At 44.2% G+C, this 71,393-nt stretch overlaps 2 protein-coding genes, 1 long non-coding RNA gene and 2 other non-coding genes across 5 annotated transcripts; 3 read left to right on the forward strand and 2 right to left on the reverse strand.

Annotated features, from left to right (window-relative positions):
- The first annotated feature begins 4,441 nt into the window (after positions 1-4,441).
- On the forward strand, positions 4,442-45,813 carry SLC25A43 (solute carrier family 25 member 43). Its single transcript, XM_020888105.2, has 5 exons — positions 4,442-4,817; positions 12,213-12,454; positions 17,638-17,810; positions 43,277-43,411; positions 44,244-45,813. The coding sequence occupies exons 1-5, from the start codon at positions 4,543-4,545 to the stop codon at positions 44,442-44,444; spliced, it is 1,026 nt and encodes a 341-aa protein (XP_020743764.2). The 5' UTR covers positions 4,442-4,542; the 3' UTR covers positions 44,445-45,813.
- On the reverse strand, positions 10,100-10,171 carry TRNAY-GUA (transfer RNA tyrosine (anticodon GUA)). Its single transcript has one exon. It is a non-coding gene; the product is annotated as a tRNA-Tyr (tRNA).
- Positions 22,566-27,393, reverse strand: LOC139033596 (uncharacterized). The gene is made up of 4 exons (XR_011486135.1): positions 27,314-27,393; positions 24,963-25,059; positions 23,249-23,395; positions 22,566-22,693 (listed from the first exon to the last, which is right to left on the reverse strand). It is a non-coding gene; the product is annotated as an uncharacterized lncRNA (long non-coding RNA).
- TRNAE-UUC (transfer RNA glutamic acid (anticodon UUC)) lies at positions 32,518-32,590 on the forward strand. The gene has a single exon. It is a non-coding gene; the product is annotated as a tRNA-Glu (tRNA).
- Positions 45,814-54,831: 9,018 nt separating the features above from the next.
- SLC25A5 (solute carrier family 25 member 5) lies at positions 54,832-57,641 on the forward strand. The gene is made up of 4 exons (XM_020888102.2): positions 54,832-55,039; positions 56,018-56,504; positions 56,696-56,836; positions 57,234-57,641. Exons 1-4 carry the CDS (start codon positions 54,929-54,931, stop codon positions 57,389-57,391), a joined length of 897 nt encoding a protein of 298 aa, XP_020743761.1. The 5' UTR covers positions 54,832-54,928; the 3' UTR covers positions 57,392-57,641.
- Positions 57,642-71,393: the final 13,752 nt, after the last annotated feature.

Here is a 71,393-nt window from a genome sequence, read left to right on the forward strand (position 1 = left end):
CACAGGCCTATTGATAATTGTCCACTGTTAACTACCTAGGCTTAAGGCATATGAATCATGGGTTAACTTTGATTGTATCTTTCTTTTCCTTTGTTCAGACTAGTTTCAGGGAATTTGGGGAGGTGGGTTTGGGCACGTACACTTAGGGTATATAAGGTTTTCAGAAAAACTGGTCAGGGTCCTTGGCTAAGAGGAGACTCTGCCTTGGGCCCACTGGTGTAATAAACTGCACTCCACTATCTGCATTGTCCTTCTGAGTAAGTTTCCCAGAACGTGTGGCTACAACATGATTATCAGGGTTTTTTTACATACTTCCAGTGGTTTTATCTCATTTTTTTGTTTAGAAGGAAGGGAGGGAGAGAGAGAAGGGAAATACTCATACAAATGAATATTTGTTTGAACATTTAAAAAAAAGATGAGGGAAGATACACACAGCAGAGGGGGTATAGCTCAGTGGTAGAGCATTTGACTGCAGAAAAGGTGTGTGTGCACACACATACACACATCAAGCTCTTAATGTTGGCTTCTCTAACGTTACCTCAGAGGATGTTCAGGGAGACAGTTGTTTAATACACTTCTGTACTGTTTTCCTTGGTATGACAGGTATATTCTACATTTGCAATTTACAAAATCCCATAAGGTTAAAGAATAAAATGTAAATTAAGAGAGCAGGAATCCACCAACATTGGCATAAATACAGCAAGATCAATTATAATGTTAGAAACATCAGCAAGCTAAACTAAGGTAATGTATTGAGAGATTTCACTCTGTGACAAGAGAAATAAAAAGTGAGAGCTGAAGAATCCAAAACCATGAGCATCTCCCAAGGTCTGCTGAGAAGGACAGGAGGCTGCCTACTGGCCTGAATCAGCTAGCCACCCTTTTTCCTCAAGTTACAATACTACTGCTAAGATTATTTCACTTACTGCCTCTTTTCTCTTTTTTTTTTAAGTTATCATATATTTATTTTTAACACAGCACCTCAGTTTCATATTATGTGCCTTTTCCAAGGGAACCCTCTTACACTGTTGGTGGGAATGCAAATTAGTACAACCACTATGGAGAACAGTGTGGAGATTCCTTAAAAAACTGGAAATAGAACTGCCATATGACCCAGCAATCCCACTCCTGGGCATACACACCAAGGAAACCAGATCTGAAAGAGACACGTGCACCCCAATGTTCATTGCAGCACTGTTTATAATAGCCAGGACATGGAAGCAACCTAGATGCCCATCAGCAGACGAATGGATAAGAAAGCTGTGGTACATATACACAATGGAATATTACTCAGCCATTAAAAAGAATACGTTTGAATCAGTTCTAATGAGATGGATGAAACTGGAGCCCATTATACAGAGTGAAGTAAGCCAGAAAGATAAACACCAATACAGTATACTAACGCATATATATGGAATTTAGAAAGATGGTAACGATAACCCTATATGCAAGACAGAAAAAGAGACACAGATGTATAGAACAGACTTTTGGACTCTATGGGAGAAGGCGAGGGTGGGATGATCTGAGAGAACAGCATCAAAACATGTATATTATCAAGTGTGAAACAGATCACCAGTCCAGGTTGGATGCATGAGACAAGTGCTCCGGGCTGGTGCACTGGGATGACCCAGAGGGATGGGATGGGGAGGGAGATGGGAGGGGGGTTCAGGATGGGGAACACATGTAAATCCATGGCTGATTCATGTCAATGTATGGCAAAAACCACTACAATATTGTAAAGTAATTAGCCTCCAACTAAAAAATAAATGAAAAAAAATAATAATAAATGAAAAAAATATATATATTATGTGCCTTTTCCAAAGTTGGGAGATCCTTAACTTACTATATTCTTCACAGACTTTTTAACAAATATGAAGAGGCACTGAGGTTAACAAGTCTACAAGTGGCAGTCCAAATATATGACACCCTCAAGGACTGATTTATGTTTAAGATTAATCTACATAATGTTCCCACGGCTTAGCAAATGAATGGGACTCTAGCTGAGTAAAATAAGAACAAACCTTGTTCTGTTTGCACATGGCCATGAAAAGACAGAAGGCAGCAAAGAAAATACTCTGCAGTTACTCAGTTTACTGTGCAAGGTACATACTGTGAGAAATTACTTTCGAGGTTAAAATAGACCATCAACTCATGATCTCTCCTGGTCCACAGCTGTGAAAACTAAAATGATTCTTCTTGCCTCTGGCTCACTAGAACATCTTATTCCTGCTGAAAACAAAAAGAACAGCAGTGCTCAAGAAAAAAGGATACCTGGTTCCCAAGGTGGGTTCAGTTGAAATGCTCATATAAGTTGCCTTAAATCCAAACAAAACCAGTACAACCCAGTCAAGCCAAACTCCACACAATGTGGTGATTCCATCAACTGTTCCATTCCCAGGGCAGAGCTCCCTGAAGGACCTTTAGAATCTAGTCCTGTTGTCCAACAAAGTGCTTTAGGACAGGACTAGTAACTCAAGGTTTCCTTACTGTAGTCCCCAAATTCCAATTCAAACCCTGTGAAATTCATGTCCTCTGGTCTTCAGAGTCATAAACCTACTTTCCTCAACCTCCCACAGCCATGAAATTAGCTTACAGCAAGACAGGAGAATTCACAAAACAAGAAAAATAAGCATCCCAAATGGCTAAGAGCAGAGCAAGGCTTCTATAACTAGAACAAGTCCTCTTTTTCCATTTCCTTTTTCTAAATTGAAGTATAGCTGATTCACAATGTTGTGTTTATTTTTGTTGTACAGCAAAGGGATTCAGTTACATACATATGCATTCTTTTTCGTATTCTGTTCCATGATTGTTTATCTGGGATATTGAATATACTTCGTTGTACTTTACAGTAGGACCTTGTTGACCCATTTTCTTTCTTTTTTTTTTAATATTTATTTTTAGTTGTGTTGGGTCTTAATTGCTGGATGTGGGCTTTCTCCAGTTGGGATGAGCAGCAGCTTCTCTCTAGTTGCAGCGTGCGGGCTTCTCACTGCGGTGTCGTCTCTTGTTATGGAGCCTGTGGCTCCATAGCAGCCGTGGCTCACGGGTTCAGTTGCCCCGCAACAGGCAGGATCCTCCCGAACCAGGGATCGAACCGCTGTCCTCTGCATTGCAAGGCAGCTTGCTAACAATGGGACCACCAGGAAAACCCGATCCATTTTCTATATGATAGTTTGCATAAGCCCATCCCAAACTCCCAAGCCATCCCTCCCCTACCCCCCAACCCACTGGGCAACCACAGTCTATTCAGTCTGTGAGTCTGTTGCTGTTTAATAAATAGGTAGAACAAGTTCCCCTGATCAAAACCCAGCAACACCTTTAAGAAAAGGATCTTTATATCATCATGTGTTAGTAAATGTAGAAAATAACAATACAAGCCTAAAAGCAACTGGGATGTCTTATACTAACAGACTGCTGGACTACCTTTCCATTATTATTACTGAAACGGCTTTGTAAGAAGAGAAACCAGAGAGAAATTTTGAATTTTTTAAAACTTATCAAAATCCTTCTTACACTCTGGCCAAGTAACTGACTGCTAAGTCTTCTTTGCCCCTGTGGTCCCCTTAGCTCATAAAACCACCGAAAATGTCTCTACTCGAGAGACACTCTGCTGTCCCAGTGGACGTTTAGTGTAGCTGTTAGGGAATGTTGTCACAAAACAATCCAGATGGCGTTTAGCCACTGTGTGCCTAGAACAAGTCAATCTCTCTGTCTTGGTTTCCTCTTCTGTAAAAATAACATCTAATCATAGTTAACACATCTGTAGTGCTTACCTGTATCATTTTTCATTTACTACTTAAAACAACCCCTAGAGGAAAAAAACTATAGATGAAGCGAGTGAGGCAGAGAGATTGAGTGACTTCCACAAGGTCACACAGCTGGTAAACTGCAGGGCTCAGATGCTAACGAAGGTTGGAGTCTAAGCTTTAAGCACCGTACCTACGGCCTCTCGAATTGAGAGTAATAAATGGGGACAAACCTACTAAGGACTGTTTAGAGGATTAAATAAGACAATGTACGAAAAGCCTGATATTTGTCAAGTGTTGGATATCGTGTGTATGTTATAGAAGGTTTTTCCCTTCTGCCCTGAGAAATCTGTAAAGCTTTTCCTAGGGGCAGAAAAAAAAAGGTCGCAGGAATGAGAACAGAGACGAGAGAAGGAAGGGGGCAAGGTGGAACTTGGAGAGGGAGAAAGGGTGTAAATGAGGCGGGGTGGGGGGCGCTGAATATTCAGAACACAAATAGAGAGGCCTAGGCCTTGAAAGAACGCGGTGAGTGTTTCTCAACTGCAAACAGAAACGTCTTGGCCGAAAATCAGACACTAAACCGGCACGGCCAAGGCCTCAAACCCGGACCAGCCTCCTCAACCCCGCCCCGGCCAGAGGCCCGCTCGAGCCCAGCCGCGGACCGGCTTCCCGTCCGGTCCGCGGGTCCGCCCTACGCCGGGCGGAGCCTGGCCCGCCCCTTGCGCCGGAGCCCGGGAGCCCCAGGCCCGAGCCACGCGATCGGCCGGGCTCCCGGGGCTCGGGCCGCGGACGCGCGATGGCGACTTGGCGGCGGGACGGCCGGCTGACGGGCAGCCAGCGGCTGCTCTGCGCCGGGCTGGCGGGGGCGCTCAGCCTCAGCCTCACCGCGCCGCTGGAGCTCGCCACCGTACTGGCCCAGGTCGGCGTCGTGCGCGGCCGCGCCCGGGGGCCGTGGGCCGCGGGGCTCCGCGTGTGGCGGATCGAGGGGCCCCGCGCCCTGTGGAAGGGGAACGCGGTGGCCTGCCTGCGCCTCTTCCCCTGCAGCGCCGTCCAGCTAGCCGCCTACCGCAAGTAAGAGCCGGGCGTGGGCGGGGCCGGGGCCCGGGGGCCGCCGCCGGGTATCCCGCGGCCCGACGCCGCCGGGTGCTGGGGATCGGGCCGGCGGTGCGCCCCCGCCCCCTTCCGGATCTCGTGGGAGCCCCTTGGGCCAGAAGGCGACCTCTTCGGCCCCCAAAGTGCAGTCCCCACCTTTTCTTCTTCACCTTTTCCGGGGATTTCTGCAGTTTGAGGTGGACGCAGCTCTGGCCCAGAGAGGCTGACAGGGCTGGACAGGCGAGGAGGCGGAAGAGGGCGAAAGGAGATTTGGGGGGAAAGAGTGAAGAAATCTCCGGATAGATGGCTCCTAACCCCCTTCCCACTGTCCACCAACTTGGAAATTTTGCCTTGGCTGGCTTGGGAGAGAGACCCCTGAAGAAGAACCCCCAGAAGACAGTACATACTAGGGAGAGAGGGCCCAATCCACTGCCACCAAAAGGCCGTGGAGTTCGGCTCCCCACCCTCTCCCCCAAGAAACTGGCCTTTGGGGTCCTACAGAAGCTGCCCCACCCTCACTGCTCACTGGCCTCCTTTTAACACCTCCCACAAAAACAGCTGCTTTTTAGAAAAACTTCTAAAGATATAAATTAGCCTGATGAGTCTTAAAGCTTCCTCAAGAACTCAGAGATATTTGCATATTAACTGGAAACACAGCCTAAAAAGAATGAAGTGGTAGCGATGGGGTTTCAGGTAGAGAAGACGTTTCTGTAGTTGGGGGGATGGTCCCGGGTTCCCCATTCACTGGGAACAGCAGCCAACTCTGAAGCGTGGCCTTGGCTCAGAATTAGAGAAACACAGTCCACAGTTTTGACCACTGTAGGTCTGCCTTGCAGACTTAACAGTGGAAGGATTTTGCCTTGGGCTCAGGGAAGCTGGAGCTGGAAGTCTGATCCAACTGACAAGCCCAATGGAATCTTCCTTATCACTGATTCCTTGAGGCCAGCGCTCATTTCACTTATGCCTGGGAATAGCGTTGCCTCCCTTACTCTGGGAAAGGAGGGTAGTAAGATGGTGGGGCATTTCTGTCAAGGCTCTCTTTCCTCCCCAGCCCCTTGCCCTCAGCAACATCTGGCCGGCAGTCTGTAAACATTTCTCCTCTGAGTTTTAATGATTCAATTTCTCCCCACTTTACTGTATTGTCCACAAAGTATGGAGCTCCTCCTTTGGAATGTGTACCAAGGGGAGGGAAGCAGAACTTCAAAGGCTGGTTTAAGTACTGTGGCTTTGCTGCTAACCCTCTCCAATATATACAGACACCCTCCATATCCGGGAGGGGATTGGTTTCAGGACAACCTCCACCCCCCCACTCCCCCCACCCCACCCCACCCCACCACACACACACCCCTTCCCTGCCCCAGATGCTCGAGTCTCTTCTATGAAATGGCGTAGTATTTGCATGTAACCTGCACAATCCTCCTGGATACTTGAAATCATCTCTAGGTTGCTTATACTACTTGATACAATGTAAATACTATGGAGATAGTTGTGAATATAATGTAAATGCTATGTAAATTGTTGCTACTGGGCAGCAAATTCAAGTTTTGCTTTTTGGAACTTCCTGGAATTTTTTTCTGAATATTTTCAATCTGCAGTTAGTTCTGAAACCCATGGATACAGAGGGATGACTGCATATCATTGGATTTTTAAGAGCTTTTTTGAGATATCATTGACATAAAAAATTATCTATGTTTAAGGTGTACAAGTTGATGTTTTGATATATGTATACATTGTGAAATGATTGCCACAATCAAGCTAATTAACATCCATTACCTCTACCTAGTTACCATTTCGTGTGTGTGTGTGTGTGTGTGTGTGTAAATCGTTGGATATTTACAACACCTGTCTCCTTCCCTGTACTGTCCACAGGACAGGAAGTATACCCACTTTACAGATGCACTGTTGAGCTCAGGTTGGCCACACCACCCATCAGTGACAGAGCTGAACTCCACCACCTGGCTTTCCAACTCTAATACCCATGCCCTATTACTTCATACTGCCTTTCTGTCAGCATTCATTAGGTGCCCACTGTATGCATGATGCTGGGGACGATGCAAGGATGAAAGGGTCATGGCCCCTGTGTCCCAGAGCTTCCAGATCAATAGAATAAAACTAGTGTGTCCATAGCGTGTGACTGCCGAGGATAAAGTGCTATAGAAATTCACAGAGCTCTGATGAGGGAGGAGATGTGAAGATGTCTCAGTGGAGAAAAACCATCCGAGTTTGGTCTTTGGAGAATGAGTAGGAGTTTTCTGGCAAAGATGGGGAGAAAGATATTGCAGGTAATGCCATAAGCAAAGGCACAGCGGTGGAAAGGCATGCGGCATGACTGGAGCATAAGGTGTGTCTCTGGCTGTAATGGAAAATACAACCAGAAAAGCAGGTTGGAATGAGATCTTGGAGGGGCAGATTAGGGAGTTTGGACTTTACTTGGAATGCAAGTAAAGTAACTGTGGGGGATTTTTGATGGAGTGCTGTGATTAAAGCAATTCAACAGGAATTGTCACCCGGTAGCTGCAGAGGACAGCTAAAGAGGAAGAAGGCTGGGGGGCAGCAGGACCATTTAGGAACCAGTTGAACTAGTCCATGTGGTGGCTCAGGGGCATCTGAAATGGACTGATGACAGTGGGAATGGAGAAAAGGAGATGTGTGGGAGAGGAAGAACACATAACTACTCAGGCTAGGTTTGCTAATAATGTTTTCCTGAAAGGTTAGTTTCTTTCCGAAAATCAAAAGGAGCTATTTCAGTGATAGGCAGCAAAGTGGTTGATCAATCATGATGCCAGACTTCCTACATTAAGACAATACCTTGGGTCCATCATTATACTGATTAATCTCTACCTCCTGACCATGAATTTGCAAAACAGTTAGTTGCTTGTGGGTTTGAATAAAAAGCATAAACATACAGAATGTTCAGAAAATGCAGTGGTTTGGGGCTTCCCTGGTGGCTCAATTGTAAAGATTCCACCTGCCAATGCAGGAGACACAGGTTTGATCTCTAGTCCAGGAAGGTCCCACATGCCACAACTATTGAACCTGTGCTCTAGAGCCTGGGAGTTCTAGAGCTTGTGCTCTGCAATGAGAAGCTACCGAAATGAGAAGCCCATGTGCACCACAGCTAGAGAGTAGCCCCCACTCGCTGCAACTAGAGAAAAGCCCACACAGCAACAAAGACCCAGCACAGTCAAAAATAAATAACTAAAAAATTTTTTAAAAAAGAAAATGCAGTAGTTCAGTGACTTGTCCACAAACACAATTAATGGCAGAGCTGGAGCTTGAAACCAGGTCTTCTCCTTAGTCCAGTGCTCTGCTTAACGTTGTAATGATGACGTATCTCCTTACTTGGATTTGCAATGAAAAGAATCCACTCAGTAGAGTCTGGGAGGAGCTAGGTCCTTGTACTAAACAAATAAAACCTAACACAATGGATGGCTATCAGATGTAGACTCTCACCCAACTTTATGCTATAGCTGTTTGTCTAGCTGTATAAGCGTCATTTTGGGTCCCTGAAACTCTGAAATTGTTCATCACCAACACAATTTCCTTGTTGTGTAACCAATTCATGAGCTTGTGTTTGGCTGCCAACTTGTGTTAGGTTGAAGTGTTGGCAGTTCTAACTACATATATCAAGGGTGTGTGTAATCTCCGTGTGCCTGAAATGAAGGGGTTACTGCCGTTCATCAGCTTATCCAGTCTCACTGGAAAAGCTTCTGTGCAGTGTGTGGGAGTGCAAGGAAGAGCAGAAAGGGGAACACTGCTGCCCCAGCCAATCAGATAAGCACTTAAGATGTGGGGATTCAGATAACGTCATTGATGGCCTATCAGGGTTGCCCTGCTTTGACTGATTGTAAGAGGAACGATCTGTACTCTTCACCTCTGTATAGTAAGAGTCTGAGAAAAAGGGCTTTCCTTGGTTCTTTTTGATTTTATATATTTGTTAGCAAGACCCTCTTTATAAAGCAAACTGACAGAAGACAGGGTGGTTCTTCCTAGTTCATCAAGTCATTCAGAGACCTTAATTTCTCTTGGGCCACCCCTATCAGACATCTCTCTGGTAGGTCTGTTGAACTCTCATGATCTTATGCTGAAAGCTCGCACAGTGTGCGATGTTATTAAGTGACTGGGGAATGAATGCATGCACGAGTTCTCTGAGATGGAGAATAAGGGGAAGGCAATGAGAATGAATGGTGTTTCTTTTGGCCTTCAAACTCCTCCTTCTTCTAGATTGTTCCAGCTTGCTTCAGACCACCCCTCTAGCCAAGCATTTCCACTTCCTCTGTCTCCCATTCCTCTGCTAAGGTTCCCCTCTAACTCTAACTGGCTGGGGAAAGAGGAGGGAGGAAGGACTCAAAAGGGTGCAGGCAGTGAAACCAAGGCAGGTAGCCTACTAGGGAGAACCAACTTGGTTTACCCGTATCTTTAAAAGGTCGTGCTGGTTCACTCAAATGGCTATTAAGTGAGGCTGACAAAATGAAGTCCAGACTTTCCTACAGCTTGAAGGAGATGTTTTAAATAGTTAAGTGTTTACTTGGGAGCAAAGGAACTAATCTAGAACTCTCTCAGTGGTTTCACCTGAACCCTTATTCATCAGTCAGGAGGCCCTGGCCTGCTGCCAAACTGAAAAAGCGGGAAATACACATCTTCGCTGGAGCTTTGGAAGCCAAAGTATTCAGGATGCTCTCATTTTTAAAAAGATACAATACTATTAGCTAGCTCTGTTCACCTTCCTTTTATTCAGATTCTTGTTATACCTCTCCCGCTCCCCCTACCCACTCTCTTACGGAAAATCTTACTTTTCCTGGTTTCCAAGCCCTCGTTTATTTTCTCCACAGTTCCCAAGAATGAATAAAATTCCTTTGCTTCCTGGCCCGGGAACATGAACCATGTAAAAGTCCTCTTAGAACAATTTCTGCCAACGTAGGCCCTTATGACTGGGGATGTACTGCTTCCAGAAAGAGGGATTGTAACCGAGTGGCTTTCTAGTTTGCCTATAGAAAAGTCCACCCAAAACCATTTGGGACTAAATTGTGAAACTGCAGCGAAACACAAAGAATGGTCTAGCAAACACTCATATACCCACAGTGCAGAATTGACAGCATAAAAGAGAATTAGCTTAAAAGATACAAGAAATAAAAAAGATACTTGAAATATCTTTTAAGCTAATTGTGACCCCATGAACTGTAGCCCACCAGACTCTTCTGTCCATGGATTCTCCAGGCAAGAATACTGGAGTGGGTTGCCATTTTCTTCTCCAGGGTATCTTCCCGACCCAGGGATTGAACCTGGGTCTCCTGCATTACAGGCAGACTCTTTACCAATTGAGCCACCAGGGAAGACCTAGTACAAGAAATAAAATATTACAGATAATGGTAAAGTCCCCTTCATTCTCTTTTCCAGTCCCATCTGCTCTCCACCTTCTTGGGGGTCTATTTTATACTTTTTTTTACATGTCTATATCTATCCATAATTACTTTAAAATATGGTTTTATAGATGTGTTTCTTGATTTAAATGTAGTCAGCCCTCTGTATCTTCAGGTTCTGCATCCACAGATTCAACCAACCACAGGTTGGAAATACTGTATTTGGGGGGGGAAATTCCAGAAAGTTCCAAAAAGCAAAACTTGAATTTGCCATACACCAGCAACTATTTACATAGCATTTACACTGTATTAGTATTATAAGTAATCTAGAGATGATTTAAAGTATGCATGTGTACCTGATAAGTTGCTTCAGTTGTGTCCAACTCTTTGTGACCCCGTGGACTGTAGCCAGCCAGGCTCCTCTGCCCATGGGATTCTCCAGGCAAGAATACTGGAGCGGGTTGCCATTCCCTTCTCCAGGGGATCTTCCTGACCCAGGGATCAAACCCGGGTCTCCTGCACTGCAGGCAGAGTCTTTACCGTCTGAGCCACTAAGGAAGCCCCTGACTTAAAGTATTCAGTTCAGTTCAGTTCAGGCAAATAATACACCATTTTATGTGAGGGACTTGAGCATCCACAGATGTTAGTACCTGTTGGGGTTTCTGAAACCTGTGGATACAGAGAAATGACCATAGATAGTTACCATACACTATAGGTCATTCTGCAACTTGCTTTTTTCACTTAACTTTATGCTTTTATGATTTATCCATGTAAATACACAGTTCCAAGTGTATTAATTTATGGTATCATTATATGACTTCCACAATTTATCCATTCCTCTACCAATGGACTTTAGATTATTCAATTTCACTTACAAGCAATGTGTTAATAATAAGTGTCCCCAGCCAGGGGTTGAACCTGTGTCCCCTGCATTGGAAGCTCAGAATCTTAACCACTGCAACACAAGGGAAATCCCTTGAGTTTTTAAAATATATTGTTTTAATAATTGTAAGAGAAGATGCATGACCCCACCAACTGTCAGAGAAATAACAAATAAAAACAGTAACAAAATACCATTTCTCACCCAGCTGACAGGAAGACAGTCCCACATACTCCCCATTTTACTGCAGGAAGGAGTCTCTAAGTACATTTTACGTCTTCATATGTACAAGAGTTTCTCTAGGATATGCACTGAGAAATGGAATTGCTGGAATGAAAGTAGGCTTTCTTCCAATTGTACTAGATACTGCAAAGTGACCTGCCAATGTACACCTCTCCCAGCAGCGGGTGACCATTCCTGTTTCCATACTTTCTCACCATCACTTGATGCTATCAGACTTTTTCATCTTTGCCAGTCAGCTGGATGAGAAATGGTATCTTGTTACTATTTTTATTTGTTATTTCTCTGACAGTTGGTGGGGTCATGCATCTTCTCTTACAATTATTAAACCAATATATTTTTAAAACTCAAGGGACTTCCCTGGTGGTCCAGTGGTTAAGATTCTGAGCTTCCACTACAGGGGGTGTGGGTTCAACCCTTGGTTGAGGAACTAATATCCCACATGCTGCCTGAGGCAGCCAAAAACAAAAAAAAAACCTCAATTACTGGGAATGCTTAAAGTCATTGTTTCAACCAATTTCATTGAAGTTGCAACCGAATCAAAGGAGCACATTCCAGTTCAGTATTTATTGAGTACTTCTGTTCTTTTACACCCCACAGGCAAGCCAGGGTTGACAGTTATGCAAATAAAAGGGGAAAATGCTTAAGATGAAGTGGATGGACTTAGGGTAGATAGAAATAAGAAGGTTAGGTATCTCTTCCTTAGAGCTAAGTAGAATTATATAAATATAATAGAATTGAATGTGTTACTCATTTATCTTAATACATTAGTATAGTAATTTTTGCTTCGTAAAGCATTTCCAAACATGGGGAAATGTTGCAATCAGTAGCATTGAACACTCCAACACAATCCATAGCTGATTCCCTTGGGCCTTTCTCCCTGTTTTCTCCCAGGTTTGTCGTGCTGTTCACGGATGACCTGGGCCATATTTCCCAGTGGAGCTCCATCATGGCTGGGAGTCTCGCAGGGATGGTTTCCACCATTGTGACATATCCTACAGACCTCATCAAAACCCGGTTAATTGTGCAGAACATGCTGGAACCATCCTACAGGGGGATCCTCCATGCATTTTCTACTATTTATCAACAGGAAGGATTCCTGGCCCTTTATCGAGGGGTTTCCCTTACTGTTTTAGGTAAGATGAAACTTGTCACCTTGTCCAAGAAAAGGCTGTGTTCTTGAATCTATACAAATGATTTGTATATCTTTGTTGATAACCAGTGAAATCTGCTTTACTGAGTTCAAGGGATATATATGAATGTATTGTATATCTTTGTAACCTATTAAATCCATTTAACTGAGCTCAAGGTCCATTCAGTTCAGTTCAGTCACTCAGTTGTGTCCAACTCTTTGCGACCCCATGGACTGCAGCATGCCAGGCCTCCCTGTCCATCACCAACTCCCGGAGTTTACTCAAACTCATGTCCATTGAGTCGGTGATGCCATCCAACCGTCTCATCCTCTGTCATCCCCTTCTCCTCCTGCCTTCAATCTTTCCCAGCATCAGGGTCTTTTCCAATGAGTCAGTTCTTTGCATCAGGTGGCCAAAGTATTGGCATTTCAGCTTCAACATCAGTCCTTCCAATGAATATTCAGGACTGATTTCCTTTAGGATGGACTGGTTGGATCTCCTTGCAGTCCAAGGGACTCTCAAGAGTCTTCTCCAACACCACAATACAAAAGCATCAATTCTTCAGTGCTCGGCTTTCTTTATAGTCCAACTCTCACATCCATACATGACTACTGGAAAAACCGTAGCTTTGACTAGATGGACCTTTGTCAGCAAAGTAATGTCTCTGCTTTTTAATATGCTCTTTAAGTTGGTCATAATTTTCTTCCAAGGATCAAGCGTCTTTTAATTTCATGGTTGCAATCACCATCTGCAGTGATTTTGAGTCCAAAAAAATAAAGTCAGTCACTGTTTCCACTGTTTCCCCATCTATTTGCCATGAAGTGATGGGACCGGATGCCATGATCTTAGTTTTCTGAATGTTGAGCTTTAAACCAACTTTTTCACTCTCCTCTTTCACTTTCATCAAGAGGCTCTTTAGTTCTTCTTCGCTTTCTGCCATAAGGATGGTATCATCTGCATATCTGAGGTTATTGATATTTCTCCTGGAAATCTTGATTCCAGCTTGTGCTTCATCCAGCGTTTCTCATGATGTACTCTGCATATAAGTTAAATAAGCAGGGTGACAATATACAGCCTTGATATACTCCTTTCCCTATTTGGAACCAATCTGTTGTTCCATGTCCAGTTCTAACTGTTGCTTCCTGACCTGCATACAGATTTCTCAAGAGGCAGGTCAGGTGGTCTGGTATTTCCATCTCTTGAAGAATTTTCCACAGTTTGTTGTGATCCACACAGTCAAAGGCTTTAGCATAGTCAATAAAGCAGAAATAGATGCTTTTCTGGAACTCTCTTTGCTTTTTCATGATTCAACAGATGTTGGCAATTTGATCTCTGGTTCCTCTGCCTTTTCTAAATCCAACTTGAACATCTGGAAGTTCACGGTTCATGTACTATTGAAGCCTGGCTTGGAGAATTTTGAGCATTACTTTACTAGCGTGTGAGATGAGTGCAATTGTGCGGTAGTTTGAGCATTCTTTGGCATTGCCTTTCTTTGGGATTGGAATGAAAACTGATGTTTTCCAGTCTTGTGGCCACTGCTGAGTTTTCCAAATTTGCTGGCATATTGAGTGTAGCACTTTCACAGCATCATCTTTTAGGATTTGAAATAGCTCAACTGGAATTCCATCACCTCCACTAGCTTTGTTCATAGTGATGCTTTCTAAGGCCCACTTGACTTCACATTCCAGGATGTCTGGCTCTAGGTGAGTGATCATACCATCGTGATTATCTGGGTCATGAAGATCTTTTTTGTATAGTTCTGTGTATCCTTGCCACCTCTTCTTAATATCTTCTGCTTCAAAAACTACAGAATGATCTCTTGAGCTCAAGGTCATATGGATTCAATATAGAGTTGATTAGCTTTGTTCTATTCCATAGCCATACACCCCCCTCCTAACTTTGGCCTGGGAGAGAGTAGGACAGCCTGCAGGTGGCTCAGCAGGAAAACAGTCCCACACACTCCCCATATGACTGCAGGAAGGAGTCTGCGAGTACATCCATACATTTTTGAGCACAACCAGGGTAGCAGCTGTAGCTTCTGTGATCTTCAGAACCTTTGCCAGGGCTACACCTGCACAAGTTACCAGGACCCCTAGTTGCCAATCCAGTAGACTTTTGCCTTTTATCTGACCTTCGTTGCAGTATTTGATGAGATCCATCAATCACCCTTTATTCTATAAACCTGTCTTCTGGGACCCCACTGTCTCTAGATGTCTTTTCCTACCTCTCTTTGGCTCTTTCTTGTCTGGCTCATCTGATGCTGCCAGCCCTCTACCTGTTGCTATTCCCTGGTTCCTTTCTGAGTTTTCTTCTCACTCTTCATTCCCTCCCTGGGTGGCCTCATCTAAGTTAGTGGCTTAAACAAACATCGTTATACTCTAATGACTCCCAATCTCATCTCTATAATAACAGTGACTAACATCTATTGCTCTTGTGTGCCAGGCACTGTCCTAAACGTTTTGCATACAGCTCCTCATTTAAGCCACATTTTACAGGTGAAATAGATGCTTAGGGAAGCTAAGCAACTTGCCCAAGACCACATAGATAGAAAGCAGAAGATCTAGCAATACAACACCAGAGCCCTCTCTCTTAGCCACTGACTATCACCAACTCTCAGTGGTAGTATGAATGCCTGCAATGGGACACCCCCACCTGATATTCCCTTGATACATCAGTCAGGACTAAACCTGATGTCCTCATTAGTTGCATGCCTGCTCCCTTCCTGTGTCCCTGTGAATGAGACCGCCTTTCTTTCACCCAGTGGCCTAAGCCAGAAGAAATGTATAATCTCAACTTTGACTCCTCTCACCCCATGCCCACTTCAGCCGCAAGTGCTGTCAGTTTCACCTTTTAAAACTCTCAAGTCTGCCCCTTCTCCATCCTCATCTTCTCTGCCCCAGGTCATGCTTTCATCATCTTTCCTGACATGAGAGGCTCCTACCTGGTCCCAGTCCTGGGTCTCTCCTGCCCCAGTCCACCCTGTACCTTGCTTCCAGGGGTGTGGTGTGCTTTCTAAGTGCAAGTTAATCATTTCATCGACCTCTTCCCACTGCCCTCCTTAAAAGCCTTCATTGACTCCTGTGAGCTACAGGGGAAAACCCAGATTTCTTCTGGCATACTAGCACCTTCAGACCTGGCCCTGCTGGCCAATCCCTACCTCATCTCCTGCCACACTCTACCTTCACTCCTGTTTTGGCCATCCAGAAATACTGGCATTTCTTGGAAATACCACTCTCTGTATATGCTGTTCCCTCTGCTTGCTCTGTCAGTGTCTGATGAACTCCTGCTCATTCCTGAAGACCCAGTTGAAAAGTTCTTTCTTCTGTGAAGTCCTTGATTCCCTCAGGCAAAATGGATCCCTCTGATCCTTGTGTACCTAAAGCACTTTGTATAGCCCTCCTAGCCTCCCTACTATGATTCATTATCTGTCTTTCCCACTAAATGGTGAGCATCTCCAGGAATTAGCCTGCTCACTCCTCTTTGTATTCCTAGCACCTGGCAAAGGGCCCATCACATAGCATTAGCTGCACAAATGTTTTCTGAATGAAAATATAGCGTTGGTATGTCATTTTTGTTTTTATTAAACAAATACTACATTTTTCTACTAATAAAAATAAATGGAAAAAAAATAAATGGGAAATTTTTTTTAAAGGAAAAAAATAAAAATAAATACTACATTTTTCTAAAGATGAGCAACCCAACTAGTGTTAGCTCCTCTTTTAAATCTCATCTTAAGGGAGAAATTTAGGCCCTGTGTAAACTTCAGATTGGTCCAAAATTTTCTGGAAGCTTCAAAGTGCCAACTACTGCACTACTTGCTCACCATCTTTTCCTAGAAAGGTGAGGCTGCTGAGTGGGAGGGGAGTTTGGTGGAGAATGGATACATGTATCTGTATGGTGAGTCCCTTCACTGTTCACCTGAAACTATCACATCATTAATCAGCTATACCCCAATACAAAATAAAAAGTTAAAAAAAAAGATAACTAATAAAACCTACTGGATAGCACAGGGAACTCTACTTAGTACTCTGTAATAACCTATATGGGAAAAGAATCTAAAAGAGTAGATATATGTATATGTATAACTGATTTACTTTGCTGTACAGCAGAAGCTAACACAACATTGTAAATCAACTCTACTCCGATGTAAGTTTTTTTTTAAAAGAAAGGTGAGGCTGCCACACAGTGCAGGGTGCCCACTGGGCCCTGATATGGCCACATCATTCCCGGAAGCAAGGTCAAGTAACCTCCCTCCCTCACCACTACGATCTCACTCTTCAGTTTTCACAGAAGTTACCTTCTCAGCTGGAGATCAGTACCCACTAAACTCCAAAGCTTGATTAAGTACCTCCCTCTAATTTTTTTATAGGAGTGATTTTTTTCCCCAACACTATTTTTTTAAAATTTCAAACACCCCAAAATGTTAAGAGAATTGGAAATACCCTGGATAAAAAAAAGGAAATGGCAACCCACTCCAGTATTCTTGCCTGAAAAATTCCATGGACAGAGGGGCCTGGTGGGCCACAGTCCATGGGGTCGCAAAAAGTTGGACATGACTGAGCGACTTCACTTTCACTGTATAGCACAGGAAACTATATTCAATATCCTGTAATAAATCATAATGGAAATAAATATGAAAAGACTATATAACTGAATGACTTTGCTGTACATCAGAAGCTAACACATTATAAGTCAACTATACATAAATAAAATAAATTTTTTTAAAAAGAATTGGAAATACCCATATACCCAGCATATACCAGGTCCTTCAATGAATGTTTTGGTTTATCATTTATCTATCCATCCCTCTCGCCATTCATCAGTCATGTATTTTTTGATGATTTTCATGTAAATTGCAAACATCAATATACTTCACCCCTCAACTTTTCAGCATGCATATTATTAACTAGAGTTCGATATTTGTTTATGATTCTTTTAAAAGTGAAATGGACATAGAATACACAAACCTTCAAGGAATCATTCTATGCATTGTGATCAATGACACAAACCCAATCAAAATATTCCACGTTACCATTACCCAAGAAAGTGCCTGCTGCTTCCGTTGGAGTGATTTTTCACAAGCCCAGGGCTGGTCCTGTTGCTTTCCCCAGGGTTCCCTACTGGCATTTATGTTCTCAAACCAGTGTCTCCTGAGCCATCACAGCCTCCCTGGCCTTGTTTTTCAGGTGCTCTCCCTTTCTCTGCCGGCTCCCTTCTAGTTTACATGAACCTGGAGAAAATCTGGAATGGACCCCGGGATCGGTTCTCTCTCCTCCAGAACTTTGCCAATGTCTGCCTGGCTGCCGCAGTGACCCAGACCCTCTCCTTCCCCTTTGACACGGTGAAGAGGAAGATGCAGGTGAGGAGTTGTGTTTGGGGGGACCTTGCCTTGTTTGTGGGTGGGTAACAACAGCAAAGAGTCCAGCCTGAGCAAGACCAGGATCCAAAATGCTCATGACTGCTCATACAAACCCTCTGCAGAGCCCCGCTCTGTGGCATTTCTGCTGTAACTTCAGGGCAATGGGCATGAACCCACGCCGCCTCCCCATTCCCACCCTCTGCTCTCTTAGGTCTACAGAGAAGTAGACTATAGGCGAGGCCCACTTTTCTTCCCTCACTTCATAGCTGCCACTGCCCGTTACATCAAGGTGGCTTCCACAGTGAGGACAGATCACTCTGGCCTTAACAGCCTGTCCTTACTTCAGCGAAACAGCCTGGAAAGAACCAAATTAAGCCAGGAACTGTCCCTAACAAGGGGCCAGCAGTCCCTGATTCCCCTGCTGGGGAAGTAACTGCATATGAAATGAGTCGGTGTCTTAGTGGGCTTGGCCCTGCATTTTCCTAATTGTGACTTAGGAGAACTCAGTTTCTCTACAGACCACAGAGGCAAAAGCCTGATAGTCAAGGTCTCATAGTAAGAAACTGAGCCTAGAATCAGCCAATTCTGATTGAAGAAAAATCAGAGTGGTCCAAGTAAGGATAAGGATTAAAGGCAGGTTCACACAGTTGGGGGGTGAACTCAAAACCAAATGGGGCTTCGCATCTGCCCTGAACCATGCTTCTTCTCTGCTAGCCTCCCCTCAGACTACATCAAAAGGCTTACCTGCCTTCCTGGACTTTTCTGGGCAAATCTGGGTTTATACAGTTGATGTATCCTGAAGAGCTGCTCAGATATTCATTTGGGGCCAGTTGAATCCAATTTTAAATGATCAGTCCCGGCTGAGTTTGTTTTTCCTCATGTCTATAACTTCTTCTATTGTCTCAGTGGCCCCCGGCTTCTCCATGTGCCTTTTTTGGCTGAGCCAGGCCTCACTTTCCTCAGCACCAAAAAGCCTGAAAGTATTTATCTCAACCTATAAAGAAAAGCTGCCTTCAGGACAACACACATCACAGTTACACCCAATTCTGCTGCTCCAGTCCATCAAACTTTTCATCTCTCTGGATTGTGTTCCTTTCCTGTCCTTTGTCCAAACAAATTTTTGAAATTGTCACATTATTGTAATTGTCATGTTGATGCAAGCTGAGAACCTGCCTAGTGTATGCTTATTAATAAAAACTGTTATCCCTCATATTAAGAATAATGTAATACATACACTTCAAAATGGTTAAAATGGTCAAGTTTTCTGTTATGTGTGTTTTATCACAATAAAAAAAAGGAATGCACATAGATTATAGAAAACTTGGGAAATACAGAAAAGCATGACAAAGAATTACCTATAAGCCCAATAGCCATGCGTTATAGTGATTAATAATTTTACTTCTGTGTGTTCGTATGTATATGCAGATGTGTATGCATAAATATAAATATAAATGTATATGGAAAGTTATTTTTTCATAAAATTGCATTCCTACTGTATGTAAAAATTATTTAATAAATGAAAAATTATGTGCTTTTATCACTTATTATATAATGGATATTGCCTCAGGCCATCAAGTATTAAGAACATCTTTTCTAATTATCACATAATATTCTACCATTTGGATATGCCATAATTATTTTCCATTTTAATATTTTTTTTAACTAGAGGATAATTGCTTTACAATGTTGTGTTGGTTTCTGCTGTACAACATTGTGAATCAGTCATAAATATATATATATCCCCTCCGTCTTGAACCTCCCCCCACATCCTGCACCTTTTAAGTCATCACAGAGCGCCAGGCCGGGCTCCCTGTATTACACAGCAACTTCCCACTAGCTGGCTATCTTACACATGATAGTGTACATATGTCAATGCTACTTTCTCAATTCGTCCCACCCTCTCCTTCTCCTGCTTCATCCATAAGTCTGTTCTTTACATCTGTATCTTCATTCCTGCCCTGCAGATGGGTTCATCAGTACCATTTTCCTAGATTCCATGTATATGCATTAATATACAATATTTGTTTTTCTCTTTTTGACTTACTTCACTCTGTAGGACAGGCTCTAGGTTCGTCCATCTCAGTACCACTGACTCAAATTCATTCCTTTTTATGGCTGAGTAATAGTCCATTATATATATGTATATGTATATATATGTAGCACAGCTTCTTTTGGGTGTGCCATAATTTTTTAAAAAACAGATTTATTCTCTCAAAGTTTTGGAGCCTAGAAGTTTACTACCAAGATGTTGGCAGGGCCATGCCCCTTTTGAAGCCTCTAGAAGAGGAATCTTCCTTGTCTCTCTCAGCTTCTGGTAGCCCTAAGTGTGCCTTGGTTTGTGGCAGTATAATTTCAATCTCTGCTTCCAGCGTACCATAAATAACAATTTCTCCATGTTTAATTGTTTAGGCTGTTTCTAATTCTTCAGTACAATAATACTGCAGTGAAAGCCCTTATATTTTTTTCACATCTGTAATGACACTGTTCAGCTGTATTCCTAGAAATACAGGCCACAAAATAAAAATAAGTCTAAGGTCTTAATGAAGTTTGCACCCCAGAAAGGCTGTTAGTTGATGCCTGCAACAGCAGTGAGTAGGGTGATTTCACTTTCTGAATCCTTGTGAACCTGATAGCTGAAAAATGTTGTCATGTTGCTTTAATTTGAATTTCACTGATTACAAGCAAATTGCATGTTTTTCATATATCAATTTGTCATTAGTATTTCTTTGTAAATTTTCCGTTTGTACCCATTGCCTATTTTTCTAGGCTATTTAGCTTTTTTGTTTCACTAATTGGTAAGAAGTCTTTATATGTTAAAGATATTAACCCTTTGTCATTTACTGCATGCATTTGACATTCGGCTTCTAATGCCATTTATACTGTTATTGTACATATTTTATAATTTTTATGCAATTATATATACATGTTACTATTCTGGGGTTTTTAACTTTTCTCTTCTGTGTAAAAGACCTACCCCATCCCACAATCATATGACTATTCACTGATATATTTCTTTAAATATTTTTATTGTAACACTTATCACTTTAATATATTTGGAATTTATTTGTGATGTGATGTGAGGTAATCACCTGACTTTAAAAACAAAAATAATTTACCAATTGTTTAAGCACCATTTTTGAAATCATCTCTTTTCCCCACTACTTTGTTCTGTGACTTTTAGCCCATCCTAGATGTACATATGTTATAGGGTCTGTCTCAGGGCTGTGTATCCTGAACTGTCAGCCTGTCCTCATGCCAGTGCCACACTATTTCAATTCCTAAAGCTTTATAATAGTTTTTAATGTCTGGCAAGGCATCTACCCACTCAACACTCTTCAACCTTCCCTTGATTATTCTCAGTCATTTGTTGTTTCTGATGAACTTTAGAACTACCTTGTGATTATGACTGGATTTATGTTAAACTTACATACTTGGAATAATTTACATAAAATATTCTGTCCTTATTGAGGAATACAGTATAGCTCCCCTTTAGTTTGAGTCTTCTTTTTTTACACTGAACCATATGACACCGCCAACAGCCTTTTTTGACATACCCAAAGGGCAACTTCATATGGTCAATTCTTAGAAAAATTGATTTCTTCATCTGATAATTATTCAGCTCAGTTCAGTCACTCAGTCTTGTGTGACTCTTCGCAGCCCCATGGACTGCAGCACACCAGGCTTCCCTGTCCATCACCAACTCCTGGAGCTTGCTCAAACTCATGTCCATTGAGCTGGTGATGCCATCCAACCATCTCATCCTCTGTCATCCCCTTCTCCTCCTGCCTTCAGTCTTTCCCAGCATCAGGGTCTTTTCCAATGAGTCAGTTCTTCACATCAGGTGGCCAAAGTATGGTCTTTCTAAAAAAAGATAACCTCTTTAAAAAATCCAGGGTGAAGTTTAGTGGGAAAGAAGTATGATATACCACAAGCTTTTTACTCCTTTTTAAATATCCTGACCCTCAGAATTTCTTTTCCTGTCAGGAGTGAAAATGGGCTCTCGCTGGTTGGCCATCAAAAGATGGATGAGACTAAGGCTGCTTATATCACTGGCTTCCATGCTTTGAGGATCACTTTTTGAAATAGTAAAGCCAGAGGCATCTACCCAGCACTTTCTGGAACCTCTTACAATTTAGTGTTCCTTATGCAGAGTTCAAGGTTTCCTGACCTCGCTTCGTCCCTAGAGCGAGCCTTCCCAAACCCAGGACCTAGAGGTTAGGATGTGTGTGCTCAGTCACTCAGTCATGTCTGATTCTTTGAGACCCCATGGGCTGTAGCCCTCTAGGCTCCTCTGTCCATGGAATTCTCCAGGCAAGAATACTAGAGTGGGGTGCCATTCCCTTCTCCAGGAAATCTTCCTGACCCAGGAAGATTTCAAATCTTCCAAACCCATGGGATTGAACCCATGTCTCTCGTGTCTCCTGCATCAGCGTGCAGATTCTTTACCACTAGTACCACCTGGGAAACCCAGGGTTTGGGGTAGTCAGTGAAAAGGGGTTAGATTCCAGTGTGTGGGTCTTTTTCCCGCATACCAAGCAAGTTTCCAATGGCACATGGGAGTCCTACAATTCTAGTCAATTCAGACACTCTCAGAGACAGCATCAGATTCCTTGGGTTAAGGGCTCAGTCCCACAAGACTGCCCCCCACTTCAGATCTTGAAAGGTTGTTGCTGAACGATAAGACGCCAGGATTCTTGGCCTCCGGAGGAGACAAATTCAATCCGGGGCCAGAGACGAGGCTGGATTGCTCAGAGCTTTTGTGTAATAAAGTTTTATTAAAGTATAAAGGAGATAGAGAAAGCTTCTGACATAGGCATCAGAAGGGGGCAGAAAGAGTACCCCCCTGCTAGTCTTCAGCTGGATGTTATATAGTCACTAGCAGTCTGTTAATGAAAAGAAAGGAATGTCTTAAAACTCAGAATGGCACCAAGGCCCCTCATCCATAAAATGCATTTTGGGATAATCTTGGCACCAGATGATTCATCCCGGGCCATAAAATGATTGACTTGAATCTTGTAGAAGGGCAGATTACCATACAAATAGTTTCGTTTACATAGATTAGGGGAACAATATCTGAGTATAACATACTGGTTTGTCAAGTAGTTTGAGCCTTTTGGTGGAACTTAGAGTCTGGGGTAAATGCATAGCACATTAACATAGCTTAAGACAAACATTTCCATAAGAAAACCGTATTGGTTAACTCAAGGTTTGAGAATAGTTAGCTTCAGGTGAAACCAGGTGTCATTATGACAACAATGTATTTTAACAGAAACCTCCTTTTAAATTTGTATAGAGAAGGAAAAAAAATATTGCTAGTTTGTTTCCTCCTGCCACTTAAGAGAGAGAAAAATGTCTGATACTTGCAGCCTATTTCCTCCATTTGGAGACCCCTGGCCTTCCTGCCTGTTACCCTCTCAATTTCAAGTCTAGGTTGTCACCTGAGCTTCTGAAGTATAAAGGTCCACACAGCTCCGTCCTTGAATCCGATTAACTTGCTAGAGTGGCTCACAGAACTCAGGGAACTAGTTTATTCACTGGATTACTGGCAACCGGACTCCATCCATTTTGATGCTTTTCAAAAGTCACTGTATTAACATAAACTCAGGTGTGACTGAAAGGGGTTTGTTATGAATACCAAGGCACCTTTATTGCTCTCATCACTTAGGAAATGTCAAGTTAATACTATAGGAGCTCTGTGCCAGAAATGGGGACGAAGACCAAATACATATTTCTTATTATAAATCACAGTATCACAAAGGGTTTCAGATGAAATTCAATGATATCTAAATATGGGAATAGAGGTTTCAATCTTCTTTGTAAACTTTTAGCATTCCTTTCTTCACCCAAGAGCTAGAACAGTGACCTCTTATGGGGAAATCCAGCCACCACCACCACCTTCTACTCTAGAATATATATTTACCACAACAATTTACTATATAGTGGAAGTGGGTTGTTGTCATTTAGTCGCGAAGTCGTGTCTGACTCTTTGCGACCCCATGGACTCTAGCCCACCAGGCTCCTCTGTCCATGGGATTTTCCAGGCAAGAAGTGGGTTGCCATTTCCTTCTCCAGGGGATCTTCCCAACCCAGTGATTGAACCCTCATGTGCTGTATTGGCAGGTGGATTCTTTACCATGAGCCACCAGGGAAGCCCAGAAGTGGGTATTTGGAGGAAAATTTGATCATCTTTTCCCTTCGATAGAAACCTTCTTCATAATGCATACACAGAGCTCCAACAAGAAGCTTTAAAATAGTGTAAAGTCATGATGGTTGTAAAAAAATTCAAAGAGGCAATTGCTTGGTTTTCATAAAATATGATTAACATCCAGTTATGAATGACAACACAAATGTCATCCAAAGATTCAGGAAGTGAATTCTTCGGGTTGCAGTCAAAATGTTATTTTACAGGAGTTAATAAGCAATAATGGGGCTTCCCTGACCACCTGCAGTGCAGGAGACACGGATTTAATTACTGCATCTGGAAGATCCCCTGGAAAAGGAAATGGCAACCCACTCTAGTATTCTTGCCTGGGAAATCTCATGGACAGGGGAACCTGGTGGGCTACAGTCCATGGGATTGCAAAAGAGTCTGACATGACTTAGCGACTAAACAACAACAACAATAAACAATACCCTGTCCAACCTACATTATTTTTTTAATTAATTTATTTATTTTGATTGGAGGCTAATTACTTTACAATATTGTAGTGGTTTCTGCCATACATTGACATGAATCAGCCATGGGTGTACATGTGTCCCCCATCCTGAACCCCCCTCCCACCTCCCTCCCCATCCCATCCCTCAGGGTCATCCCAGTGCACCAGCCCTGAGCGCCCTGTCTCATGCATCCAACCTGGACTGGAGATCTATTTCACATATGGTAATATACATGTTTCAATGCTATTCTCAAATCATCCCACCCTCGCATTGCTCCCACAGAGTCCAAAATTCTGTTCTTTATATCTGTCTCTCTTGCTGTCTCGTGTATAGGGTCATCATTACCATCTTTCTAAATTCCATATATGACAACCTACTTTAAAAAAAAATTAACCTCCCGAGGCAGAACCACAGGCTGTTTTTAAATGCAAATATGCAGTGCTTTCTCTGGCCATTAGATGTCGCTGCAGTAACGGAGCATAACTAAGCACTTACCTGAGGGTATGGAAGCCTTGCAGCTGGTGATCACTGTCCAGCTTACAACCTCCTGATCCCAGCTCAAAATACATCTTCACTTTGGAGGATAAGGAACCTAGAAACAACAGGCTAGCCCTAAATTCTATTGCGGTTGTTTGTTCCTGCAAAGTACTCAATCCAACTTCTCCAAGAAGAGAGAGCATTCCTAAGTCTCCCCCTACCTCCCCCTGGGGAGCAGGCAAGGTTTGCCAGCTGAATGTATAAGGAGAGAGCTTTGCAGGGCAGCCAGGCTCCTCTGACCCGAGCACACTTAATGGTAACATTTCCATTCCATTGGCTTTCCTCCTTACACTGTCTATCAGGAAGCAAATCAACGTCAGGTGTCCATTAGATAACAAGCTGGACAGGAAATTTCCTCACCCCCACACTGACTGGCCACTTTGTCTGAAGGTCTCGTTCTTCTAATATATATGCTTTATCCAGACACACACATACACACACAATCTGTCCGTTTAATGCCACGTCGGGTTGGAACTCTCTTGAGCGCTAATGACAGTAATCAGAAGTCTTGTTTAACCAGCTGAGCCCTTCCTTCACCGTGCTTACACTCATTTTATTCCTTTTTCTTTCTCTTACCCTGGCTCCTGGCTGGCATGCTAGAGACTGGAGAGGTAAATAAAATTATGCATGTGCATGTTCTGATGGGATGGCTGCTGGTGGGAAGGGGGTGAGTCAGCCCTGTGCACACATACAATGAGGTGCCCCCAACCTCGTGTGCCCTTGTGGCCCCCAAGACCACTGTGCCTAAAATGCCCTTGGCCACACTTCAGCACATTTCAACTCAAGCTCTTCCAGGTACACCCAGCCTTGCCACCTTTGTCTCTCTCACACCTAACCCAGAGCTTGGGACTGAAGAGGCTGACAGCACTTAGTATATTGAGAGAACAAGTAGAAGGGAAACAAGTAGATGGAGATTGATTTGCTTCCATGAGGACCGGGGAGTCCTGAGCAAATGGTTCTCTGAACAGTTTATGTGGAAAAAAAGAGAGAGAACTGCTGGGAAAATCCAGGGAGCAGCTGAGAAGGTGGAGCTTTGGAACACGGTGGGCCTTCTGAGAGGATCAGGAGGAAGGTGCCAGCCACAAGCTGAGTCCCCCACAATTCTGCCTGACCTCCCCCCCTCCCTACAGTCCATATTAGGCATCTTCATTTCATCAAACATAAAACCAAGTGTTAGCCTGTCACTTTCTACACAGGGGACTTTGACCCCATCAGGGCTCACAAGGCAAGCAGGATTAGGCCCGGTCAGCATTTGAGCTAAAAGCACATAAGATGAAGGACAAAGGTGGTATCCAAGTGGCACAGCTGACTGAGCAGAATATGCACTGTCTCTGGGTCAAGAGAGGCCCCAGCTGTTCAAACCAAGATGCTGAACTGGGCACAGAGCTTCATCCATTCCCTCCAGGGGGCCTCTCCCCTCTCTGGGTTCCTCATGTTCATAACCCACATCCTCAGCCCTGAGCCATATTTCCTCAACCCTGAGCCATATTTCCCCAGCCCTGCTCCTGCACTTCTCATCGCTTGCTGGATACTACCGTTTGGCTGACACCTCTCCAGGTCACCTTGAAGTGTGTATCAAACTGACCTCTCCCTCTCCTGAAACTGTCTTCCCAGGGTTCTCCATTTCAGTGTGGTCATTCCCCACTTACCCAGGCTGCAGACCCAGAAGTTGTCTCTCTTCCTCCTCCCCCAGTCAGCCTTGAACCCAGCTGGGTCTTCATTCCTAACACTCCCGTGTTTGTCTTTATCACTGTCCCTTCCCTCCTCTGGGACCTTATCAGCTCATACATCAACTACTGCAGTAATCTTCCAATTGATCTCAGGATTCATTCTAAAAATGATCATAAGCATTGGGCACTGATGTGCCAACCAGGCACTGTGCTACATGCTGTATGCTCATTATTTCATTTTAATCCTGGCAACAGACCTGCCAGGTTGGTACTGTTCTTATCAAGCCCATTTTGCAGAGGAGAAAAGTGAGGCACTAAGAGGTTCCGTAGCCCACCCAAGTCCACACACTCAGTAACTGAGTAACTTGCATCACCAGGGTCAATATTCATTTCCGCCTCCTCCAGCCCAGCCTATGGGCTTCTGCCAGATGAATTTTCTTAAGATCTGCCTGTGTCATGTCCATTATTGCCCTGAGAATAAAGGCTGGGCCGCTTGGCCCGGCAGGCCACCCTTACCAACTTCGCCACCCTCGTTGCACCGAGGCCCCCTCTATCAGGAGTTGCACAGTCAGATGCTGGCAAGAACTTGGAGGTAGGAAAAAAGAGAAAGTAGGGAAACCCGAATAATGCAACACTCACCTCGTAAAGAATAAGCTTGCAAATGCACTCTGAGCAGTCCTGGCTTTCAGAAGCATTCTGGAGAGCTAACTGCACTGTGCTTACAAAATGTGATCAGCATCTAAATACGAATCGCAGCACAGAACAAAGTGGGCCAGTGGAGGCTACAGTGAGTTCCCCTTCTCCAAATGGTAGATGCCATTTAGAAATGTGGGCCCATTTTTCAAGGGAGCCTAAAATCCAGATTTTCTTGTGAGATCCCCCAATCTTTCAACATTGGCAAATACAAGTTGTCAGATTTTGCCTGAGCTAAACAAAACAGGACTTTTGTTTGTTTGTTTGTTTTTAGGACTTTGTTTTTAAACCTCTGCCTGTTCCAGCCTCCAGTTCAATCAAAATGATCTCCTTAACCCCTCTCCTCCATCCCCCTGAAGAATAAATGTATTTCACATTCCTGACACCTCTGCCTGGAGCATCCACCTCCATCTCACCTGAGATGTGCCTCGTGGTGGCTGGCTCTTCTCAAGTTGTTTAGTCGCTAATTCATGTCCAACTCTTTTGTGACCCTATGGACTGTAGCCCACCAGGTTATTTTTGCCCTTGGGATTTTCCAGGCAAGAACACTGGAGTGGGTTGCCATTTCCTACTCCAGGGGATATTCCCAACCCAGGGATCGAATCTGCATCTCCTGCATTGGCAGGTGGATTCTTTACTGCTGAGTCATCTGGGAAGCACTCTTTTGACTTAAAACAGCACATATCTGTTGATTTCATTTAATAAATGGGTTCACTTTCCTACCCCTCAAACAGCGGTCCTATTGTGATAGGTCAAGACAGGTGTTTTGCCTCTGTAAAATCACAAATAAGAGTGTTCCAAACCACTTTGGAGGGCATTGGGGGGTAGGAAAATCCAAGTTAACTAAAAGTGTGCTCTGTCAATAACTACAGATGCTGTCTTCACTGTCACTACCCCCACCCCCAAGGGCATATTTTGTTCCAGAAGCTTTGTGGTTGAACAGCCCCTTTTAGTGGCTTCCCTGGTGGCTCAGATGGTAAAAAAAAAAATCTGCCTGTGATAGGGGAGACCCAGGTTCGATCCCTGGGCTGGCAAGATCTCCTGGAGAAGGAAATGGCTACCCACTCCATCATTCTTAGGGCTTCCCTGGTGGCTCAGATGGTAAAGAATCTGCCTGCCAATGTAGGAGACCTGGGTTCAATCCCTGGGTGGGAAAGATCCCCTGGAGAAGAAAATGGCAACCCACTCCAGTATTCTTGCCTGGAGAATCCCATGGACAGAGGAACCTGACAGGCTACAGTCCATGGGGTTGCAGAGTCAGACACAACTGAGCAACTAACACTTTGATTTTCACTTTTCAACCCCTTTTAAATAATACACTTAGCCTGTGTGTACACTCTGGTCCAGCTGGTTTAGTTTCCATAGCATTTCTCCACGTACCCCACCTTCTACCATCTCTCCACCATTGCTGCACGCCTCCACCCTTCCCTCCTGAAACTTTCTCTCACCTTCTCAAGAGGAAAGAGGTTCCCGGTTCTGACCGCCCATAGCTTCCTCTCTATAGCTTACAGGCCCATGTCACATGCCTCCTTGTGTCATAATCTTCTGTGTTCATGATTCCTTCTAGACTGAGCTCCTTGCCTTTGGGACGTGTGTCTTACACATCTGTTTGTCCCCATAGCACATAACCTCATATTGCAGGCACTTGATACTTGTTTTAAAATGAATAAAGTTCAGGGCTGGCTTCTGAGTTCCCACTGCCTTGTGAGTACAGAACTGAAACTCAGCTGCTGCTGGGTGAGACCCAAGCCTGTGTGCTCATCCCTGCCCTGTGCCAAAGGTAAGAACAGCCTGCCTTTTCCTGCCTGCAAACCTAGGGAAACCTCAGCTTTGTCCCCTGCCTCAAACTGCCTGCAATCCTTGCTCTGATAATGCACTATCTCCCAACCCCAGCCTTAGCTCTCCTGTTCTGTGTATTTCAGCTCCAACATCTGTCACCATTTCAAGATAAGTAAATATTGCTAAAAGGACAGAGAAAAACAGTCTTGATGGACACCCTCTCTTCACAACAGCCTCCCACCACTTTGTGCTTGATGAATCAGCATCATAGTGTTTGTACTTGCATGTTGATTTCAGTAAACGTGATATGAAGGAACAGATCTAGATCTGGCATAAGGATGGGGACAAAATATGTCTGGAGGAGGTAACCACAGGGAAGTCTTCCACCGGAAATAAGAAATGACAATAATGTGATAATAACTACCATTTATTCATCTTGTAATGTGGACCAGGCCGTGTATCATCCCATTCCATCCTCTTCATCCACCCTATTAAGTAAGTATAGTTAGTATCCCTAGTTTCTAGGTGAGGAAATGAGGCATGAGGCACAGAGAGCCTCATTCACTTAGCTACCCAGCATTCACTTAGCTACCAAGTGGCTCGGGGGCTAGGAAATCAGGTCTCTCCTTCAGGCCCATGCTTTATTCACCAGGGCTCCAGAAGCTTGTTCCTAGATGCTAAGTAATCAGTTAGGGTTTTTTTTTTTTTAGTTCAAGATGACAGAGAATGAAATCTAATCTTGAGATTTGGCAACACTGGGCCTCAGTTGGAAAAATAAAAAATAAACAGCACACAAGCTCAGAAACAGGCACGAGAGTGGCTTTGGCCAAGGAATGGTTAACTCAGTTGGAAGGGGAAAACAAATCTTTGGAAAACCAGGCGCCCTGGCTTTCTTTGGTCGCTGGCAGCCTGACAACGGAAGGCTTGAAGCTGGCAGATTGAAATGAGGAGCAGAGAACATTCAGCAGCCATGGACCTTTGGCCGCCTCAGACTGGCCATGCCGCTCAGACAGACTGGGAAGAAAACCCCAGCAGCTCACCGAGCCCATGGCAGAGCAGGTGCAAAGCCCCAGCATGAGAGAGTGTGGATTATTCTCATCACACCTGCCAGGAAGTGCTACATGAGTTTCAGGTGTTCTGCCTAGTTCAGCACTTCTTGATTGACATGGCATCTAGTCTCAGGAGGACTAGAGTTCTGTTTCCTCAGCACAGCCAACTCACCCGCTGGTCCAAAAATACAAACACTGCTGGGTTCTCAGCTCTCGGGGTCATGGGAGAGGATGGGAACGTTACCTTGAGTTCACTGCATCTTGCCATCATTTTGCTTTGGGGGCTGGGCCCTTTGGGAACTGACTGCTTCTGCCTCAGTCAGTAGCATTGCCTTGGCATTCTGAGGGGACAAAAAAAAAGGACATTTTTCGGATCCTGGTAGAGGTCTGGACATCCCTCAGGCCAGGTGGCTTTGTTTGAATATCATCATTAAGGTGTAAGGAAAGAAGTCTCCCCTTTGTTTTTTCCAAAGGTGTAGAGTGCCCTAAATACTTTAGGGATGGCAGTTGTTGATCATGGAAACAAGACTATTCCCTAGAGGGCAAGAATGGGGCGGGGGCCTCAGGGAGGAGCCTTCCTAATTCCACTCATTGTAAAATCACTCTGCCCTTTCCTCCTGACCTGCACTGTCTTGTTCCTTCCAAGACATAAAGTCTGGGAATCGAAATGGCCAGCCTCTGCTAAGCAGACTTCTTTGAGTTCCAGCTGGACAATAACAGCAGCTAAAACGGGAGCTCCCCTTCCCCCTGCCTCCAGGGTTGGGGTGAAGAGAGACAGGGAAGGGAGGGGAGTCCCAGGAAAGGCCCACAGCTGTGAGCACTCATCTGTAGGCCCCGCTGTCAGGGGGAGATGCACACTGGGGTTTGTGAATCCCTCTGCTGGCATCAAGCCAGCTTTAGAAACGCAGCACCAGTTGTGTAGTCGTGGCCGAGTGGTTAAGGCGATGGACTAGAAACGCAGCACCAGTTTTTACCTCCTTTCCCTCACATAGATGTTATTCATTTGTTTTGGAGGTTTGTTTGTCTCTTTTTTTGTTGTTTGTTTGTTTTTGGTCATGCCATGTGGCATATGGGATCTTAGTTCCCCGATCAGGGATTGAAACCATGCCTCCTGAATTGGGAGTCTTAACCATTGGAACACCAGGGAAGTCCCTGTTCATTTGTTAGGGGAGGTGGTTGTTTATTTTTTGATAATTTATTTACTTGTTTTTGACTGTGCTGGGTCTCCATTGTTGCATGGGCTTTTTTTTTTCTTTAGTTGCAGCTCTCAGACTCTAGAGCACAGACTCAATAGCTGGGGGCGCACAGGCTTAGTTGCCCCACGGCATGTGGGATCCTCCTGGATCAAACCTGTGTCTCCTGCATTGGCAGACAGATTCTTTACCACTGAGCTACCAGGGAAGTTCCCCTGCTCATTTGCTTTTGATAGCTGTGTTTATCTTAAAGCTTTCATTGGCAGACTAGCTCTGTGGTCCAGAGTGTGGGCTTTAGATGCCAGCCCTGCCCCTTACTCTTTGTGTGAACTTGGGTAAACCACGTCGCCTCTCTGAACTTCATCTTTCCTCCTCTGTAAAACACAGGGATCGCCAGTCCAGGTTGGATTCATGAGACAAGTGCTTGGGGTGGTGCACTGGGATGACCCAGAGGGATGGGATGAGGTGGGAGGAGGGTTCAGGATGGGGAACACATGTAAATCCATGACTGATTCATGTCAATGTATGGCAAAAACCACTACAATATTGTAAAGTAATTAGCCTCCAACTAATAAAAATAATTGGGAAAAAAAATAAATACAACATTTATAAAACTAAAAAAAATGAATAAATTTTTAAAAATCTAATAAAAAAAAAACACGGGGAGAAGCCTAGTGCCTGGTTCATATTCCTATGGAGAAGACTGAACAGGGTTAATGCAGACACAGAGCCAGACACATGATAAATACTCAATAAAGCTAAGGTACTATTTTTATTCTTGAAGCATCTCTTCAGAATCTACTCAGGCATCGAAGGCCTGATTAGAGCTACAAAAGCCAGGCCAGGTGTGTTTATGTGTTTTCTATGATCACTATAAACACACAAATGAGCTAGCATCGCAAGACCTCAAAAGATCTTCCCATCTCTATAGATAATGATGAGAAGGGATGTAGTGGAGTGGATCATTCATTTGCTGGGTTGATTTAACAGGTGTTTACCCAGAGGCCACTGGGTGCAGCTACTGCATGTGTCTGTATATTCCCAGCCTGCTGAAAACTGGCATCTGCCAAATCTTTTCCTGCAAGCTTCCTACGCAGTCTCACTCCCTGTCAAGATGACACTGGGGACACCCCTGATGGTCCAGTGGTTAGGACTTGGTGCTTTCACTGCCAAGGGCCCAGGTTCAATCCTTGGTCAGGGAACTAAGATCCCACAAGCTGTGGGGTGTGGCCAAAAAATAAAAACAAAATTTTAGAAGGTAACACTAAAAGTTGGCTCTCCCCAGCACACACTCCCACGGCCTCCCTCCGCTGCTCCCATGCCTGCATCTCAATTGCTTTCTCGAGTCTGGTCCAGCTGCACTTTTGATTTCCCCACCTCCACCCCCAGCTGGTACGTGGGAACTATTTCTCTTCTCTTCCCAAGCAAAATACTAGCCTGCTGTCCATTTCCTCACTGTCCCCATGTCATTGTGGGCTTTCCGAGTGGGTCATTATGGGGGATGGCTTGTAGGCCTGCCAAGCCGGGAGCAGCTGCCTATACCCGCTTGCGTGGACATCCCCCCCCCACCCCGCCCAAGGAGCCAGGGTGTTTCTCAGCTATATGAGGACAATTTGGGGGGACCTAGCTCTGCCAAGAGAAACTTGAGCCGTGTGGCTCACAAGACATAAAGGCCCTTTTACTTTAATACCATTGTTTGTTTGGTTTTTTTTGCCTTGTTTCACTCCTCGGGATTTGCCAACAGACAGAAGCCTCTTAGCCCAACTGCCTTCCACAAATATACATTCTCAGACGGCTTGGAAACTGGATGGTATGGTCTTCAGGTTGTGTCCTATATTACTGCAGAAGTTAGAAGTTGTTTCCAAATAACAAGTGAAAGGTTATGAGCTCCTGTTCACTCCAACTAGCAGACTTTTTTCTTCTTTTTTTGTATATTCTTTCCTTTGTCTCTCCTTTTAAATACTCTTTTTTTTTTTAATGAAGACTTTGGGTTTTTTAGAGCAGTTTTAGGTTTACAGCAAAATGGAGAGGAAGATACAGAGATTTTCTACAGACCCTCTGCTTCCACACATGCACAGCCTCCCCCAGTATCAACGTCCCCCACCAGAGTGGAACACTTGTTACAACTGATACCTACCATGACACAACATAATCACCCAAAGTCCAAAGTTTACCTTAGGGTTCACTCTTGATGTTGTCCATTCTATGAATTTATGCAAATGTATAATGACATCTTAAGTATCCTCTGTCTCTTTTTGTGGCTTGGTAACTCATACCTTTCTCAGTTTAATAATATTTCATTGCCTGATACTGGTTCATTTATCCATTCACACACTGAAGGACATCTTGTTGCTTCTAAGCTTTGGAAATGAAGAATAAAGCTGCTTTAAACAACTGCGCAGGTTTTTGTGAGGGCATAGATTTTTAACCTCCTTTAAGTAAATAACCAATATCTAATCAGCACAATCGCTGGCTCCTATGCTATGAGTATATTTAGTTTTGTAAGAAACCACCGAACTGGCTTCCAGAGTGACTGTACCATTGTGCATGCCCACCAGTAATGAATGAGAGTTACTGTTGTCCCACATCCTCACCAGTATCTGTTGCCCTTGGTGTTCTGGATTGTGGCCATTCTAGTTACTGTGTAGTGGTAATTGGGTTGTTTCTTATTGTTGAGTTTTAAGAGTTCTTTCTATGGTTTGGATAACAGTCCCTTATCAGATATGACTTTTGCTGATATTTCCTCCTAGCCTGTGTTTTATCTTCTTATTGTCTTGATTAATGCTCTTTTACAATTAACATTCTGCCTTTTGCATAGGGAACATACGCATTTGAAACAAAATCCAAGAGGCACAAATAGTGTCCATTAAAAATTTAGTCTTCCCCAACCTTTGTCCCTTGGCCTCTCCAGTTCTCTGCAGAGAAAACCCTATTGTTTCCAGTTTTTAACCTAGTCATTCCAAAGATGGTCTATCCAAAGATATACATAAACATGCATATTTATATTCTTTTTGTTTTTAGAAAATCAGCAGCATGCTACACTGTTTTTTTTTCCACCTAAAATGTATCTTGGAGATGGCACCTTATCAGTCCAGATTTAACTGCCACATACTTTTAAATGATGACATAGTGTTCCATAGTATGATGTACTATCTCTTTGATAGACATTCAGATTATTTCCAGTTTGCTGCTGTTATTAACAATGCCGCAACAAAAATCCTTGTAACATACATTTCCCACATGGGCAAATGTATCTGTAGGATAGATTCCTAGAATTAGGATTGCTCTAATCAAGGGAATATGAGTTTACATCTTCACAAGTATTATTTAATTATTTCAGTACTCATGGAAAGAATAAAAAACCTAAAACATTGCCTCTGGTAGAAGACCTCGGGGAGTTTATCACAGAAACAATCAAGCACATTGCTTTGAAGTGTTTACCTATCATTTCCATTGACTGCAAATCCAACCCTTCTTTCCTTCAATATGTATTAAGCACATTCTGGGTGCTAAGCGTATTGGTAGCCTTTGGGAACAAAATCATAAACAAGATAGACATAGTCACTGCCCTCATGGTATTTAGTCTGTGAGGTATGGGGGTGGGGAGACATGAAAGAAATAATTATACACTGAAAGTGAAAATGTTAGTTGCTCAGTCATGTCTAACTCTTTGCAACCCCATGAACTGTAGCTCACCAGGCTCCTCTGTCCATGGATTCTCCAGGCAAGAATACTGGAATGGGTTGCCATTTCCTTCTCCAAGGGATCTTCCCAACCCAGGGATCGAACCCAGGTCTCCCACATTGCAGGCAGATTCTTTACCGTCTGAGCCACCAGGGAAGCCCTATACACTAGATCATTACAAACTGTATCACATGCCATGAAAGAGAAGTACCGGGTGACCAAAAGTGTTTACTGGGCTCCTGACTTAGGCTGGAGATCTGGGAAGACTTCCCTGCAGAAGTATTGTTTAGTCTCATCGGTGAGAAAGACTTATCTAGGCAAAGGGAAGCACAGATTTGAAGTCCTAGGGGCAGGAAGGAGTGTGGAGTAGGACCAGCAGCATGGATTAGAGGAGCAAGAAAGAGCCTTCAAGGTCATTTAGTTCCAGCCTCCTTAACCTGACATGTGAGGAAAGGTTCAAGGAATTCAAGAACTTGGTCAAGGTGATGCAAACGGTGGCAGAGCCAGATCTAGGACTCAGCTTTCTCAAGTGATGTCTGCTGTAGAACGCTGCATGTCCATTCTGGCAGATCTGAACTTGACACTACAGGATAGTCGCCTGGGTTTGTATGGAGGGAGAATTTAAGTTCAGGGCCTTCTGGCTAGTAACCTGATATGCTTTGTATCTCTTTACTAGTAAGATACAGTTTGGGCAAATGGCAGTCTAGGGGTTGGTTTAGTCTTCAGTATACTTGTCTCTTCTCCAAGCTTTGGGAGGTTTTTTGTTTTTTTTGTTGTTGTTGCTGCTGTTGTTGTTTGGGTATTTTGGGGAGCTTTTTAGGTTTGGGGGGTTTTCTGTTTTGGCCATGCCGCACAACTTGTGGCATCTTAGTTCCCCAACCAGGAACCGAACCTGAGCTCTTGGCAGTGAAAGCACAGAGTCCTAACCACTGGATTGCCAGGGAATTCCCTCTTCTCCAAGCTGAAATACTCTATAATAATGATAATGGTGGTTACTATTTGTCAAATGCTGTTCTAAGCACTTTACATGTATTTCATTTAATCTTGACAACAATCCTATAAGATAGGCATTATTATTATAATCCCATTTTACAGATGAGGAAATTGAGGCTCGGGTAGGTCAAGGCATTTGCTCAAAGTCCCAGGGTTAGTGAGTGGCAAACTGAGGTCTCAATCTAAGCAGTCTGGCCTCAGTGCCCATGTGCTCTCACTGCCCAGGCACTCTCACTGTCAGCAGCAGGGGGGTGGGCTCAGGTCTTAGCCTTAGCTGCTGTGTGCTATGAAGGGCCCATGCCAGTGAAACTCAACCTGTCTGCCTATCAGACTCATGTGGGGAGTTTGCCAAAAATGTTGATGTCCAGCCCTCACCCCAAGTCAGTTAAATCAGTCTCCATGGGTGATCCCAATCATTGATGGTTTTGAAAAGCTTCCATGTTTAGTCTAATATGTAGCTAAAGGTTGAGAAGCATGGCTATATAGCCATACCATTCCTTCTTTCTTTGGGGATATCTTAGTCCGAGCTGCTGTAACAGAAATACTATAGATTAGTGACTTGACAAGCACTTATGTCTCACGGTTCTAGAGACTGGGAAGTCCAAGATCAAGGTGCCAGCAGGTTTGATATCTGGTGAGAAGCCACTTCCTGGTTTGCAAATAGCCACTTTCTTGCTGTCTTCTCCCATGGTGGAGTGAGAGGAATTATTTCTCTTGTGTGTCCCCTTATAAGAGCACTAATCCCATTGATGAGGGCTCCACCCTCATAACCTAATCACCTGCCACCTCTAAATACCATCACAGTAGGGATTAGGGATCCAACATATGAACTTTGGGGACACACAGATATTCAGTCCAGGGGGCAACCAGCAATATGATTTTGCTTTTGCAATCTGGGTGTCTATTTTTTTTATTAAAAAAAGTTTTTATTTTGCTTTGGAGTAGAGCTGATGAATGATATTGTGATAGTTTCAGGTGGACAGCAAAGGGACTCAGCCATACATGTACATGTATCCATTCTCCCCCAAACTCCCTCTCCCATCCAGGCTGCCACATAATATTGAGCAGAGTTCCATATAGTATACAATAGGACATTGTTGGTTATCCATTTTCTGGGTATCTGTTTAGTGTGACCCTTATAGAGGCATTTATTCATACCACACCATGAGAAAACTCCAGGAGATAGTGAAGGACAGGGAAGCTTGGCACACTGCAGTCCATAGGGTCACAAAGAGCCGGACACGACTGAGTGACTCAACACCACCACCATGAGCCCCAGTCCTAGCATAAAGAAGTCATTCAGCGTGTGTGCTATGGCACCCACGTTCAAGGTTGATATGTGGTGTTTGCAGAGGGCTGAGGTAGTAATCTAACTGGAAATAGTGTAGCTTAGTGGGGTAGAGCTTCAATCTGAGCCAGATTCAAGTTGATACTTTTTTCAAGCAGTCTGATTTTGAAAATTTCTCTTTTCTCGGGCTCCATTTTGCCATCCATAAAACTGGGTTAGTAAGATAATACTGCCTATTTCATGAGGCTTCTTTGAGGATTAAATGAGCTAATCCATGTCAAGTGCTCAGTGCAATGCCTGACACCTATAACTCTGTAAATATTGGCCATTGTTTTATTTGCTGGCCATACATGTGGCTTATTTGAGCCTGGTTACAGGTAAACAGTTGTATTGGAGAAAGCTACTAGCAACACTGACATTGAGGGGAATTTTGTTTGACATTTGATTAGTGCCCGGTATGTGCAATGAAGGGTATTAGACCCTGAAGAGCTGGGACAGTGAGGACTGCCTAGTGTCTGATCCTATGAGCTTGCTGACTGCCAGCCCAGAGACTGCATCCAGATAGCTTATACCAGGTAGCCTGATCCACAGCAGAGGTCTAACCAGTACCTCAGGGAGCACAAAACAGGAAAAGAAAAGACTGGAGATGTTTTAGTTCAAGTCCAAAGGTGGACTGCAGGCAGAATTCACTGTTTCTCAGGGCACCTCGGTCAGTCTTTTTCCCTCTAAAGGCCTTCAACTAATTAGATGAGATCTACCCACATTATGAAGGGTAATTTGCTTTACTCAAAAGCCTAGTGATTTTTTTTTTAATTGAAGTATAGTTGATTTACAATGTTGTGTTAGTTTCAGCTGTACAGCAAAGTGATTCAGTTATATATATGTGTATATAGTACACACACACACACACACATATATATATTCTTTTTCAGATTCTTTTCTCTTATAGGTTATTACAAAATATTGAGTATAGTTCTCTGTGCTATGCAGTAGGTCTTTGTTATTTATTTTATATATAATAGTGTGTATATATTAATCCCAAACTCCTAATTTATCAAATTAACAAAGTCTAGTGACTTAAATGTTAATCACATCTACAAAATACCTTTATAGTAACATCCCAGCTGGTATTTAACCAAATATCTGGGTATTGACCATGGCCTAGCCAAGTTGACACATGAAGCTAACCCATCATGGGGTGATATTGGGAAATGATGCTGGGAAGATAGGTGGGGGCCAAATTGTAGAGAGTTTTGAATTCTGTTAAGTTTTCTTTGGAAAACACTCCTTCTGGAAGTTTTCCTTTGGAAAATTGGGGGTTGGTGTAGGTTTTTAAGCAAAGCAATGACAGTATCTGATGAGTTTTGAGTATACATGAAGGGTGAAGAGAACTTAAGGGTAACTCCAATTTGGGGCCTGAGCAAAGAGGTCAAAATACATATACAGTTTGTGGTGTTTATTAGACACTTAACTGGAGAGATGTTAAGTAGATAGTTGGTTACATGATCCTCTGGCTCAAAGGACAGAGGGGGCCAGAGGAGAACAGGAAGAAGGCCAGTGCAGTTGAAATGTAGCGGCACAAGATGAAACTGAAAATATGTACTGGGACAGGTCATGCAGAGCCTGAGCCTTCACGTCATGTGTTCAGCCATCTCCTACCAGCTCAAGAGAGCTGATTATTAAATTGCAGCAAATTTGGGTGCTGGTTGACCTCACAGTTGATAGCCTGCAATCTGCCATGGTAGGAGTATTTACAACATTGAAATGAAGAAATGCTACAACTCAGGGCTTCCTCCACCCACAGAACCAGTTGTTAAATATTTACTACAATATTACCACTACAGCTTACAGACAGCAGTGACAAATTTATATTTATTCTCAGTGGCTTTAATAAAGTCATTACAATATTTTAAGCAGGTGAGTAAAAAGATTTTGATTTTTTTTTAATCACTCTGTCTGCTCTATAGAGACAGAAGGCAAGAAGTCTCAAACTTTTTCTGTCCCAAAGAGACTACTAAGGATGCTGCTGCAATAGTCCATGTGAACACTGAAGGTGGAGTGAAGGAAAGACATCTGAAAGATTGTTAGGGTCCCAAGATTGACCATAGATGGCCCCTGATTCATCACAAATTGACTATAACTGAACCTGTTATATAATTAATGTAACTTGGTTAGTGTTTTTTTATTTTAGTGGTGGTAAGGGACCCCAGGTTGCAAAATTATTACCTTGACTCATGACTGGGGGCTTTTTGCTATTTTACTGGAAACCAGCAGAAGATAAATCAATAATAGTATCTCATAACAGAATAAGACAGTTAATTTCCTACATGAGCACAATCTCTTCTTTTTAATATTACAATCTTCCAGTAGCAGGAGGTGCTTCAAACCTTGCAATTAGGCTGATTCTTTCTAAGGGAAAGGAGGCTTTAATATCTCTTTGACTTCAGTTCTTTCTCAATGGGGTAGGAAGGAAAAGAGGCCATGTCAGAACAGTGCTAAGATGAACACTTTAAAGACATTGGCCAAAGACCCCTGACCATTTTTGGCTCCTGTAACTCTAGGCTGGAGACTCAGCTTGTTCATTTCACATTCCTTTTCTCATACTCTGGTCTGTGCTTGGTTGTTACTATACCTCAAGGGGAAGGCCTAACCCCAAAGTTCACCCTTTGCCTTGATGGAGAACAGAAATCCCTTTCCTACAGAGCTGAAATTCTAGTTGGGGGTAGGAGTAACCAATAAAGAAAATAAGTAATTATACCAACTATGAAAGAGCAAGGAAAGGAGACAGGCCTGGCCACAATCAGTTCAGCAGGGTAATCGAGACAGATGCCAGAATGAGTGGGTAGAGTGGGGAGGTAGGAAGAAAGGAAGTAGAGTCAGCCAGAGTAGACAGCTATTTCAAGAAGTGCAGATGGAAAGGGAAAGACATGTCCATCCACAGCTAGATGGATAAGCAAATTATGATACATCCGTACAATGGAATACGACTCAGCAGTTAAAAAAAAAAAAACTATTGATGAACACAACATGGATGACTCTTAAAGGCATCATGCTGAGTGAAAGAAGCCTATCTCAAAACAGTTACAAGCTCTATGTTTCCATTTATACGTCATTCTCAGGGAGCAAAACTATAGGAACAGAACAGAACAGTGGTTGCCCTGGGTTAGGGTGGGGGTGACTGTGATCATAAAGAAGCAGGAAAATTCTGGGGGGCTAATGGAGCAGTTCTATATCCTGATTACAGGGGTGGTCACACAGATCTACACATGTGTGTGCATGTATGCTCAGTCCTCAGTCGTGTCTGACTCTTGCAACCCCATGGACTGTAGCCTACCAGGCTCCTCTGTCCATGGAATTTCCAGGCAAGAATATTGGAGTGGGTTGCCATTTCCTCCTCCAGGGGATCTGACTCAGGGATTGAACCTGCGTCTCCTGCACTGACAGGCAGATTCTTTATCACTGAGCCACCAGGGAAGTCCATCTATACATGTGTCTATACTCATGTAACTAACTACACCCAAACAAGGTAATTTTACTGTATGTTACTTGGGGAACGCGAGATTGGGCAGAGTCTAAAAGACAAAGATTGGAGGAAGGAGTCGTTTTTTTCATATGGGAGGGACTTGAGTTTATCCATTTGCTAAGGGAGGAAATCAGGTCTCCTGAGAAAGGTGGCCAAAAAGAATTCAAAGGTGTGAGATCCAGGGCACCAGTGGGAAGGAAAGATGATCTGTTTTCCCCACAAACGGCGGCACAACACAAACTCCGTCTGGGACGGAGGACACAGTGTGGTGTGCAGGGTGTTGTGTGTGGTGAGGTTGGGGAGAGCCACTGGGAGGAATGGGAAATGATGCTTCCAGAGCTCGCCCTGCAGTATGATGGCCCCGCAGAGGCTAGATACCTCAAAGCCTCACTGGTGCCGATCTGTACTTTGGTGGATTCGATCTGTACTTTTGTGGATTCGTGTTCAGCAGCTTGGTGCAGAGAAGAGGTTGGTGGGGAGGGGGGATGGAGATCAGCTTAAGGACGAAGGGCAAGGATTTTAAGACGAGGAACAAAAAGAAGGGCTGTGAGGACAAGAAAAGGAGGACCATGAAGCCAACAGGGAACTAACAGCATGGGAGACAAGGGAGAGGGCATGTGACTAGATCAGCTAGTGATCAACTGATTATGGTTAATAGGCATCAGAGGGGGAGCAGGATGGATGAGGACACTGGTCCAGCAGTTCTGAAGTGGAGACAGAGGACTCACAGGTCAGGTTAGGGGTTTCACTGATATTTAGAATACTTTCTACAGAATAGTCATAGCAGGACTTCCCCAATGGTTCAGATGGTAAAGAATCTGCCTGCAGTGCAGGAGACACGTGTTCAATCCCTGGGTTGGGAAGATCCCCCTGGAAAAGGAAATGGCAACCCACTCCAGTATTTTTGCCTGGAGAATTCCATGGACAGAGGAGCCCAGCAGGCTACAGTCCATAAGGTTGCAAAGAGTTGGACATGACTGAACAACTAACACTTTCACTTTCAGCTCATATTTATTGATCTTTTCCATGTGCCTGACACCAGTACTTTGCATGCACATCTCATTCATTCTCACAGCAGATACTATTCCTATTTTCTAAATAAGGAAACTGAGGCTCGAAAAGATTAGATGAGTTACCCAGGGTCACATGACCAGTAAGTGGAGCAGCCATGGACTAGAACCCAACCTGTTTGACTCCAGGGTTTATGCTTCTCTGACTCATACTCTATTGCTTCTCCCGCATGGAAAAGCTTGATTCCATCATAATAAAATGCTATATTGACCTCAACTAGACATCTCAGAAATGAACCAAAGTAGGTGCATAGCTTCATGTAAATGTGTCATCATTTCTGAAAGCCAGCTATAAGGGGCTGTCCCCCTCACACTGGATGAGTGGTGTCAATTCTGCCTGTAGATGGTATATTGAAAAGTTCTTTCATTTGATCATAAAATTATTTTGTTAAAGGACAAAAATTACTTTCAGAGATGGGGCATTTTGGTGGTCAGCCAGAATGATATTGGGAGTGGTGATGAAATCCATGGGGTAACCAAAGGAGTGGGTGGTCAAAGGGGTGTCAAGGTGAAGATCACTGATGCTTATGTCTAGAAACAAGGTATGAGATGGGATGACTGTAGATGCTAAAGTTCCCTATGATGGTGGTGAGTGTGGAAGAGGGGGAGCTACTAGGTGTCACAGGCCTCAGTGAGTGTAGAAGAGTGGCCAGGAGGCCAGTAACTGAAAACAGCAACGAGTATGGTTTAGTGCCACCAGCCCCAGCTGAGAGCTTTTGACATGAGAGTGGCCAGGGTCTGGGAACAGGAAGCAGGATCTGGAAGAATGCCCTTCCCTCTGCTGCCCATCCCAAGACATCTGTGAGGTGGGGAAATGAGCAGCCCCCACTTGAGGGCTTCACAGAGGAGGGATCAGTTAAGACAAGGAAACAGAAGGCACTTAAAAAAGATTAAAGTCTCTGTTACAACCTGTTTAATGTAAAACAGTATCCTTGGCAGCTTGCAGCTGTTTGTGAGTATAGCATATGTGTTAAATCCTTATAGCTAATAAAGAAGACAAATGAAAATGAAAAAAAAAAAGATTAAAGGCCTGAGAGGTGTCTACCATGTCGAGGGTATAGATTGAGAGGCAGTGGTAAGTGTGAAGTGTAGTCAGTCCAGAATAGCTGCTTCCTTCCAAGAATAATAGCCCCAAACATGTGAATAGGGTGTCATGGCTTTCCTGCACACTAATACTCATTCTAAGCCTACAGAAAAGATAGAGTCCTGTGGCAGCCATTCTTCACCATCATCTTGGCCAGGACATTGAATCTTGAGACCTGGACTGCTTGACAAAACCATTATTTCCCAGTGACTAAATCACCTCATCCCATCTTCTCTTTCCTACCAGGCTCAGAGCCCCTACCTTCCCCATGGTGGAGGGGTGGATGTCCATTTCTCAGGAGCAGTGGACTGCTTCCGGCAGATAGTGAAAGCCCAAGGGGTCCTGGGGCTCTGGAATGGATTGGCAGCCAACCTACTGAAGGTGAGAGGAATGGTCAGTCTCCCACTTGTCCGCCTCTGCCACTGCCACCCTTTTCTACACCTTTGCCACTCCCTCTAATTTGCCTGGAAACACCTCCTCTAGCACAGAGCCTGTGAATGCAGGCTGGCTGTCAGCCCTGAAGAGTGGGGACCCTGTGCAGTGTTGGGGCATCTGATACCCCATCCCAGAGGAGCTAAGCATTTAGTGTCAAGGTTCCCAGCAGGGAGGTTCATAGACTCCTAAAAGGACTGCAACCCCCTATCCTAAAATTGTATGGAAAAATGTGTCCATATGGGCGTCTGTGCGTCTCTCTGGGGAAAGGATCCATAACTTTTACCATTTTCCAAAAGAACTCCATGACTTTAAAAAAAAAAAAAAAAGGTTAAAAACTGTGGACTAACCTTGCACTAGTTGGCATAGAAATGATTCTAATCAAGACAAGATTATGTTAGGAATTTCCCAGCTGTCCAGTGGTTAGGACTGAGCATTTTCACTGCTGAGTTCAATCCTTGGTCAGGGAACTAAGATCCCACAAACCATGCATGGCATGGCCACAAAAAGGCAAGTGTATTTTGACAGGCAGTGTTAGATTGTCTACATGCATATCAACCCACACCCAGGCTTCCCCGGGGCAGGCCTTTCAATGGCTCTGCCACTCCTCTCCCCAATCCTCACTGGGCCAGCTTGCATTTTTCCATCTTCCGTGATTCCAAAAAGAATGACCATGTTGTATTGTCTACAGCCTTTATCTCAGTTTACCCTGATCCAAGTTGATTGCAGATGCATTGATGTTTTAGGATTTTCACATGATTTTCATTTTTTTTCTCTACAGATAGTTCCATATTTTGGAGTTATGTTTGGCACCTTTGAGTTCTGCAAGAGAATCTGTCTTTACCAAAATGGTTACATCATGTCTCCTCTGAGCTATAAATTGACCCCAGGGGTGGATCAGAGTTTGAAGCCCCAGGAGTTACGGGAATTAAATAAGTTCTTCAAAACTGGACAACTAAAGTCTAAAAAACCAACTCTTTAAAACTGAATGGAACTAGAGGTGCACTGATTGAAGGCGTGTTGCAATCAGAGAGGAATGGAGCCTCAGAATTGTGCACGCATGGGGTGACGAGAGGGTGCTCCTGTCTGCTGCTCTTGGAAATGAGAAGTTTTGGCCACACCTGAGCTCCAGAGTGATGGCTCTGTGAACACCTGCACCACCGTGATTTTATAACAAAAACTAGCAGTAATGAAATGTACAGTTTACACTCTGGATATAAATAGTCACTCAGTCGTGTCCAACTCTTTGCGATCCCATGGACTGCAGCATGCCAGGCTTCCCTGTCCATCACCAACTCCCAGAGCTTGCTCAAACTCATGTCCATCAAGTCAGTGATGCCATCCAGCCATCTCATCCTCTGTCATCCCCTTCTCTGCCTTCAGTCTTTCCCAGCATCAGGTCTCTTCGCATCAGGTGGCCAAAGTATTGGAGCTTCAGCTTCAACATCAGTCCTTCCAATGAATATTCAGGACTGATTTCCTTTAGGATTGACTGGTTTGATCTCCTTGCAGTCCAAGGGACTCTCAAGGGTCTTCTCCAACACCACAGTTCAAAAGCATCAAATAGTCAGTGTATGCAACACCAAAGAAAGGGCCTGGCCATGACCCCTCAGAGCAACGTGCTGTTGAAGTGACTGGGCAGACAGCATGCTGGAGCTCCGCCACAGGCTCACAGCTTACACTAACCCATGGCAGCCTAGTTTCACCCAGATTCACTTGAGACTTCCCGATCCAGTCATTCTAAAACTCACAATCCTGGCTGTCTTCAGAGTGCACGCACTATGATGTAAATTATGCCTTACCAGAAACTAAATGAAAACATTTAACATTTAAAAGTTACCACCTTCATAGTAGATCCAGCCTTCTTTATTTAAATTTGAAGGCTTCTTATGTTTCTAGAAGGTAGTTTATACCATGACTGCTTTGTTATGCCCTAGAAGACCTTCTTTCAGTTAGTCATGTATAGTTCAAATATCCTGAATTCTTTGCCTTTTTAACTTGCTTTGCAAGCCTACCCAGAAAATAAATTATTTAGTCAACTTATTCTCACAGCATGTCCCAGTTGCCTAGAAAGGATCAAATAGAACATTTGACACACACATAGACCCACAATGTAACTAAAAAAGCACTTTGGGCTAATCATGTCTACTAGATTTTTTTAAATCAAATTTTGGGTTTATTCCACCTTGGGGATTCTATGTCAAGTTTATGTAATTGTATCTTTTGAATAGCCTATCTATGCATCAAAAAGCAATATCTAATATTAAGTTGTTAATTTATATACACACAGAAAGAGACTTTCAGTATGTTGGAAGTATTTTTCCCTATTAAATTTATTTTCCAAAGAAAAATTATGTGTTGGTCATTTATTACTAATCTGAGTTAGAAAACTATTGCTATATGTATACTGGCCAAAATCTTTAAACTCTCAGAAACTTGTCCTATTGAAATATATCAAAATAACTCAGTTTTCCAGCCACTGAGGCAGACTGTGTTTTATGGAAAAGAGAAGTTAATACACACAATAAAATCTCATCTGTAGCCCAATCAGTTAGAGTTTCAGTTCAGTTCAGTCACTCAGTTTTGTCCGACTCAGTCAATTGCGACCCCATGGATTGCAGCTTGCCAGGCTTCCCTGTTCATCACCAACTCCCAGAGCTTGCTCAAACTCATGTCTGTCGAGTCAGTGATGCCATCCAACCATCTCATCCTCTGTCATCCCCTTCTGCCTGCAATCTTTCCCAGATCAGGGTCTTTTCCAAGAAATCAGTTCTTCACATCAGGTGAGTTTAGAGGTGACAGGTGAGTTTAACAGATTCTTAACCCAGAGTGAATAGTTGATGTTAGTTACTCTTTTTTTTCCATTTATTTTTATTAGTTGGAGGCTAATTACTTTACAACATTGCAGTGGTTTTTGTCATACATTGAAATGAATTAGCCATGGATTTACATGTATTCCCCATCCCGGTCCCCCCTCCCATCTCCCTCTCCACCCGATCCCTCTGGGTCTTCCCAGTGCACCAGGCCCGAGCACTTGTCTCATGCATCCAACCTGGGCTGGTGATCTGTTTCACCCTAGATAATACACATGTTTCGATGCTGTTCTCTTGAAACATCCCACCCTCGCCTTCTCCCACAGAGTCCACAAGTCTGTTCTATACATCTGAGTCTCTTTTTCTGTTTTGCATATAGGGTTATCGTTACCATCTTTCTAAATTCCATATATATGTGTTAGTATACTGTAATGGTCTTTATCTTTCTGGCTTACTTCGCTCTGTATAATGGGCTCCAGTTTCATCCATCTCATTAGAACTGATTCAAAGTTAGTTACTCTTGATTTTCCTTGAGGTGAACAACTTTTTAAAAACTTCTGAAAGCTGTAAAAAAATTTTTTTAAACTCTAGTACTGTTCCTAAAACAAATTTCCAACTTCTTGTATTTTCCCAGAGGTATGAAGGAAACGTTCTGCTTTTCTGCTTTAGTGTTTGCAGTGGGCACCACCAAACTGGGCTAAGTACTTTAGGAGGATTATAAAGATATGTGATGCAATATTGACCCAGGAGTAACTTCTAGTCTTCAGCAACAAAACATACCTACACATATGAAATGACTATAATTACAAAGCAAATACAAGCAAGGGCATGATAATATAGCAGCAACCATTAACAAGATTACCAAGGGGCTCCATAATTGATTCATTTAGTGAATCAGTGATTTAAAGTATAATCGAAAAAAATGAGTCTTTTTTTATATGGTGGTGGTGGTTTAGTCACTAAGTTGTGTCTTGACTCTTTGTGACCCCATGGACTGTAGCCTGCCAGGCTCCTCTGTCCATGGGATTTCCCAGGCAAGAATACTGGAGTAGGTTGCCATTTCCTTCTCCAGGGGATCTTCCTGACCCAGGGATCAAACCCAAGTCTCCTGCAATAGTTATTATTTATTTGGCTGCTCCAGGTCTTAGTTGTGATATGTGGGATCTTCGACCTTTGTTGCGGCATGTGGCATCTTTAGTTGCTCCAAGCAAATGCTTAGCTGCAGCATGTGGGATCTAGTTCCCTGACCAAGGATCAAACCTGAGCCCCCTGCATTGGGAGCTCAGAGTCTTAGCCACTAGACCACCAGGGAAGTCCTGGGAAGGAATGAGTCTTACATTACGTTTTGAAGGAACTGAAAGGATAACAGTTGGTGAAGAATAGGTTAAGGGGAGAGTATGTTGCAGGCTGAAGGTAGCGTATGTGGTATCACAGAGGTGGAAGGAAGCAAAAGGTATCTGCAACAGAGTGCGAAGACTGGCTTTGTGCATTCATTCAATGACAGCTTGCACTCTGGGCATCATGGTACACCAGGCAGCTAAGGTCCTTGCCCACATTCTAGTGAGGCGGGCAGTCAAAAAACTAATCAACAAGTGAGGCATAGATTGTAATGTTATGAGGGGGATAAACAGGGTGCTTTATTAGAGAATTACATGGGAGGTAAGGGAAGTATTTTTAATCAAGGAGCCAGAGAAAGCCACTATGAGAGGTGATATTTGAAATGAGACCTGAAAAATAAAAATGAATCAACCACATAAGGAACTAGGGAGAAGAGCATTCTTGGCAGGGAGAACGGAAGGTGCAACAGTGGTACTGGTAGTGGGAAAGGCTGGATGAATGACAAAGAAGTGAGCACAGCCAGTGTGGTGCGTGAGAACAGATGAGATGTGGTTGGACAGAGGGCCAAGTCATATGTGGCCACTTGGGCCATAGTAAAATGTTTAATTCTAAAATAAATGAGTAAAATGAGTTTAATTCTAAGTGCAGCAGGGAGTCATTGAAGTCTTTTATGCAGAGATGATGCTATATAATCTGATTTTCATTTTTGAAATATCCCTCTGGTTGCTATGTGGATAATAGATGGGAAGGAAGCAAGGCTGTGAGCAGGAAAACCAGTTAAGAGGCTACTAAAAAGTCCAAGTAAGAAATGATGACTTTTGGGGAATTCCCTGGAAGTCCAGTAGTTAAGACTTGGTGCTTTCTAAACTGGGCCATGGGCCCAGGTTCAATCCCTGGTCCAGGAACTAAGATCCTGCAAGCGACACAGCCAAAAACAAAAAATAAAAAAATTTAAGTGATGGCTTGGACTAGAAAAGTGGCAATAAGTATGAGAAGAATGAATAGATTCAAGACAGATTTTGCAGTTTGGGATCAGCAGGATGTGCTGAGCAACTGAATGTAGGGAATAAAAAAAGAATTCAAGGATGGCACCTAGGTTTTTCACTTTTGACTTATCAAAAAGGTAGATAATGTAATGATCCCCTGGAGAAGGAAATGGCAACCCACTCCAGTATTCTTGCCTGGAAAATCCCATGGACAGAGAAGCCTGGTGGGCTACAGTCCATGGGGTCACAAGAAGTCAGACATGACTGAAGCGACTTAGCACTTAGCATCTGGGTAGGCCCAGATAAAGTGAAAGAGGAAGGTGGAAGAGAGACTCGAGGTTGCAAAATGAGGCAGAAGAAATGGGGCACAAGAAGGACTTGGCTGACTTTGAATACAAAGATGCCCAAGAGCCAGGAAATGGAGATTTCAGTCCTACAACCACAAGGAATTGAATTCAGCCAACAACTTGAATGAGCCAGGAAATGGACTTTCCCCTAGAACCTTCAGAAAGCTTTGCAATCTTGCCAGACACCTTGATTTAAGCCAGGTAAGACCTGTGTGAGACTTCTGACCTCTATAACTGTTAAGATAATAAATTTGTGTTGCTTAAGCCACTGACTTTGCAGTAATTTGTTACAGCAGCAATAGTAAACTAATATACCAGAATATTATTGATAATTATGTCAGGATACAAAGCATACCTGGGCTGTCCTGGCCAAACAGGACAAGTCTGGAGCTCAGGAGGTAGTGGTGGCTGGAAGTAGAAATTTGGGTGTGGTCAGCAGATAGATGGCATGTGAAGCCAAGAGACTGAATGAGACAACCAAGGGAGTAGATGGGAAGAAACTCCTGGGGGAGGAGGTGTGTGTGCTAAGTCACTTCAGTCGTGTCCGACTCTTTGCGACCCCATGGACTATAGCCCACCAGGCTCCTCTATCCATAGGATTCTCCAGGCAAGAATACTGGAGTGGGTTGCCATGCCCTCCTCCAGGAGATCTTCCTGACCCAGGGATCGAACCCACATCTCTTAAGTCTCCTGCATTGGCAGGCAAGTTCTTTACCACTAGCACCACCTGGGAAGCCCTGGGGGAGAGGGAAGCAACAAGAAATGACATTGAGGAGATATTAGCTAAGGAAAGGCCTCGAGATGTGGAGGAGCTGGAACTCTTGTACTCTGCTATTGGTACAATAATTTTGAAAACAGTCTGGAAATTCCTCAACTGGTTTAACATGGGTTAACCATATGACCTAGCAATTCCACTCCTAGGTATTCTGCTCCCAAGAGAATTGAAAACATATGTCCATACAAAAACTTGTACAGGAATGTTTATAGCAGTATCATTCATAATAGGCAAAAAGTGGAAATGACCCAAATGTTTATCAACTGATGAATGGCTAAACAAAATGTTATATAGCCATACAATGGAGCTACTTAGCAATATAAAGGAACTGACTATTGACACACACACAAAACATATGGGTGAATCTCAGGGTGTATATATGTATATATATATATATATATATATACATATATACACACACACACACATATATATATTGAGAGAAGCCAAATGCCCCCAACCCCAAAAGAATGATATCATACTATATGATTCCATTCATATGAAATTCTAGGAAATGCAAACTGATCTATAGTGATAGAAAGATTAGTGGTTGCTTGGGGAGGGATTACAATGGGGCTCTAGAAAAACTGTGGTGATGGATAGGTTCACCATCTTACCTGCAGTGATAATTTCATAGGTGTTTATGTGTGTTAAAAGTTTTAAATATTAAGTTTCATTGTATATAATTATACCTCAATAAGATTGATATTTTGTTTTATCTGAAGCAGTTATCCAGGGCTGGAATATATCAAACACTTTCTAAGTCTGTTCAAAGGGGCCAAAAACAAAGCTCTTGGGTGAGGTGGAGGGGCTTCAAATGCTAAGCTGCGGAGTTCAGGATGGATCCACTAAGCAAAAGAGAGTCACTGGTTTCTTGAGCAACATAGGTGATGTGATGAAAACTGGATGTGAACAAGATTGTTCAAGAAGCTGAAATAGAAATGAGAGATTAAAGACAGGAAGACTGACCAGCAAAGGAGGAGAACTTTTCTCCTCCACGATCACACTGGTTTGGTGGTTTGGTTTTTTGTTGTTTGTTTTCGGCCTCAAGCTTGCAGGATCTTAGTTCCCCAACCAGGGATTGAAACTGGGCCCTTGGCAGTGAAAGCACTGAGTCCTAACCACTGGACTGCCAGGGAATTCCCAAGTAGCTCATGTTTTAGAAAGTTGTTTCTTATTCAGTTGAAGCCTACCTTCATGACACTTCTATCAGCTATTGATTCTACACAGGATGTCTAATTCTCTTCCATCTGACAGTCCTTCAGTTAGGAAGAGAGTCATGATGGCCCTCCTTCACCTGAAGCTCTTTCCCAGTTAAATTTCTCTTACTCATTCAGCCGTTTCTCATATGATATGACTTGAACACACTTCACTTTCCTAACTGTCTTTTTTAAACATGTCCCAATTTGTTAACGTCCTCTTAAAATGGCATCCAGAAGTGAGCACAAAGCTCTATGGGCCAACAGCAGAGGCCCAAATGGGACTGAAAGTCCCCTGATCTGTTCATGACCATCATCTTGACACATCTCAAGACTCATTAGCATTTTTTGGCATTGCCAACTTACAGTCAACTAAGACCCTCAGGTCTTTTTCACACATGCTCTAGCTCCTTATCCTTAAATGTCCTGCACTAAACAGAACATTAGAAACCTTTACTCACACACACACACACACACACACACACACACACACACACACACTCTCTCTCTCTCTCTCTCTCTCACACACACACTCACACAGGTTAGTTAACCTATCTGACTATGCCCAGCATTCCTTTGCTTAACAGATCCAGACCAGTCAGTCTTGGTCTGTTTCCCTAAGATTCTTGTCACTTTCACTTTACAATGAGATCTTCCTTACTTATTATCAGGATTAAGCCTAGTTTAGCAATTTACCTCATTGCTTCTTCAGTTTTCTGAGAACTATAATTATCAGCAAGAGAGTCAAGTATTTATAAGTGTGTTGCTATCAGAATAATGAAACTTGTAGCAGATACTCAGATGGTTTTTGTCTCTGATCAACATTTCTCCCCAAGATGATGACTTCATGAAGTACTATTCATAGCTTTTATCTATATGGGCAGTCTCTTGCATGCTTCCACAATGACAATCACTTTCATTTCTCCCTTTCATTTTCAGGGAATGCTTTTCACCCTCCTACCAATGAATTACTGGCTATACTTTCTTGATATATTACTACTCTGCTCTCCTATATGGTTATCTCTCTGAACCAGGTTTACCCTTCTTTTTACTGATGCCAGTCAGAAGTCCCATTCTACCAAGTTTGAACAATACCTATAAAATTGTCTTTTCTTGCTTGATTAACATTTTACATTCACTTTATTACTCATACAGTGGGTGTGTGAGTACATAGATAACTGAGGCATTAAGTATCATTTCTGACCTTCTTCCTTGTTTTTTCTGAGACAGTAGGCACTGCCTTAGCTCTGTTTTCTCTTCCTTAATTGTATGTGTATTCTACACAACTTCCAGAAATATGGTAGTTACTAAGAGCTCCCACTATGTCTCAATGAAGGCATTTCTTTTGAATGAATTGACTAGTCTATATCATTATCAACATCATCATCATTATCATTGACATTAGTCCCTGTTTGCCTGGACTCTTGCTCCTGGTTTCTTTTCTTTTTCCTCTTTTTTTTCTTTTGACTTTTTAATTTTTTTAACTTTCAGAAATAAAAATGTTGCCTACAAAAAAAAAAAAACCCACCAGTATAAAGAATTTCCATGTATCCTGCACTCAGCTTCTTCAAATGGTAACATCTTACATAACCGCTGTAACTAAAAATACTATTGGTAGAATATTATTAACTAATCTACAGATTATGTATCCAAATCTCACCAATAGTACCATCATGTCCTTTTTCTGGTCCAGGATCCAATCCAGGATCACACATGGTATTAACCTGTCTTTCTCCTTAGTCTCCTTTAATCTGTGACAGCTCCTTAGTCTTTTTTTTTCATGACCTTGATACTTTTGAGAACATCCAACTCCTTGAAGTATACCTGGTCATAGGCAACCAGGAGAGCTCCAGCTCACAGTGGATTCAGCAAAATATCAAGTCATGGCATGGAGTCACTCTTAAATGTATTTCACCTTCAGTAAAACTACACTTAAGCACCCAAAGACAGAACGGGCAAATTTTACGTAATTATTTGATCATCTTTTTGTGGAGAGTGAAATGTAACAGAACAGTAAATGTGGAGATCCTTGAAACAGTAAAAGAGCTTTGGAGTAGAATATGGCAGGCACATCATGCTCAATGGAAGTAGCAGATGTGGCCAAGGAAAGGTTAAAAAAGAAAAGGGTACATAAGTGATAGTGAGCTGGGTCAGAGTAATTAATATTTGAATAAAAATGTATTCATCAGAATGTCAAGAGTTCAGACTAGAAAGGTTTTGAATTGTATAGTGAAATGCATTCTAAAACCACCTCCCTCTAAACAAAATGTTTTGTTTTCACTGTTCATTCTCTCACCAGTAGAGGTAGAGGATTGGCTATCACTTTCAGAGAAGACACTCTACCGTTGAAACTGCACAGCAAGGTCATTTCTGTATCCAGCTGCATTTCTATTATAATCAACTAGTGAGAACCAAGTGGCCTCTCCAGAACACTGGTCAAAGATAGCCCCCAGGATCAACAAAGCTGGAGTGAAAATTTCTCTTCTCCAAACACGGACTGTGTGTGCTCATCACTTTGGATTGCTCGGGTTCATGGAAAGACTAATGAATTGCAAAGTATACTTAGAGGAAGAACCTAACATGCCCAGAGGAATCTTAGAGTTGGGTCCTTTAACAGGCAGATCTGGAGAAGGCGGGAGAGGGCAAGAAATTGAGTGGTATGCCATCTATGTTTTCAGTGTGCTGGGTGCCTAGGGCTCAGCTACAGTGGGTGTTTTCAACAGTTATTTTTGTAAACGTGGCTGTGATGACTTAGACATAGGATTTGTGAGGACACCTTCAGCTTCCATTCTGAGTCTGAGGAAGGGCATTCAAGCTAAAACGTAGGTTTTTAAGGGCATGTGTGGCAAACGTTTTCCCAGTGCAGAGATTAAGGGACTCAACAAGCCCTTGTCTCTTGACAACAATGGGTGTCAATCTAGTCCTGTTGATTCCTCTAAACTTTTCTAGGGATTAGCAATCTACTCAACGCAAGAGCACTTTACCTGAGCCCAGAGATGCAAATACCAATCTAGTTAATACAACCTCTTAACCTTAATGATATACCCTCTATGCTTTGGCTTCTGGCCCAAATAATTTCCCAACCCTCTAGCCCAGTCCTTTTGGATGCTCCTCTGCCAATTCCCCCAAGATCTTCGTTAAACTGCATTTGTAAACACGGGTCTGGGGCACGCGGACAGTGTCCCAGCTCTGCTGCTCCTCCAATTTCCCGCTTCACCGGCGAAGTTCCAGGCCAGGGCCAGACGTAGGGTGAGGAGAGTGAGACACTTGCCCGGGCGCCAAATGTTAGCGGACACCAAACAACTCAGGAATCAATGAATGATTCTTTTTAATGCACCACTTAAAAAATCCAAAGGAATGCAAAAATCCTTGATGAACGTCTCAAATTTCTGAATAAAGACAGGCTCTCTTCTTGCACTGGCAGGGCCCTGCCTCATTTGCCTCACTCTCACCCCAGCCTTGGGGCTCCAAGTAAACTTGATTTACAAAAACAGGCGACCGACCAGCGCGCCTCAGTTTATCTATATGAATTTTTAAAATATTGCATTCAATATGATTTCTCTTGACAACCAAATTTGGGTAGCGGGGGGGGGGGATGTTGTTCATTGGTTCTTTGGGATCCCCTTAAATACCGCGCCTCACTCTGGTCCAGACACACTGTGACCTCTCCCCCTCCGCGCCCCAGGGCCTCCCCCGGGGTCCCGCGTCCGGGTCTGGTACTCTGGGGCCGCCGCCTCCTCGGGTCAGGTCAGGTGCTGCTAGCAAGCCTGGGCGGTGCGGAGGGCGGTCCCTGCCCGACTCCACGGCCCCTCCCTCCGCGCTCTCAGCCACTCACCGGCCCCGCCGCCCCGCGCGCCGGTGCTCGGCGCCCGCCCCCGACGCCGGCCGCCCGAGCGCCGGCTCCCCCCTATATAAATCAGCCATTTGCTTCGCTCCGCCCCAGAGCCCCGGAGTCCAAGCCGGTTCCTCGCCGATATTTCAGTCGTCCGCTTACTCTTTCCTTCCAAGATGACAGATGCCGCCGTGTCCTTCGCCAAGGACTTCCTGGCAGGTGGAGTGGCCGCGGCCATCTCCAAGACCGCGGTCGCGCCCATCGAGCGGGTGAAGCTGCTGCTGCAGGTACGTCTCGGGATCCGAGCGCCTGACCAGGAAGTGGGGGGAGGGGCCGCGCGGGAAGCGGTGGTCCGGGGCCTGGGGGGAACCAGCCCTCGGGATCTGCCCGGGGAAGTGGCAGAGTGGGAGCAGGGGTGGCCGCGGGGTAGGACCAAAAGGCAGACTTGAGAGAGGTGTTTTAGTGATCTGAAGTTTGGGATCTCGGAAAGGGTCGGGGGCAGAGGGTGGGCGGAGGAAGACCAGGGCCTGGGCATCCCAGAGGCAGCGAACTCGGATGGGGCAGCCCGGGAGTCACTGGCTCCCGGGCCTTGGGGTCAAGGGCGAAGGCGCTGAAAAGAGGGACACCTGCCCGTACCGAGGACCTCAGGGTCGTGGCAAGGAGATAACAGCCTGGGGGAGGCCATGCGGCCGGTGGAGCGGCCTCGCAGCCGGCAGCGGCGCTCAGACCGGCCGGGCCGGAAGCCGGCGCCGGGAAGCGCGTGTCCCTTGTGCGTCCGCCCCCGCGCAACCGCCGGCGCGTCCCCGCGGCCTGGCGGCGCGCTCTGCTACTCCGGCTCTAGAGGGCGCGCCCGCACAGGCTGGCGGGTGGTGGCCCTCGGGTCACCTCCAGGAGAGGGGGACCCGAGCGGAAGGGAAGCTGCTCCCGGGGACCTGAGGCGAAGGCCACGGTCACCAGGGTGACCGCCCCTGACGTGGGACTCGCCCTAATGCTTCTGAACCAGGGTCTGAGATAATGACCTTTCTCCCAGGTCTAAAGGTCACGGCTCCGCTTGAGGGTGGCACCTCCTCACCCAAAGGGGTGGAGGCTTAATGCTTCTATCTGTGACAGCCTCAGAAGGTTAGGAGGGACCCACCTGTGGAACACAGAAGACTAAACTTGGGGCAGGCAGGAGCCAACTAACCTTTAAGGGTGTCCGTTGAGATGCCATATTCTCTTCCTTTCTCGTGATTATCACTCTTTCTGTTGGCCTTCTTGTCCGTCAGGTGCAGCATGCCAGCAAGCAAATCACTGCAGATAAGCAGTACAAGGGCATCATAGACTGCGTGGTTCGTATCCCCAAGGAGCAGGGAGTTCTGTCCTTCTGGCGTGGTAACCTGGCCAATGTGATCAGATACTTCCCCACCCAGGCTCTCAACTTTGCCTTCAAAGATAAATACAAGCAGATCTTCCTGGGTGGTGTGGACAAGAGGACCCAGTTTTGGCGCTACTTTGCAGGGAATCTGGCATCAGGTGGTGCCGCCGGGGCCACATCCCTGTGTTTCGTGTACCCTCTCGACTTTGCCCGTACCCGTCTAGCAGCCGATGTGGGCAAAGCTGGAGCTGAAAGGGAATTCAGAGGCCTCGGTGACTGCCTGGTTAAGATCTACAAATCTGATGGGATTAGAGGCCTGTATCAAGGGTTTAACGTGTCTGTGCAGGGTATTATCATCTACCGAGCTGCCTACTTCGGTATCTATGACACTGCCAAGGGTAAGTTTGCCCATGGGCTTCATAACTAACTGTCCATATGAGATGGTTTAAAGGGTTGTGTGAAGGCAGCCAGGGTCACCCCATATGGCCCTTGGTGTGCAGAGGAGATGTTGAGGGTGGGAGGGGGGGACGTGGGAAACAAGTCAGGAAGACTCTGCTTACTGGTAAAAGTGTCTCTTTCCTATTCTCAGGAATGCTTCCAGATCCCAAGAACACACATATCTTCATCAGCTGGATGATTGCACAGTCGGTCACAGCAGTTGCTGGGTTGACTTCCTATCCGTTTGACACTGTGCGTCGCCGCATGATGATGCAGTCAGGGCGCAAAGGAAGTAAGTTCCACTGGAGCAGAAGATACAGATGTGGGCATGGCACATGGGCACAGACCAGCCATGCCTGCCTTTGAAAATGGCAGTCTGTTGAAATCCCAGCTGGGGTTGATTGGTCTGCATCCACTGCACAGTCTCCTTTCAGTGGGCCTTTTGGGTGCCTGTGCCCAAGAGGGCTTGCCTGGTGTCAAAGGTTAAGGCCAGCAGGTTGTCTGCAGCCCCCTATTGTCCTTTAGTCACCATATTAAGATTGTAGTATTGGCCACACTAATGTGTAAATGTTGCATTTTTTAAAGCTGATGATAACTCTTAGAGGTGGGGTGCTGGGTTAGTCTAGTTAAACATAAGGACTTTTTTCATCAGCCTCGGGTCACCAACCCTTTGTCTTTGTCCTTTGCAGCTGATATCATGTACACAGGCACGCTTGACTGCTGGAGGAAGATTGCTCGTGATGAAGGAGCCAAAGCCTTTTTCAAAGGCGCGTGGTCCAATGTTCTCAGAGGCATGGGCGGGGCTTTTGTGCTTGTCCTGTATGATGAAATCAAGAAGTTCACCTAAGTTATTTCCTAGTTTTTCTCCTGTGACTAGGCATGTTGTATTATATAACATATCTTGAGCATTCCTGACAGACTGTTAGCTGTCTATTTATCAATGGCAACTATTTACTGGTTGAAAATGGGAAGCAATAATATTCACCTGACCAGTTTTCTCTTAAAGCCATTTCCATGATGATGATGGGAACCAATTAATTTTTTATTTCAGTCACTCCTGGCAAATAAAGTTGAAGAAATAAAAAATACCTGGAATAGTTTTGTTTGTGGTTTATTTTCATTTAAAAGTACATTTGATAATTTAGTAAGGGCTACATTTGAGTAAATGCTGCCTGTTTAATAAATGCTGCAGTATATCCTGAGGTGACAGAGCTTTCTTCTAAAACCAATCTTTAGCCATCCACTTAGCAAAGAATAGCTTGGCTGTGTGACCCATCGACATTCCAGACCCAGAGCAACCAAAAACTGTTGGTCCATTGCCTGTGGACAGTCATAGCTGATGAGCTTTCTCTAAAAAGCTCTCTGGACCCACCTTTCCTATCTTGTGCTTATTAATGAAGAAATACTAGCTGAATTTTACACTTGAATTTCATCTCATTTCATGATAAAATTCATTCCATGAGTTTCATTTAAACAAAAGTGTTATCAGGTGATGCTAGTGTTAGTCCCTCAGTCATGTCCAACTCTTGACTCCATGGACTGTGGCCCACCAGGCTCCTCTGTCCATGGAATTCTCCAGGCAAGAATACTGGAGTGGATAGCCATTCCCTTCAGGGGATCTTCCTGACCCAGGGATCAAACTCAGGCCTGTATTACAGGTGGGTTCTTTACTGTCAGCCACCAGGGAAGCCTATAAAGGTGGTAACAGTTACCAGTTTTTGTCCAGTTGCCATCCCTCCTCCATCTTCACCTGTCGCAAGTCAATTTAATCCTGTTCAAAGTAGAGGATTAGAACTGGCATAGTTAGGCAGTGCTGAGATGGCAGTGCTGTTAAAGATTATGGAGAGAGCTGCCACGAACTCAAATCTCACTTTACAAAAAGGAAACCGCATCTACATTTTGGCTGGCATTTTAATTAGCCCAGTTAATGGAGGATGTGTGTTTCTTTTGGAAAAGTCCTTCCTTGGAATCCACATGAGAATGTGTTTGCAATTTCTGCAGCTCTTGTAGCCTCAGAAACCCAGGGATTTTACCTGGAACATGAGGTTTGTAGGAAGCACCATGGCTGGCAAACCACAACAGTCAAAGTAGAACCACTTGCACAGGTGAAAGTTCCTGAGGAATGCGACACACACTAGCATGTTTTATCTGCCACTCGTAGATAGGGTCTGTGTGGCAGGCATTATTCCCACAGGATCCTAGAGTTTTTTGTTATGTGCCACCTGGCCAAGCACCCGAGTCAACACAATGTACACGTATCAAGTTATATGCCTTAAATATACACAATGTTTATATATAATGGATTTATCCCTGACCTTCAGTGATAGCTACAATAAAAAGTATCTTACTAAAGTTGCTTTAAAAAAACCCACAAAACTACTGGTATCAAGCCTGGATTATGCCACAACTGTGCTGTTGGGGAAGTTAATTTCAAGCCTCAGTTTTCCTCATTTATAAAATGATAATAATGCCTGCCTTTGAGAGTTGTTTCAAGGATTAAATAAGGAGATTCCGTTTTGCTCCCTGGGTCAGAAAGATCCCCTGGAGAAGGAAATAGCAACCCACTCCAGTATTCTTGCCTGGAGAATTCCATGGACAGAGGAGCCTGGCGGGCTACAGTCCATGGGTCACAAAGAGTTGGACACGACTGAGTGATTAACACTACCACCACATCTACCATAGAACATACATAACGTTGTAAGTGGTAACTATGATAATTATTAAGAGACTGAAGATTTCAGGGGCTCCAAAATCAGAAGTACCTGGATTTGAATCCTAGCTCTGCTGCTTACTTAACTGTATGGCCTTGGGCAAGTCACTTATGCTGGGTCTCAGTTTCCTCATCTGTAAAATGTGGATATAACAGTGCTAGCCATATTTCCTTGGGGTCTTGGGAGTGAGAGTTAAATAACATAAAGCATGTAAAGCAATCAATGTAGTGCCCGGCATCTAGTAAGCTCTCTGATGTGACTTTTTCATAATTAGACATCCATTTTGTGTAATGAAGATCTGTCCAAGCAGAGAACAACTTAAGAATGAACTCAAACCCATTTCTCTTTTCTCTGCAACAGCCTAGATATACTATGTTGTGTAGGATTTATATAAAATAAACTTCAGATTGGGTCTTTTTTCAGAGAATTTGATCCTGAATGGGGATAAGAGGCTCTTCACTTAGGGCTGAAAACCATAATACAAGAGAACCCAAGCCCCCTTTATGGTTATTACAATAGATGTGGACTCACTGAGCTGGCAGCTATTAAAATAAACCTAGGACCAAGCGTTAATGATCAGAAAGAAAGAAGTGGTGCTTCCTACAATTGGGTGGCTGACATAGATGAGGTGTGTTTTTTTTTTTCCCCTCGCTCTTTCTATTCTTGTTGTTCAATGATTTTTGAAATTTAATTTAAAGACAAAGTGGTTTTAATCTCTCCAAGCTGTGCAGGATAGTGCTATAGAATTCATTATGTCCATTATGCTCATGTGAACATTGATAGTACACAATCTTAGCAACCCCCTAATTTATGCCATTGTTTTGTTACTATTCAAAGCCTAACAGAATCCGTGAAGCCCGATTCCAGGTGAGAGAGCCAGTATACAGGTCAGCTTGCACACAGCCTCGCTCTCCATTCCAGGGGCCACTCGGCTCAGTCACTGGTAGCAGTGCTCCGGGTGCTCTGACCGCCGGATAAAGAAACCAGGGGTGTCTTCCCACAGGGGCAGTTGTTGTGGATGGTAAGTCATTTAAGCCATTATTTGTGTATTAAAAGAGATGTGGATATGTTAGCAAGTCTATTGCACAATTTGAATGCATTTTAAAGCTGTAGAAAGAGTTCTGGCACTGCCCTCAGACCCCAGGGGGAACCCTTTCAGCCTCCTCTGCTATTACGGATACTAAGGTACAAAAAAATTTTAAAGTACTGCCGTGCCGGATACTAGATTTTCAAGGGTCCGTGTTCCTGCGGTACGTTTCCTTTTTCCTAGGAGGTTTGTAAGCATAGTATTTCTAATTTGTTTTTTGGGTTTTTAACACAGTTTGTATCTACATGGTCCTCAAAGTTTAACAGTAAAGATATAATATGAAAAGTAAGCATTTCCTCTGCCCCATCCCTAACCCCTGTCTTCAAAAGTAACCATTAGGAACAGTTTCTTGTCTATTCAGACAAAAAAATTGTAATGCATATTGTTGTGAGAGTAGCTGATTTGTTTTTCATCTGAATCCTATTCTGACGGCTTGGATTCAAAATGGCATGATTCTTTTAGACCGGTGTCAGGCTCTGGGGACCAGGACTTACAGATGCTGTTGGAGGCAGGAGGGTGGGGAAGGGGTAGTTTCTGGATTCTGAGCAAGGATTTCTAAATGTGATCCTTTATTAAAACCTTAAAAGGAAGCCAGTATTTTCCTTTGTGGTTTTAGCTTTGGTTGCTGAGTGACCTGGGGGCAAGTCACTTTTCACATCAGAACCTTAATTTTTCCTTTAAAGTTCCTTCCAGTTGAGATGTTCTCTGACTCCATCATTTTTACATAACGCAGAATCAGTGAAAGGACTGGGATTAGGTGATTTAATCCTCCCCGAGAACATTTTAAAATATCGAACACAGTCGTAAGTGAATAGTCTCTGACTCAGAACAGTCATTTGCAGACTGTGTGGGTGGGTTGGTGTTGGCAAGTAAAATTACAAATGTAAAGATTTACATTAATTTCGAGACCAAGAAGCTGAGCAACAAAATTACAGCTTGGAGTTTGGGTCAAAGGAGGTCTGATTTACCTCAAAATAGTTAATATCCATCTTTTCAAAGCCTCATCTTATTATCTATAATATGCACTTTGGTATGATAGTGGAGATTTATTTGAACAACAAATACTGGATGCTACAATTTCTGGACACAAAAAAAGTACCTTGTATTCCACTCAAAATTTTTGGAGGCGCTTTCCCATAATTTCAGCCATTTATTTGGTTTAAGTGCAGGTGAACAAGTTCAGATGCATGGTGCTCTTCTTAGCCAAAGGCTTAAAAGAGCCTTTGGTATCTCAGCAACAAATATAAACAGCGTTCAAGTGACAGATTGGGCAGTATTTTCGCTATACCCTCTTCAGAGACACAACTGAGTTACAGGCTAAAAGTATTAATCCATGACTGTCAGTTGAAGAGAGGTCCCCATCCTGGGATTTCATTTCCTTGAGTGACTTTTGTAATGAGGGGAGGAAATTTAGCACCGTTGAGATTTAAGGGAACTTCTGGGATCTAATCACAAGACACATTTTACCATCTCTAATGTTTTCACTCCCACAATGGAGATGATTGTGGCCATAAAGACATAACGAGGGCAAAGTCTTTGCTAGACTGCTATTGACAGATCAACTTCCTAGGGTTTCGTGTTTGGGAGTGCAAAGGGAAATGCTTGTCTAAATGAGCTTCCAATGCCCTGCTGGGCGAGGAGCAAATGTACTCTCTCCTGATGGAGAGAGACTTGCCGAGAGCCTAATGATGCTTCAGCCTTGAAGCCACCCATTGCATGGGCCCCTTCCCAGCCCTCGGAGGTGCCACAGCAATATATTCATTTGGTCATTGGGTTTTGTAAAATGTTCAAAAGATATGTTTGTGTTTTTTAAAAAGGGACACCCAAATAATATAATTATATAAACTGATATCTCCACAAAACCTGCATCTACGCCTGCTGGTGGAGCTGGAATAGATGAAGGAATTTGGAGGCAACCCTGTACATGAAGGCAGAGGCATCACCCAGGTCTGGGACTTCCTTGTCACCTGGTCTCCTCACTGCTCCCCATCTTCTTGCCCAGGACTTGCTCATAAGACTCTTCTGGACTGGAGGTCTCATTTTCTTTTTTTCTTTTCTTTTTTTTAACTCAAGTATAGTTGCTTTGAGGGCTTCCCTGGTGACTCAGATGATAAAGAATCTGCCTGCAATGCAGGAGACCCAGGTTCCATCCCTGGATGGGGAAGATCCCCTGGAGAAGGAAATGGCAACCCACTCCTAGCATTCTTGCCTAGAGAATTCCATGGACAGAGGAGCCTAGAGAGCTACACTCCATGGGGTTACAAAGAGTCAGGCACAACTAAGCAACTAACACACACACAACACACATTGTTGCTTTACCATGTTGTTAGTTTCTGCTGAGGTCTCATTTTCAAAGACCAAACTTTCTCATTTGACAGCTATCCAATTTTTACCTAACTGCTTTCTGCCTCAGTTTCCCCATCTGTCATACACAGATAACAACAGTACCTACCTCATGAAGATTAACAGGGTTAATATGTGTAAAGTGCTTAGAACAATGTGGACACCTGCTTTACACAATTTTGCTGTTATTATGACTGTTACTGGGCTTCCCTGGTAGCTCAGTGGTAAAGAATCTGCCTGCCAATGCAGAAGACATGGGTTTGATCCTGGGTTGGGAAGATCCCCTGGAGAAGGAAATGGCAACTCACTCCAGTATTCTTGCCTGAGAAATCCCATGGACAGAGGAGCCTGGTGGGCTACAGCCCATGGGTCACAAAGAGTCGGACACGACTTAGCAACTAAACAATAACAACGGCTGTTACTGTTTTATTGGAATGCCTTAAATGAGTTTTGTTTCATCCATGGGAGACTGATGTAATGGACTTATCCCTGACCTACGGATTTCTAAAACAGTCGAGAAAATGCCACATGTCCCATAGAAAGTGAATCTCTCTCTCTCTCTCTCTCACACACACACACACACACAAAGAAAGAAAAGGTTGTAAAGAAAAAAACACTTCAAATGCACTGAATAGGAACATGTGGTTATGTTGGTAATCCTGAACTCTTAAGTTAGAGCACTTATTTTGCAATTCTGGTTATTCAAGGGAGCAGAGGCCAAAAAAAATCCATCCTGCTTCACACCCAGACCCCCACTGCCCTGCTGGCTCAGGAGTGCTATGTGATCACCAGCGTTCCCTTTGTTCTTACAGTATTTCAAGGAATCCACGAGGTCCTTGCCTGATTACCCAAGTCTATGATGTGACTCCCTAGGGAAAGAAGCTGCTGGGGAGAGGCAACACTGAGACCTTTGGAAGCAAAAGATCTCCTTTCACTTTTGCAATTCAGTTCAGGAGTCAAGAGTCCCTTTATTATAAAATCTGAGCCTTGTAGTGAGCTGACCCTAGAAGTGAAAGTCAGAGGCCGGGGGCTTGGACTTCTGGGTAAAAGCGTGCTGCTTGCCAGTTAGGATAGAAAGCTGGGAGTTTGGCCACTGAAATTGTAATCCCACTTCAGCACCATGCTTCCCTGTCTCTCAGGTCACATCAGAGCTCATCATGGATTAGTGCCTCAGTCTGTCTATCAGGAAAATTGGAGATCAACTTTTCTTGTTTGGGTTACAATATCATTTTCATTTATTTATTTGTTTTTGGCTGGATCTCTGTTGCTGTGCATGGACTTTCTCTAGTAGTGGCATGCAGGGGCTACTCTCTGGTTGCAGTGCTCAGGCTTCTCATTATGGTGGCTTTTCTCATTGTGGAGCACAGGTTCTAGGGTGCACTGGTTTCAGTAGTTGGGGCACACAGGCTTTGTTGCCCCACAGCATGTGGGATCTTCCCCAACCAGGGATCAAACCTGTGTTCCCTGCATTGGCAGATGGATTCTTGACCACTGGATAACCAAGAAAGTCCCCATTTAAAAAAATTTTTAATTGAAATATAGTTGATTTACAATGTTGTGTTAGTTTCAGATGTACAGTAAAGTGATTCAGTTATACACACACATATGTGTTTGTGTGTGTGTGTTTTTTAACAGTATCAGCTGCAACATCTTTTCTTAAATCTTCTACCAAGGGCTGTGACTCTTTTCAGAATTTCTAGAGCTAGACAGATTGGATTGTTAAGCCTGCTTCTGCTGAGTAAACAATCAATACAACCAAATAGTATGATTTCTCTAAAACTACAGAAGCACGATCATAACTAATTATTTTGACCTCCTATATGCCAATGTTGTGCTATTCACTTTGCCTGGATTAACTCTCCTGATTCTCTCAATAGTCCTGAGAGGTAGGTATTATTATAAGCTCCATTTTACAGCTGATGAAACTGAGGCCTTAAGAGGTGAGGTAACGCACTCTGAGCTGTCCTTGACTTTCAAAGAGAACTTTAAGGTGAGCCTGTCCTACTATTTATTTTGAGTCATGATATATTAAAATATGAAAACTGACTAGTTTCAACCACAGGCAACCACTTGACAAATATTAAATAGAAACTGTAATAACCAAAGCACTGTTTACACAGTTCATTTTGAGAATATGAGTTATTTACTATTCCAGCCAATTTAAGAATTATTGTTCAAGAATAATTACTTTAACCTAAAGCTACATTTGATTTATTCAAATTTCTTTAACTTTTTCAGGACAGATCCTCCTTTTAAAAGAAGGCTCTTAGCAAGGAATGCTGAGCCCCCTACTAAGGTTACTTGCCTGTGGCGGGGGCTATTGTGTTATTGAACCATTGGGTAAGGCTTAACCCAACTAACACAACCCCAAGACCAGGTGGTGTTTGGCGCCCCCTCACCTCTTGCCAAGGGTGGGGTGCAGGTCTCAGAAAAATGCTGACACCAGGGCGCTGGTCTATTTTAGCTGATCAAACCATCTATGGAGAGACAGTAACTTGTGCCTTTTGTTCTGCTACATCCGTGCATGCTCCAAAGTCCCAAACCAAACCATTTGCCATTCCCTCACCAGGTGTTCTTGCTCATATTTCTAAGATTTGATGTACTATTATTGCAGGAAAACCACAACCTAAAAGGTGTGAGGTTTGTTTTATTCAGGGACCTTTTTGAGGACCATACTCAAGGAGATGGCCTCTCAGATAGCTCCTAGGAAATGCTCCAGAAAGGCAAAGGAGGAGCCAGGATACAATGGAGTTTTTGCTGGGGAAAAAAAAATATTGTCAAACATCAAAGATTACTGCTAATTACAAAAAAAACAGACATCTCAAGTTAATGATTGTAGCACTTTTGTATGTATAGAAGATGCAAGAATCTGGGCTCATTGAAGTTTTTCCTCAGATATGCATCTAGGGTTGGTATCTTCTTTTTCTCCATTCTGAATTCCTCCCCCAGGGCACACTATGTTAATGTGGGAGGGTGGCAACTGCAGTGGCTGATGGCTCGATGGCAGGCAACATTCTTTGTTTACTGAAATGGAGAGCAGTTTTGTCCAGTTACTCGCTGCCCCGCCCCCCGCCCCACCCACAAGCTGCCTTTCCCTGCCTCTCTGCCAAGGCACAGTCCTTCAAGACCCAGTTGAGATCACCCCTTTTTCCACAAGTCTAACCAGACTCCACTAGCCAGTGCTTGCTGCCCTTTCCTCTGAACTGCTAAAGTAGTCTATTTATGCTCAATTCATGGTTGTATCCCCAGTGCCTGGAATAGTGCCTGGCACATAGTAGGTATTCAAGAAATAATTAAGTGAATGAACTCTAATGTTTGTGTCATTGTATAATGACTAAGTATTTGTCTGGCCCCATTAGGGACTGTGTCTTGTTCCTCTTTACATTTCTAACATGGAGCAGAAAACTTTGTGTGGTAAATGTCCATTAGAGGGAGAAATGAATGAACGTGTGAACTTTGCTCCTTGGTTATTGATCTGCAGGAGTAAATTTTGACTGGATCCAGCCTCTTGCACCCTGAGAACAACTCTGCAGTAATATGGTGCATTGGGCCTTCTTGACTGGCATCTATTGTTTGCCCAGCTCCTGGGCTTAGAGGGAGACTCTGGATACAGTAGGGATTGGGGAATCACCGTGTTCCTGTATTGCTGCTATGTGGTCCATGCTAGAGCCAGGGCCTTGGAAACCCCCCTTCCCCAAATCTATGTGAAAAATAGATATGACTCCATAGCAAGTGCCCCTAGCTTCCTGGGAATATATGCTGCCTATTCGATCATGAACCCCAAACACGGATCCCTCCATTAAGTAAATACTTGATGGATATCTGGTTGTGATGGTGACAGTGCTGAACACTGACTGTCACACAACATGACTCAGGCCACTCCAAGGGGAGAGAAATAGGCATGTTACTGGGGCACCTGAGGACGCTGCCATCAGAGCTGTACTGACTGCACACCCACGTGATATATTAGGGCTGATTAGACCAGACATACTCCTGTGCCTGGGCCTGATGTTCCCAGCTTCCAAGACAGCCCTGGCCACAGAAAGCCGAAGAGAACCCTAGAGTGAAGGTGACCCTCTGATCTACTCTGAAGGCAAGTGGGTTTGCTCCCTGTTTTGAAAGTGGGTGGGAAGCCCCCAGGGATTCTGTCTCTTATTGCTCACCCATTGTCACTTCTTGAGCTTTTTATCGTGGGCCACTCTTCCAGTGGTGTATGGGTTCTCTTATTCAATCCTTTCAGCTGCTTTTTGATGCAGGTGCTGTGATTACCATTTTCCAGGTGAGGATAACTGAGGCAAGCCACATATGTTTGTAAATAGCACCTGCAGCTAAAAACCCTGAAAGCAGAGCTCCACCCCTCACGTAAGTGAGGGCCAGGAGATGATGTGGTTCCTGGAAAATGACCAGGGAGACCCGAGGAAGGAGAGTGGTATGAAGGGAACCATCCGCCTGGGTGGGGAAGGACCTGATGTCTGCTGCGTCAGGAGACGCCTTGGTGTAGTGGTTAGAGGATGGCTCTGCTTCTTTCCAGGTGTGAGGCCAGGAGGTGGACAAGGTACTAAGTTCTCAGTGCCTTAGCTTGCTCAGCGGTAAACTAGGGTCAAGAACAGAACTGTTGTGCGGGTTAAATGAGTTAGTACTTACGAGGCTCCTGAAACTGAGCTGGGCACAGAATTTGTGCTTAGATGTTAAATGACCACGGGGTTCTCTGGAGACCGCAAGCCTCGTCCGTTTAGGTGCCGGATTTTTCAAGGGAAACATTGTAGTGGGTGCTCTCGGCGTGTTAGCGACAATAGTCTTTGCGGCGGATGGGGAGTGGAGGGAGTAGCAGAGGGAGATGCCCCCTCCTGCCACGGAGGCGACCGCAGGCAACTAAGAGAGAGGAGGGGTGGGCACGCCCTGAGGGGAAAACGAGGCTGTCGTGGGTCTGATGGCGACTGAAAGCTGCTGGAAATGCAAGGCTGGCTGACAGATACAGGCTGGGAGACCGGCCGCGCAGCCGCCGCCGCGACCAATGGCGAATTCGCCTCTCCGGGCTCAGTAGCCTCCTCGCAGCTGCCTGCAGAGGGCGCGCTGCGTTTCTGCTCTGCCGGACACTGCTGCCTGGGTCGGGGCTCGGGGGGGTTGCGACGCCCTCCACGCCGGCTGCTCCCCACTCAGCTTGGGCCAGCCCACTTCCTCCAAGTATCCTGCTCTCACCACTGTGGCCACACTCTTCCCCCCCTGATCCCCCAAAGCATCATCCACGCTTGCATAATTTAGAGCTCAGATATGTGCCTGGCTCGCTAAGTGTGTCTGGTGTACTGGGAAGTCTTGGCTCCACAACAGTATCAGAAGGGTTGAAATATCAGCCCTCCTCATCACCACACGCGGCCCCTGGCACACTGGTAGCCACAGAGCGAGTGCCCAGAGAACACTTGACTCACCTCCATGAAGTCCCACTGTAATGACTCCCCAGGGGAGTGTCGGGGTCCTCGATGTCAGAGCACGGAGGTGGCAGAAGGGGCGCCTAGCCGGATGTCTGCGTGTCCTCACTTGACACCTGAGCCTTCGCTAACCGGGTGGGACCTGTATAGCCCTCCTCCAGAGGCAGTGAGTGCCTTGTGCAGAGGAAACCGGTGTATGGGAAAGCCCACTGATAATGGAAATATCTGTTGAGTCCCAGCTTCAGTGCAGAGCACCGTGCACAGCACCCAGGACACAGACATGTAAACAGGGTCCTTTTCCTCATGGGAGGCAGCGTGGAAAAACGGAAACAAGAGATTTAGAGTCAGAAAATCGCCACACACTCACTGTGTGACCTTGGTCACTTCTCTGAGCCTCAGTGTCTTCATCTGTATCTCTAAGAGAATCTGGAATGGAAAGGCATAGGGGTGGTCAACAAGTATGGTAGCCAGACCTATAGTATTTCCACTTTCATGAGGAGAATATATTTATTAAGTAATCTAAATTACCATTTCTAAGTCAAAAAATAAAATGGAAGTGGTAGCGTTTTGTGACAATCAAATGATAAATTATTTATGAAAACTTTTTGTTAATTCAAAGATGCTCCACAAAGGTTTATCACTTTCTGCATGGCTAAAAATACATAGTAGGTGCTCGGATAAATGCTTCTTGAGGAGTGAAAATGTTTCCCATTATGAGATGAACAGTCAAGTTGTTACAGAGTCCAAGCTAGCTCAACCCGCTGCATGACAGGCCAATGAATCCAAGAGATGAGGTGTTGAGGCAAGGAAGAGACTTTAATTGGGGAGCTGGCAGACCTGAGAAGATGGCAGGCTAGTGCCTCAAAATAACCATCTTATTGGGGTCTGGATGCCAGGTTCTTTTATAGATCAGAGATGAGGGGAGGTGAGGAAGCAAAGTAAAAAGGCCATTAATCTTGCAAACATCTCCTAGAATGGCAAGCCTCAGGCAGGGGATGTGTTAATTTCTTCCTTCCTGCACAGGTGGACAGGGTTCTGAACAAAGGCACTTTAGTTTAACAGTCAGGCAGAGGGGCAGGATTCTCTGAGGCAAACCATTCTGTATGATTAGCAATGAAAAGCAAGTCAAAGAAACAGTTCCAACATGGAGTCAGAATTGGCTTCCTCCCTGCAACAAAGTCAGGGTTACAAGATCCATGCATAAATGTGGAAGTTAAGGATACAAGAAGGTCTTGCATGTGTCCAAGTGACTTGTTCAGATGGTAAGTGTTGAATGACACCAGCAATCACTATGGGTGGATGGTCAGGCAAGGCTCCCCAGCAGGCACGAGACTCAGACTTGAGATCAGCTTTGAGGATTGGATTGGATTTTGGTAAAGAAATACAAGGCAGATCATCTAGACAGAGGAATGGCCTGAGTAAAGGTGCAAGGCAGGAAGGAATGAATGGTTGCAAACTGCAAGTGCCAGAGGGTAGTTTTTTGCTCACTAGTGTATCCCCAGTGGTTAGCACAGTCCTTGGCACATAGTGTAGTAGAATCTTGGTAAGTGTGGAGGGAAGGGAGGAAGGGAGGGAGGAAAGAAGGAGGGGTGGAAGGAAGGGAGATGAATGAATTTAGCCGAGTGGAGACCAAAGCTTCCCACACCTCACAAGTCAGAAGAGACAAATAGAGATTAGAGGGACACAGACTTGTCTAACATCTCTGAGACTCATTTTCCATTCTGATAATAATACCTCGCAGAATTGTCCTGAAGATTCAAGGACAGAATGTGTATAAAGTGCCTGTGGCAACCCTCAGAAACTGTTGGTGGACATTGTGATTCCAGCCCTGAGGATGGAACAGATTTCTAAGGAGCACTTTGTGTACAATAGGCCATCAGTCAGTAATTTCGGCTAAGAGAAAGGTTGGGGATTTTGAATTTGAACCCTGTTGGCAGCGCGAACCTCCTATGCAAAGTGGGGTGAGGCGAGGGCTGCAGGGCGGGAGGGGAGGAGGTGCAGGTGTGGAGACTGCTCTAACTGGCAGGGGATTAGGACCAGCTAGGGCGGGGGCAGTGGAGACGGAAGGAACGGAATGATGGGAAAAGGAGCAGGAAGGGGACTTGTTATTTTTGAAAGGAGACTGCTGAGAGCTGGCTGCAGACTAAAAGGGGAGACAGGTATGAGGTCAGAAAGATGCAGAGACCTGCTAAGTGGGTTTTACTGCAAAGTGCGAGGAACCCGGTGCTGTTGGGAGCCCCAGTCAGAGTAGAAGAACCCAGAAGGCTCAGAAGGGCTTCTGTTGTCCCTGGTCAGTGAACATCACCAGTTCCCAGGCCCTGCACGATTTTCAGACAATGGTATTTTTCCAGGAATTTTACAGACTGCGTCTGTTTTCCTCTCTTCTTCTCCCCAAGTGTCATAGGAGCACAGTCCACAAGGGGGCAGATGATGTCTGGCAGAATCTGGTTGCCGTTGCAGTGTAGTGATATTAAAAGGTGATCTTCCCGCGTAAATAGCCCAGCTGTCCAAACAAGCACAAGCACGAACAGGATGTCGGTGTCATTTATTTTCCCTGCCTCATTAGCTGCACTGCCAGAGATGTGCAGTGTGATGTGGCCACGAGGTGAGCAGCAGGACGCCACGGAGCCATTGCCTGACTTCAGGGGAGTCATTGGTTATTGCTCACACTTGCCGCTGCCTCCTGCTTCTAGCTCCTGTCTGCCTTGCTGTTTGCATCTCCCTCTCAGAGCTAAATAGAAGCAGAGGCTGATGCCCAGTGGGGTGTGATGGTGAGAGCAGAGCTCCTGCAAACTGAGATCAATTGGGCAACTGCCCACTCCAAGCAGAGCCCAGGACTGGGTGTTTGGAGGAAAAATCCGGAAGAAACAAAAGACTCCTTTAACGAACTGAATCTAATGGAAGAGAACAGGTAAACTCACATTCGTTCAAAGAATGGCTCTGGGATCCGAGAGACCTAGGTTCAGATCCAGGTCTACCACTTTTTAGCTCTATGTCCTAGGACAAGACATTTAATTTCCCCGAGTCTTAGTTTCCTCATCTGGAAAATGGGGAGAGTAATTGTTATTGCACCTGTCTTATAGTGTGGCTGTGGGATTTCAATGAGATAATGTGTAAATGAAAGAAAGTGTAACAACAGCTCTCAATGAATGTTAGCTGAAGTCCTTGGGATTTTTGTGTTGTTTTCTTTTGTTTTTGTCCGGTTGGTTTTTTTTTGACTGCACCACGTAGCATATGAAATCTTAGTTCTTTGACCAGGGATCAAATCCATGTCTCCTGCAG

The sequence above is a fragment of the Odocoileus virginianus genome, unplaced genomic scaffold, assembly GCF_023699985.2.
Source record: "Odocoileus virginianus isolate 20LAN1187 ecotype Illinois unplaced genomic scaffold, Ovbor_1.2 Unplaced_Scaffold_20, whole genome shotgun sequence".
In the NCBI taxonomy this organism is placed as follows: Eukaryota; Metazoa; Chordata; class Mammalia; order Artiodactyla; family Cervidae; genus Odocoileus; species Odocoileus virginianus.

What these genes read in the sequence shown, in the direction of transcription:
- SLC25A5 (XM_020888102.2), top strand. Translation starts at nt 54,929, where the DNA reads ATGACAGATGCCGCCGTGTCCTTCGCCAAGGACTTCCTGGCAGGTGGA. An exon ending in GGGTGAAGCTGCTGCTGCAG is followed by an intron (nt 55,040 to 56,017) that starts GTACGTCTCGGG and finishes CTTGTCCGTCAG; the next exon opens with GTGCAGCATGCCAGCAAGCA. An exon ending in GCAGTCAGGGCGCAAAGGAA is followed by an intron (nt 56,837 to 57,233) that starts GTAAGTTCCACT and finishes TGTCCTTTGCAG; the next exon opens with CTGATATCATGTACACAGGC.
- SLC25A43 (XM_020888105.2), top strand. Translation starts at nt 4,543, where the DNA reads ATGGCGACTTGGCGGCGGGACGGCCGGCTGACGGGCAGCCAGCGGCTG. An exon ending in CAGCTAGCCGCCTACCGCAA is followed by an intron (nt 4,818 to 12,212) that starts GTAAGAGCCGGG and finishes GTTTTCTCCCAG; the next exon opens with GTTTGTCGTGCTGTTCACGG. An exon ending in CGGTGAAGAGGAAGATGCAG is followed by an intron (nt 17,811 to 43,276) that starts GTGAGGAGTTGT and finishes CTTTCCTACCAG; the next exon opens with GCTCAGAGCCCCTACCTTCC.